The sequence below is a fragment of the Caloenas nicobarica genome, chromosome 3 (genome assembly GCF_036013445.1).
Source record: "Caloenas nicobarica isolate bCalNic1 chromosome 3, bCalNic1.hap1, whole genome shotgun sequence".
In the NCBI taxonomy this organism is placed as follows: Eukaryota; Metazoa; Chordata; class Aves; order Columbiformes; family Columbidae; genus Caloenas; species Caloenas nicobarica.
The window spans coordinates 11529242-11601330 of record NC_088247.1 but is presented as its reverse complement, the minus strand read 5'-3'; the positions used below and the strand labels follow the sequence as shown (position 1 = coordinate 11601330).

The 72089-nt window shown below is 41.2% G+C and overlaps 1 protein-coding gene across 1 annotated transcript; it reads right to left on the bottom strand.

The window, feature by feature from the left end:
* Nucleotides 1-38390: 38390 nt before the first annotated feature.
* Nucleotides 38391-46519, bottom strand: OSR1 (odd-skipped related transcription factor 1). The gene is made up of 3 exons (XM_065632012.1): nt 46201-46519; nt 40121-40813; nt 38391-39572 (listed from the first exon to the last, which is right to left on the bottom strand). Exons 2-3 carry the CDS (start codon nt 40765-40767, stop codon nt 39437-39439), a joined length of 783 nt encoding a protein of 260 aa, XP_065488084.1. The 5' UTR covers nt 40768-40813; nt 46201-46519; the 3' UTR covers nt 38391-39436.
* Nucleotides 46520-72089: the final 25570 nt, after the last annotated feature.

Genomic DNA, 72089 nt, shown 5'->3' with positions numbered 1-72089 from the left:
CAGAAAGCCAAGGGTTTTGGACCCAGCTTTATTTTTTTCTGCAGAACCGGCCTCTAAAGTTTTAGTCAAAATGAGATTACATTTTTTTTTATTTGGCTCTATAGCTGATGCCATCCATATTCAACCTACAACATCTGTCAGTCATCATTACAAAAAACAGCTCATAAAAGCTCAAAAAATTAAAGAGAGTAGCCAGAAAGTGATATACACAAACAAGGAAAAAGTCATCCAATATGCAGACACATTAGTTTACCCTGTGAAAGGATCTCACTCTGCAGGGATCTCACTTGCTTGAAAAGCTTGGCTGCCTAAATGAGCAGTCTACAAATGAAAAATATTGTTATTTTCACAAATGTCACCAGTCTGCAAGTGCTTACCTACTGTTAACCCAGCTGTCTACCCAGCTCAGCTTGTTCCTTTTTTTCCAGCTACACATAAACTGATATAAAAGTTCTCCTGAGGAAAAAAAAAAAACAAGTCAATGTTATTTCCCCTCAGTCCTAATGTATCAAGTTTCTAATATTTTTCCTCAAGGCCTGAGAGGACAGGATAGTTTAGCTCTTCTCCAGCAGAAAGTTTGCTGAAGCCTTTGTGTTTCTCTTTAGATGCTCTTTTAGCAAATAGTTTCCATCATCAGATCTGTTGCAATTTAGGGTGAAGGAAGGAAGGACCTTTTATGCTTTTTATGACTTTCAAATTGTATATGAAAACATCAGTCACAAGCTAAGTGTTGAGTTCAGTGTAACCTATTCTCTCTCTGTTATAGGCAAAAAAATCGAAGCCACAAAAGTCTTCCGTGGGTTACCAGGTTCCATTGCAGTTTACAAAGAAAACACAAACATCATTAAAGCAAAGTATTTTCTTCAAAACTGTTTATTCAAGTTCCCAAGAGTCCTTTTCAAGACGTGACAGAGAATCCAAATTTCAAAGACAAAATATATTAATTCTAACCTAAGCACTCAAGTGCTGCAATAGGCCCATTGCTTCTTGTAAGAAACACTATTTCACAGAAACTGAAGAGTTTATTTGGCCTTTTAAATGGATATAACACTTATTAAAAGTTAGCCAGAAACTTGAAATTTGGATTGGCTTTTGTCTGTGTGACATAAAGCACTAATGAGTCATTATGTCAAAAATGTTTGAGAGCTAATTCATTATGTTACATATGTTGTCTTCATACCTTGCTTTGAAAGACAGTCTTTACAGAGAAAAAGTAACTAAAAAGGAAGTATATCTGTAATTATTGCAAACGTTGTCTGAATACATCTTTTCCTAGTACCAGACAATATGTAACTTCAAGCAAATATGGTGCATCTTGGAGCAGAATAAAATGGGGCAAACACATATCATTCTTTTACTTACCCCTTACAATGTTGACACTGCACCTTTTTGATCCTTGACATAAACACAAACTTCTCTAAAGTTATGATCTGTATCTTCTTACCTATGATCGAACCTACCTTATAGGTAGCTAGAGCACTTGAGATTGACACTCTGAAATCTGTTTAATTGCGCTAAAGTGAATTTCCAGCAGAACAGAAATAACAGCTACAAAAAGGTAACATTTTATACTACCATAGTAATTTTTAATGAAAAATTGACTATTTCAGAAGGTTTAAAAACCACCATGGTCTCCCATGATTTTGTCTAGCATTATGTAGGGTTTGCACCTGGCTACTTAACAGAATGCAAAAGATCAGGATACCGGAAGCTCAGGTGTATTGTTTATTACACTGGGTTTGTCCACTACCTAAGAGTGGTCTTCTGAAAGCTCTTTGCACCTACCTTAGATTTTGCATTATGAAAAGAAAACAAAAAATATTTTTTTAAAAAAAAAGGATACGATCTCGCTAAATTAAGATCTAAAAAGAAAAAAAAATAGTATTTTCTTCTTTTTCAATATTATGATTCAATATTATGGATTCTTGTTCGTATTTAAAGATGTACATTAACAATCCCAAAAGTGAAATTCATGCAAGAATGTTTTAACGTTTAGGCTGACTATTTTTTGTCAAAATAGCAAAGTTCAATAAAAAATAAGAATATTTTTTTTCTAAACTATAACATTTCAGACCATTATTTCTAGAAAGCATGTGTTTTGATAGAGACTCTGTCTCTACAAAAACATGGTATCTGCTTCTGTCTGACCACTTGTAAAGTAAGTCAAAGCTCTGACATTCTGGCCAACTAAAAATCGAACTTCAATGAAAGGAGATTTCTTTTAGAAGAAAGTCATATAAATCACTGCTATTTCCAGCAGCTTTAATGTCCACCTTCTTGATCTAGAAAGTGTTTCATTCTTTTTCACAGTACAGGCAAGGCAATTCCTTGAGTCATAACCTAGATGTATCAACATTGGACTGAAACAAGTTTAGTATAGTATTTGCAGAAGCGACTCACGTTTTATTCTGCAGTGCTAATTTGAGATGACTCTAATTTGAATGTGAAAAATAAAATAGTTTCAATAGCTGCAAACAGAAGGTATTCACATCCATCTCAACTTGTGCTGTCATCTGCAAGGCCTTCTAACCAGAAGTAAACTAATTATTTATTAAGATAATTTTATTCAGTGTATTTGCCTACTTTTTGATTCTCAAACTGTGATTCAATCACTTTAAAAGAAAAGGAGAATTGGACTTTTTCTATGGTTAGTTTTAACGACTGATGGTTGTTTGTGTAACCCTTGAGAAACTCGTACTTTCAGGGTGATCAATCTATTGTTTGGTGACCCTGTGGCGAAGCATTAGCCCAAGGTCAGTGAGGACCAGGAGGGCTGCCAAAGGCTCAACCATTTTCTCTGGGCAGTGGGAAGCATCCAGAGAGGCAGCCCTGCTTCTCAGGAACAGAAACAGTGTGGTTTCCATCTCCGACTCAGACTCGTTTTGCTATTACCAACAGCTAGGAAATGGGAGTTGCTTCAGTCTTTGGGGGCTTCACCTCAATGTTTGATCCAGCTCAGTTTTCATATCTCCAGAAGCAACAATCTCAAATTCTAAATGACTTTTAAGAACCTGATAAGATAATAGGGGTTTTTTCACACACTTTTGAAAAATCCGCTTCTTAAGCTCTGTCTGCTCAACAGTTTTTCTAGACGATGCAGTGATGCTCTAGATGACATACGTGACACTCTAACTGATATATTAGCTCAAACTGTGCCATTTCAAGATAATAAAACTGACCTTCTCTATATTGGATACAGTTTAATTTATATAAAAGTACTTGTACTGAAACACTTATTATCAGTATAAGAATTTTTCCATGGTAAATCTGTAATTTTAGTAATGGATAGCTTTGTCTTTTTAAGGATACTACAAAAAAAAGGCTCGAACAACTCAAAGTCCTTCTCTAACTTTTCCATTTCTCAACTATCAATAGAATGGATATTGTAAGTAATGGTAGTCAGAAACAAGATTTGCTGTCTTACTAGAAAGAAAGATCTTTAAAATTAGCTTCCTACAAAACTAAATTCCCTGGGAAATTATACTCTAGAGTAGTTACATGTTTCTTCCAAAAGATAATTTTAAATAGACTTTGTCATTCAAAATATATTTAAAAATAAGGAACTTTTTTTTAAAAAATGAAATTATTCATTTGGAAAAGAACAAAAGGAATGGGTTTGGTCTTATCAAAATAGTTCTGTGTTTTTCCTTTAAAAACAATTTCACTACAAACTGTTTCCTTCTGTAAAACAAGTTGATTTTGATGAATCAGCAATTTTCCAGTGCAAAAACATTCTGTGGGAAAATTTCCAAAAAGCTCTAGCTGTGAATATTATCAATATTGAGGTACTTGAACAAAATAGCAAGCAGTAGGTGAGAGTATACATATAAACCTAAGTGACATAGAACTTACACCTATTGCTTTAACCAGCACTTTGAGAGGAAACAAGTATTTTGTTCATTTTTTTTCGATAGAATATTTTCTGAATTAATGTACGTTATGTTTTGTTATCTGCCAGTATTTTTACAGACATCTTTATTTTTTTTAAAAAAAATTTTGACACATTCCTGGAACCTGCAGGCTACTACATGTTTATAAAAAACATTAGCAAAATATTTGTTCACATTTCCTGTGTTATCAGGTTGAGACTCATCTGTTCTCACAGACACACACACAATCGTGAATTCAGCAGCAAGTAAGTAAGTATATGTTACTCTGACAGTAAGTATATAATAAGTGCTCTTTGGAAAACACACCAAGATTTACTTCAGCAAAGTATTACATGAGGGCTAGTAGGCATCATCATAAAGTTGGTCAAAATCAATACCTCACAATAAAAATTAATGGGCTGATACGCATTTGCATGACAAGCTTTCTCTTAAGTCGTGTCTGAACCCAAAGAATAGAAGCAATGCATCAAATAACTTTTTTGCCCCACAAATAAGTTGGCCATCTGTAACACCACCACATTTCTTTTCACAGGCCCTCGCAGGCACTCCACAGAGTAGCCAACAACTTTTGATCATGACCAAACTGGAAGTACTTGAACTTGCTCCCTCCCACACCTCCAGTCCCATGAGCTTCCTGTTGTCTTTATTTTCTTCAGTTTGTAAATCCTTGAAACACAGAAATAGAAATGAGCAAACAAGCCTAAAGATGTAAGAACACTGTGGGGAGAGAGGGGTTTCACCAGGTTTTTGAGCCAGACCCGTTACCACATGGTTCACATTACAGGCCAGTGTGTTAAGGGGAGACCACCACAACACACAGGTGGAAGTGTGAGCCTGGGATCCATTGAAGTTTGAACACTGAGAATTTTCCCAGTGTATCACAATTACAAAAACATCTGTGCTAAATAACTTTGTGCCAATCTGACGTGAAAATTTGGTGTTCAACAGCCCGCAACATTTCTAATTTCTTACTTGTTGTGGGGTGGTCTTGTGTGACACATTGTGATCGCTGGTTTCAGAGCCATTAAGTGGCTTATTTTTCACACCTTTCTTTTGTATGTGTGCTTATCAATTCAGAACTCTTTCTGCTTTCATATATAGCTGGTGTCTATTTAAAAGAAAGTGAAAGTTCATCAGAAAACAAAAATCTATTCAAGGGAAAGTTCTTGTGCTAGATTAAACTTATTTACACCAGCTGAAAATATTAATTCCGAGGTTAGAAGCAAAAACATAGTTCTCAACAGATCCAGCACTGGCTAAGGGAGTGAATGTGAGAACAAAGATAAATACTAACAGGTTTTTAAAGACGATATTCCTTAGGTTATAAAATATCATTAAATGACCTCTTCTTTATAGCTATGAGGAAATTAAAGGTGTTTATAGGTGATGGTTACCACTCCCATCCAGGAATATTACAGCATAAGACTGTGTCAACTAGAGTACTTTTGGGTATACAATAAATAACACTAAGACGACACCTCAGACCACAGCAATTTCCACCTGGAATGAGGCAGAAACAAGGAGACAATTTCTCTGAATGTCAGTATTCACAGAAATTACTCTTAGGTGTGTGAAGCACATACAGCTTCCTTACTCCTCACCTCTCCCATGCCGGGAACACTTAAGTTAAGTGGCATAGCCAAGTCCTGCTGTTACTGTCATTGAAAAAAGATCATTTAATAAACTTCTGAATTCAAGCAACAGGTTACATTTGACTGTTGCTGAGGATAGAGAAATTGCTATGGGATTTGTCTCACCCGACTTTAGTGGTTTAAGAGTTAGGTGCCTGCAGCAAGGCATGAAGATCTCTCCAAATCTCATGGAATTAGAAAAGCACCCTCAGAGAACACCGTCACCATCACCATCACCTAAAAGCTAGGATGCATCACCATCCAAAAGGACTGTTATTTATTTCTCCATTGTCTACAGAGTGAACCTCATTAACTAGTTTAAATCAGATGCCTAACTTTTGAATGGTTAAAATCAGGTGTAAAGGATTTCACCATCAATAATGTTGATGGGTCAGAATTTATAGCAGTGACAAGTTTCTTTGAGGCACTGCTCGGCTTCTCTTCCAAATCTCTTCACTGTGCTAGTCCATAGCTGACAGGTGATTAGTAAAGTCTACAGTCTACATTTAGGATTAGCTCCACTCTTTTCCTTCTACAGACAACCTGTACAATTTTGTTCAATGATCTAAGTGTGAAGACAGGAACAGTTCATCTAAAATAGGTGATTCTGAGAGTGTATCTGGGGTAGAATCAAAGCATTTGGCTTGCTTGCATACGCTCCTTTCAAAAAGGAGATCTGATTATTTGAATTGTGCTTACAGTTATGTATTCAGTCAAATTGAACCCAGATGTCAATAAATGCCCAGAAAGAGTAAAGCAGAAAAAGTGAGCAGAAATGGAAAATCATACTAGTGGTGATGAATAAAAAGTATTATGACCTTGCATAATGAACTATCAACCAAAAGAAAGCTGCCATTTTTTGTGGCACTCATCTCAAAAGTAGTGTTTGGGATTAAGATAGGTACCAAGCCAAAGTTATGGTAACTTATATCTATTAGCATAAAATAAAAGTCAAGATTTAAGCTAAATTTCTGTTCTTAGAATGTGTGGAAATTCTATGCAGAAATTAAACCTATGAAGAAGATCTGAAATGTGACCCACACTGACTCAACCATCTATTCTTTTCAGAGATTAGTTTTAATGTTGTTGGATACCCTAGGAGTCAAGGCCTTGCTTACTTTATAAGTTTTGTGAAGGTAAATCTTTAGTTTAACCCACACAAATTTCCAAAATGTTTCTCACTCACTGCACACTTATATCACCTGTTCACTGAGTGGTGGCTCATAGCTACATAGAAGAAATCTACTCCTTGAGAACAGAGGCTAGTTTCCGAAGGTTCACATTCTGATCAAAATGCAGCTAATATGTACCAAATCACTTCTTCTCAAAAAAGGCTATTTCCAAGGCAAGTTATGTGCCAAATTTCATGCACACAAAAATGACCACAACACCATTTTTCATATCAACATTTTCCATTTATATCAACAAAGTATTTGCTCTTCATCCACCTCCTGAAGCTATTTTAATGAAAGATGTTCATAAAAGACAGACTTTTTTAGTTATTCTTTTTACGTGAAAAATAATGGGTTTGTAGAATTATTTTGAGCTTTGTTTTGGTTTGCAGTTTTGTTATTCTCAAGACTTGATAGAACATTTTCTATATAGATTGCCATCAAAAATATCACTTTCAGACAGAAGCCATGAATACAAATTTTGGGAATGGATAGCAATCGATCAAGAAAACTATGAGATAATTAAAAAGATGATAGAATGGAAGAGTTATGCAACTTCAATTATATTTACCATTGCTCTTCCAGCTATCAGCATCACTAAAAAAAAGTAAATTATGAATCTTTTTAACATTAATTTGTATTATTGCTTCACATTATCCTTGTTTGGCTCAAAAAAATAAAAAATAAATACATAAGAAACAATTTGTGTTTGAAATATTGGTTATCTCAAACGAACATATTACTAACCCAAGAATATCCAGCCAATTGGGAAATTATTTTCATTTTTAGAGACATTAGGTTCACAATATCCGTTTTGACTAATAAGCGCTCTGGAAATGTTCTAAAGGGATTGTTAGGACACGACATACAGAAGGGGACACAATAGCAAATTGAATGAATGATAGTAGGAAAATGTGTAAGAGGACAAGTGAAATCTAACTATGCTTTACACCTAACTTTTTACCACCTTGAATCTTACATACTAATTGATAGGATTAACCTGAAGGAAAAAGTCAGCATGAAAAGCATGTTCTAATGTGCGAATTCTGAACAAAGTATAAGAACAGCAAAATTATTTAAGAAATACAAAAGTTAAAAAAAAAAATTCAAGGAGAGAAAAAAACAGGTTTTCTTAGCCCTTCCCTAAATGGGAGCGTGTAGTCATTTTTTCTATAGTTTCAAGGACAACAAGCAGTCTGACTTATGAAGACCACTGCGAGGTTTTCTCTCACTTTCATCACTGTAAGCAAAGAGACAGTGGAACTTCTATGGGGTAAAAAACAAGCCTCACACTGATGAGAAGGAATCTCAAGCTGCAGAGAGAATCACTCGTGCAACCTTCATTGCAGAATCAGAGACTAAAACAATAGTAATCTAAGATGTTGTTAAGAAAAAAAAAATAAAATAAAAAAAGAACTGTGATTGCATGTCCCCAAGTAAATAACCCAGGGCAGGACCCGGTCTCTGGCTGTGGACCAAAGGACAGGGCTCATGCCCTCACCACAGCAGGATCACTGCAGCCAGATCACTCAGGCAGTTCCCCAGGCATTGTGCAGGACTCTGCTCTTTGGTTGGGGCCAAAACCGCGCCAGGGACCACGCCAAAAATTTAACAGGAATTGCATGCAAGTGTCCTGGCCTGTGCCCTTGTTCATTCACCAGAGCTGACACTGATGCGAGGAGCAGTGGTGGAGTAAGGCTTGCGCAGAGTAAACCAGTGCTGTGACCGCAAAGGGAACTGTTGTCTGTAAGCTTTTGTTATTCAGCTGAAAAGCCTATTTCCAGGGCAAAGCTGTACATATTTCAACAGAAGATCAAATCTCACAAAGGGTTGCCCATGTTCTTACTGTCTAATAAAGAGTCAGCAAATTTATGTTGCGGTAAAAACAATTGGGAGTAAAATTCCTTAAAAAAAAAAAGAAAGAAAAACAAACAAAAAAACCAACTCCATTCATCTGACTACAAAGTGAGTTGCAACAAATACAGTATTGAGAAACAGAGCAGCTTAGCAGGGTTTTAAGTAGTCTCTGCATTCTTGCTGCTGCTCCCACACGCGCACACACACACACACACACGCACACAGAGGCTGCCACACACTCTTCATCGTGCTGCTAAAAGCAAACAGTGGATATGATGGACAAACATTGTAAGCACAGATGTGTCCATTATAACCAGCGTGAGATATGCTCATGAGGAGCGCTGTCACTTCTGAAAATCCAAGTGTCTCCGGCTGCGAAAAAGCAGTGGGGTGTGAGAACAAAAGAAAGAGATGTTGTGATTAAGGCAGGGCTAATGGTTCATTAACAATATCCAAGGCCTGGCTCTCCAGCTTAGAAGTTAAGGATTTATTTCAAAATTACCTTTTGGGTTTTTTTGTTGTTGTTGTTGCTGTTCATTTCTTTTCTCTGCTTTTTGAAAAGGATTTGTAGCTTCCTCTCTTGCCCTTTTGTTTGATGGCTCCTAAAATATGAAGCAAATGAAAACACAGATCTAGTGAAAACAATCTTTTTCTTTCCTTTCTCATCTCTTTTTTCAACTCTCCTTCTGATATATGAGTCTAAGGCAAGGACGGAGGGGAGAAGCAGCATTCCTTGCTTTGAGGATGTTTCTACCCTGGCTTTAGAGTTCAAGGCTGGCAATCTGAGGGCAACCTTCAAAGCAGTTACAATGCCCACCTGAGCCAAAAGTACCACGGAGGCCTTTCCAACAATTTAAGGTACATGGTTGTGTTTCAGTCCCCATTTTGGCACTGGTTCATTTTCTATAGAGACATTATGCTAGCTGGTGTCTACACTGCTAAATGAAGAAGGCCTATGAGGGAACTGAGGTGCAGTAGGGCTGCTGTCGGACCTTCTGCCAAAACCTGGCACTGAGAACACCACTGCATGAGATATGGCTTCTTCTGCTCTCTGGCATTGTCCAGCATTGCCCACAAACACCACCATCAGTCCCCACTCATACCTTGGGCATGCAGCACGTCCTTTCTCTGTCTGTTGCCACACACCTTGCTATCAGAAGAGTGGTGCAGGTGACTCCTTTAAATTATATCTGGAATTAGAAGAGTGAGATTTACCACAGAGGTTCAGTTACCTCTAGGAAGGACTTCTGGTGAATTAATCCTTTAGCTTACACATTAACCTCTTACAAATATACAGGCTGGAAACTGTCAGGGAGCAAAGCAGCTCTGCTGAAATGGGTCTGTTGTCCTGGTGGGCATAACTTGGTCATGATCCAGTGGTGCACCCTGGCAGCACCCCGGGATGCATGAACAAGAGCACAGCCAAGAGATCAGTGAAAGTGACTTTCCCCTTTACTCAGGACTTATTAGCCCACATCTAGATATTGTGTCCAGTTTTGGACTACCCACTACAAGAAAGATATTAATAAACAAGTGAGTACAGCAAAGACCAACCAAAGCTGTTGGAGGACTTGCCCTCTGAGAAGGTAGAAGAGCTGACCTTGTTCAGCCTGGAGAAGAGACAGCTTTAGGAGGACCTAACAGCAGCCTGACGGTGCCTACAAAGAAATCACCAGAAGGATGGAGACATGTTTTCCATGGTGGCTCGTGGCACAGAATGCAATACTGACAAATTACATCAATTGAAACAGAAGAGGTTCTGACTTTATATAGGGGAAAACCTTTTCACTGTTAGGACAGCTAGGTTTTGGAACAGGTTGCCCAGAGAAGTTGTGCTGTCTCCATTCTCAGACATTTTCCAGACTTGACTGGATAAATCCCTGAGCAGCCTCGTCTTACCTCGTAGCTTACCGCGCTGGACTAGAAATCTCCTGAGATACCCTCTGATCTGAATTATCCCATGATCTGAAAGTTGGATGTGTTGAACCTGTGTCATTGTGGGCTTTCCTCTTAGTCAGTGGAGAGAAACAAGCTCCTCTAAAGGGTTATTCATCCAGCCTAACGCAAATGTCTAGCTAGAGTTGAGATGCCTTGCCTGTGGAAGTTCTTGTTTCAATCCGTAAAAAGAACCTACGGTAAGTAATTTAAACTTAGTCATCCAACATTAAAAATGCTAAAATTCAGTGGGAAGTGCCTCAGCCTTATACGCTATCCCTTCTTTTGCCTGTTGAGATTCAAACTCTCCTCTCTAGTGATCATGTCCTAGAATGCTCCTGCAGGCCAAGAGACACCCACAGGATATCTTGTGCAGAGAGCTGTTTTAAGACACATGGGCAGTGTCTGTATTAGCAAATAAAATGGGGGGAAGGTGCTAGCTAAAGCAGTGGAAAACAGTTGCCTGTACTCTTTAACTGTTAACATCTTCTCTGTCATGGCTGTAGGTCCTGCTAGATGCCACTCTCAGACATAAATCTTGCTGACATTTGGGGTCTACCTTGTCTGGGAGAAGACAGAAAGCCAAACTGTGTGGTTGCAAGCCATGCTGTCCCAGGCCAGGGACAATTTCTAGTCCTGTAGTAGGCAGTCCTGCTGCCCTAACCATAGCCAGTGGACAGTCCTGAGTAAAACTGGTAGAAATATGATCCTTTCATGATCACCAAACATTGGTTTATAAAACCTGTTTTATTTTCCTAATAACTAAATGATCTTCCTGTGCTAGCTTCATGGCTGGAGATTAATACGCTCTGGGATCACTGCCCAGTCACTTCTGCCAACACAGGAGCCATTCCAGGAGACATGTTCCTTCGACTCCCTGGTTAGATTTCAGTATATTTCAATTTTCCATTTGTAGATTATAATTTTTTCCAGCCCATGGTGTTCTGGTAACATACTAGGTCTATTGGAAAGCAGAATCAGCAGCACTTTCCCATACTAATTCATCTGCCACAGTGGCAGTATCTAAACCTCCACTAGAAATCTCTCTGGATAAATAAATCTTCCCTTATTGTAGTGAACTATGCAGTGTTTTGCTCTTTGTATCATCCTGCTTTAGATGTTTAGCACTAAGGCTGATTGTTAGAGAAAAATTCTGTAGTAAAACTGTGCACTACAGTATTCTGCATCAAAAAAAAGGATCACCAATGTGAACAATGCATCACCATGAATCTGATCCTGCTCAGTCCTCCATGTATTTTCAACTTGAAGTTCCTGTGGGAATGCCTACAAGTTATTTTAAGATGTTTCTCCAGAACAAATTAATTGCAGATACAGGCAGCAAATCTATAGGCACTTCCCAGGCATGACTGCAGGCCACCCTCTCAACTGAGCAGATCCCTTTAAGCTGTGGAGGTGACACCACTCGGTTTAAAGCAAGAAAACCACCAAGTAGTGTAATGGATTAGAAATCTCTAGGCTTGCCTGCACATGAGGTACATGGCTTCCTAAACATACTTCCTCAACCTTCTTCTACTCCAGATGCCTTTTTACCCGATATATGGGTATACTCCATAATATTAGTGGAGTAGCAGACAAGTTTGGGATGCTAGTGTCACAGTAATTTTTCAGAAATTAGGATCTTGCTCAGCACCTCAGAGACCATTCACTGTAATAAAATAATAATGCTAATTATAACTAAACTATTCATACAAGAAGTTTATAAATCGTTATATGTGGACCTCTAAAACTGTTTTGCTAATGCTGACATCCAGTTCTTCCCACATGTAATATCTTACAAGGACAGTGTTATAAGTGCCTCACCAAGCCTATGAGAAAGTGTAAGAGTAAGGAGCTGTGACGGCTGCTGCCTTCCATATAAACAAAACTGCAGCTGAGTCTCTGCAGCTGCTGGCATGGATGCACCATCCTGAAGTCTGTGAGAAGAACTTCTCAGACCAACATTAGAGCAGGTGTGTGGCAGGATAAGGTGAGGAGCATGGGACAAGGATGGCAGCACTGGCCTGTACACCAGAAGGTTGTTAGGCTCCTAGGGCAGTCATGATAGGTGCATAGAGTTAAATGAAGGAATATATGTGATCTAGAGGCTTAAACAGGCTTGACAGAAAGATGAGGGGCATGTGATCGAAGTCCATGTTTGGGGGATGTAAGAAGGACACAGAGGTCAGAAGCCAGGAGACAAGGAGCTGCTGCTGTGCTGCTTCTGAGGGCAGTCCTCAAATGAATTCAGGTTGAGAACCCCCCAGCTTATTTAACAGATTTCCTCCCGCAATTATACACAGACCAGAGAACCAATCGTGTGTATACTCAGCTACAAATCTAGAAGAGATCTTGCTGCCAGCGGGGGAACTGACATGAGGAACATTAAACATGTGCATACAGTTTGTGTGCTACTGTGATATACATAATAAATAATAACAAGTGTAAAAACAGACCTACCTTTTAGCAGCCATATCTCATCTATATTTGCAGATCCACGGCCATAAACACAATAAATATAGCTGAAATCGTCCAATATTTATTGAATGCAGATATTCCAGGATGTCCATAAAACACATTGAAAAATGTGAATTGATTACATAAGCAGCTTTTTTAATGAGTAAGGTTTAAAGATTTTATAGTATTCCTCTCTCTCAAATCTTGTAAAATACAGGGAAGTCTTAATTATAGTTGAAGATATCTGAACTATGTTGGCCTTTGATTTTATAATACAATATGTAATTCCTGCTGGCATAATAAACCAATAAATTTAGTATTTGTTATAAATAAGTTTAAATTTATAAGTCTATCAAAATACCTCCTGGTTCCTGTTAATGTTTAGGAAACCTTTCAGAAATGCTTCAGGTTCCTGGCTGAAAGAATTGCCTCACTCTTTGCTGAGCTTCTGTTGATCCAACGTCTTGAAGTAATCAACAGTTATGTGTACTGTACGAGTAACACACACACAAATGTTGTATATATAGGTAAGAGAGGTACAGAAGGAACTGAAGGAAGGTAGTAGTAGTTCGTATGCATTTCCTACAGTAAGATGTTGGGATCTAAGAGGCCCATCCTAAGACAATTGTAAATCACATTCTGCTTTAGAAGATATGAAATAGGTGGGCTGCTTGTCAAATAGAACCCTCAAATCCCTGCAGGTCCTGGCCAGGGACGTGCAGTTTGCTGATAGATAGCCAGCTGGTGAAAGTCATACAGTACCACTGCCATGTGCTTGACTTTGCTGCTTTGTGCTGAGACTTCAGCTCTTGCTTTATGGTCACATTCATATCAGTACTCATGTAAAATGAGTTTAACTTCTCACCCTGGAGACAATTAATATGTGGGTCCTGGCAAAAGGTGTTAAGAGTCAGGTGGTGTAGCTGAAGATGGTTAAAAAATGTTCTCATTCTGTGGTTTGATTCCCCTTGGCATGGCTCCCGAAGATACAACAACCAAACTCATAGCATGAAGAATAATAAAAGCAGATGAGACTTGTTTGCTGACATTATCAGGTTAAATACATAAAATGAAGAAGCATCTGATTCTACTTTCTAAACTCAAAATTTAGAGCATGTACTAGCATATTCTGGTAATGTTTTGTGACTGAAAAACAGTAAAATTTTCTTGTCAAAATACTAAATACCACATAAAGGATTTACAGATGCTGTATTTAGGTAGATTAGCTAAAGCATGGCACAAAACTGTAGTTTGTTGAAACTCTATCCCCAAGGCAAAACTAAAATGTTCAACGGTTGGAGGGTTTTTGTTGTTGTTGTTCCTCAACAAAAAACAGCTTTAAAAATATGATGCATATAAAGTGTTATACTTTCTAAATTATGCTGGCTTTTGGCTAGGTACATGTTTTCTATTGAAATTCACACCATAATCTGAGACATGTTAATTTAGGGTAGGCGTCTACTCGGTCAGCTGTTCAGTAGAATGTATAGACATATCCATTCAAGGTTTTTCATTCCCTGGAAGCCCGAGAAACATTTTGGATATTGCCTTTCAGCACTAAAGCTGGTCAGCTTATAGTAGCATTTTCTCATTTCAGTTTCTGCAGGTCCAAACCACAACGATCCACAAGGGAATTAAAGCATACATTAATGAGCTTTTTAGCCCCTGTAGATTTCTCCTTCTAATTTGCCAGAATTTTATGTACCCCTTTCCTGACCCTAGAAGTGATATTTTCTTCCATCTGGAATGATTGTTTCATGTTAATATGTTGGTTTGAGTATAAAACATTGGAATGTTGGTTAGCACAAAACCTAATGAAGGCTCTGGGGTTTTTAGCTTTTTTGGCTTTATTTATTTTTTTCCTTAAAGAAACATTACTCATTTCTTCAGGCCAAGAATGTAAGGTTTCAGATGTTACTCATGCAAATCTAATGTAAAACACAAACATTAGACAGTAAATCCATATTTAGGCACCGAAATAAGCAGCCTGATTTGATGAATTAGCATTCTGGTAAAAGCCTATGTTTTATTTCCTGACCCTTGTCATCTGAATTCAGTCAGGCTTATTAAGAATTGAAACCCCATCTTATAAGAGGGACTTGTGTCTACTAACTTCTGTAACTACCATTATCACAATTATACTGGAATAAGATCCCAGGGAAAGTTAGACCTGGACAGACAACATTTTATTTAGGTCTTTTGTCTTGGACTGCAGCTTCCATCTCAACTGGCCATTGTAAAATGGAATCGTACCTCCCACTGGACGAAAATCCAGCTCGTGCAGTCACCCACGTGACTTCTCTCATAGAGGCTCTGGTAGCTGAGTACATTTTTGAGGGAAGAATTTGTTTGCAATGTTCTCCTGTTGAGAATTTCAATTTGTTCAATATTTTTTTCTTTATTCCATATGTTCTAGTTGTTCCAAAGTAAAAGCGTGTGTTTTCTCTTGGGTTAATGAAAACTCAACAATCATTAGGCCCACTGAATTTTTATCTAAGCAGTTCTACAAGAATTAGAAGGAAAAAAATACACACATGGTAAACACAAAACTACTTAAGTAGATACCCATATATGGTAATAAATACGGGTTAAATACTAACATATTTGGCAGAAATGCATGACAAGAATCCCTGTCCAGAGCCAAAGCCTCATAGACAAAGGGCAGAATTTACCACAAGTTTCCCTATCTCAGCTGCACGCAAAGCACGTTTCTTTTTTGGATGCATCTGGACCATCGTCCATTATGCATTCCATATGACATACATCTCAATGGGGTTTACTTCACCTGCTTTCATGAAAAGAACCTTATTCTTCTTGCTCTCATATAATAAGGTTTGCTACTGAATATTAAAATGTGTGCAACATGTGGCAGACATCTGTGGTGTGCTCCCGTTGCACTTGACTCACACAACAAAGTTAGCCATCTCACCTTCCAAAATCAACCCTGCCCCTCTTCAAAATACATCTTATTTCAGAAACACAGGTGCAAAGCAACACACCTCAGCAAACACTGAACACATAAAGAGCTTCAAAGAGATTTTGTTCCCCTGTATTTTGCTTAGATGGGTCATGGAACAGCATATATGTATGAATCAGTTTTCACTTGGTCTGTTCCAGGAGTTTTCAGTCAGTTGGGATTTGTTTTTTCTTTTGTTTTGTTTTTGCTTATTCTTTTCCACCAAAATTCAAAATTATTCCTTAAAGTGCAGGTCACTGTTAGTGGGAGGCAGTTTCATGGTTCCAGCACACAGTGCACCACACCAAGGCACTCTCTGCCCATCATCTGAAATGTGGTAATGACTGGATTCTTTAAACTCCACGGCGAGTGTAATGTAAAATACATTAGCTTTGTTTACAGTAAAAGACATTTAAATGAACACATCCTACTTCATATTTCCAATGTCTTAAGTACATGCACAAGCTGAAAATTTAGTAGTGTGTGCTCTTTTAGGAATCAAAGTAAAATAAATATAATTGAGATCCTTTCCTTTTGAAAGGGTTCCTGAAGCCTTTTAATTATCCTTAACTAATCCATTTTACCAGCTAAGTCACACTGCCTCTCCTGAGCATCCTTGTGTCATCGAGTTCCGTCTTGCAGGTTTGGAAAGTAGAAAAACTTCTGCTGCTTTCAGACTGCACCCAAAGAAGACATATGTGCAAATGTCAAACCTCTCATGCCCAAATGTTGGCATGCACTGCCTCTGCTCACAGTGCTCTGGAGTAATCACCTATGCCATATGAGTTCAAAACTCTGGGGTTTCACTCTTATTTACTGTCTGGCAATGTAAAGGACTTGAAATTACATTTTCTTTAAGATCATTCCAATATACCAGGTAGTATAAAAGCATTTTAAAGTAAAGCCTCTCTCTGTCATCATTTACCACCTATCATTGTGGTGGACATTTAAACTTTCTTTGTACTTGCTTAGTCACCAACTTGAGGTGCAAGAGCTTGGAAAACTAGACCCGTTTTGTGCAGAAGCTGAACACTTGTCTTGTCTTACTTTCTTATTTTGTATTGCACCAGAAATGCTTCCTCTGATCAGATATTAATACATAAATGAAAAGGCATTCAAAATCTATTTATCTTGGGTGAGAATGAAAAAGGTCATGAAAGAAATTCAAAACAGATGAGGATTTTTGGAATAAGTCTTTCAAAAGGAAAACAAAAAACTCCAACACGTAAGGAATTTCTGGAAGCAGGTAATGGGTCATTCACATCTGCTGTCTGCAGCAGATAACTTAGACAAGCATGCTGCTCCAGAATAGCTGCAGCTGTACTACTACCACCCTACTGTAACCCTGTGTAACCCCTGTTACTGCAAGAAAAGGTGATGCTCTGACTATTCACAAGCAGGAATAGAAGCCACCTGTGCGATGAGTATTGTGTGCCACAAGGTCTGTTTCAATACCAAAGACTGATGCACAGACACCTATACAGAAATAAATGAATGCTTTGAAAAACTGCTGAAGGAATTTCTGGCATTCACCACTATACCTGGCTCTGTAAGGATTACAGCTCTGAGCCATGTCATAGATGTTGCAGGCACGAAACATTTGCAAAGTATCGTGAGAGTATATTGCCATTATTACATGAATGCAGCAATTCAAACCAATTTTGACTGAAAAGGCCTCATTTTAGTTTACAGTTAGAGCTCTTCCACAACTGCTACAGTATAAAAGTGGTTTAAAATGGATGTAAGTAATCCTAATCAATCTCACTCTAAGTCATGTTTATGCTGCTTTCATGCAAAAATGAAAGTTTAGGCTGTCAAGAATTACATGTGTAAATCACTTACAGAACTGGACCCATTGCTGTCTTTTCTTTGATGACAACACTTCAGGCCAAAGTACAAAATCATAGTGTCACCATATCAAGCTCTACATAGAAATAATATGTAAAAAAATAATAAATCAATGGAAGATATATAGGGTCAGATCCAGGCTTGTACTACAGTAAAAAAGTTTTAAAACCACCTTAAAAGCATGATAAGAATCAGGACAAGTAGGAAAATAAATCACTCCAAAAAATTATTTTAGTCTGAGAAAGCATCACACTTTTACTTTAAGATAATATGATGCTTTATGATACATGATATCACAGTGTCGTACTTATGATAATTTGATTGCATGAAGCAACTGCTATCTGAAGGCTTGAGGACGTGACTTCAGGCATCTCTGCATTGTATTTCCGGATGAATGCAAAGTTCTTCATTTTCCAAAGTGTTGTAGACTTTTGCACACTTAGTGCTTGCTGCAGTGTAAGTATGTGAAGCCACTGTCTGCTGTTTCCCTGTAAGCCTGCGCTGCACTTTGCAGTGGCCGTGAGCTGTGCTGCTTGGCTGCAGGTCCACAGGACAGCCCCTACATCAGTATTAAATGTCTGTATTTTGATGGGCAGCAACTGGGCCATAGTATACAACAGATGTGACAGGAGTTCTCTTGCAGTAAGCTGCCTTGCACAGAGGGACACACCTCTCACAGGCAACATCTGTAGAGGCACAGGGGAGTTATAATATTACAGTGCAAATTAAAATCCAAGCATGCCACACATCAACTTACTGCTTTAGGTAAACACTTATTCCTCCTGGTCTGTTAGGACGGTGAACTCTTCAAGGTAGAGACTTTTACTAGGTGTCCTTCCACCACCTAAGTTATTTGAGCCAGCTGTGTTTGACAGCCAATGACAGTAAGTGATTAAGAAGACCAAATTCATGTTTGCATCCACAATGAAATCCCTGCTACGGTTACCTGGTCACAAGAAGGAAACAAAAACCCAAACACTGAATTCAGGAAGGAGGAGGTATCAGGGGCCAGGGTAGCGGTCCCTGCTATTGTCATGCCTGGGAGTAAGCTTTTGTCCTCCTACAGTCTCTGGAGGTGACACTTGGCATCGTCTCCATTCATGGTAGTGGGAACAGGAATATTTCCTACCCTTTCAAGTGTGTGAAGGTTAAATCCAATAAAGAGTTTGATATAAATGTGAATATGGGTATCTAAGAGGAGGCATGGTATAGACAGAGCACCTCTCTAAGTCCATGTACCGCCACACACAGAAGAGTCAGGCAAGGCTTTGCAGGGAAAATGATGTGGATGTTGGAAGCAGCAGAGCCATGTTAGCACATCGCTGCACCTGAGCTAATAACGCTGGCACCTGAACTAACAGTGCCATGCTGAGGTGAGCACACACTGAAGTGGGCAGAGTTAGCTCAGGAACTCTGCATTACACCTTGTAGTGTATTCGTGTCACAGGCTGTCCTTCCTCAGAAAAGTCATCATAACATGGCCAGCTACAAGCTTAAAGAGGGATACTTGGTCTTTTATTTGACTGAGGAAGATGCCATCTCTCTGTGCTGAAGGCACAGCTGTAGATGGTATTACCCATACCAGAATAAATGAGGAATAGCTTCCCTGAAGACATCAGAGTCAGACCAATGGAGATATAGGGGAAGTGAGATGTGAATTCAGCTCAAGAGTTCAGTTTCATTCATTTTTCCCTGTCCCAACTGATGTGTGCAGAGTGAATGATCCTTGGCAGAAGACCAGGATGAAGGATATTGAGATCAAAGGAGTTCCAGCACACTGCTGTACTTCACAGAGTAGTGTGTATTTGGCACAGAAACACCTCCGATAAGCATTAAAAAATATCTTTTTAATGGATATTTGATTCTCTTGACAGAGGCTATTTAAGATTCAAAAGTGACATGAAAGTAATTTATCCTCACGTAAAAATGCACTCTGCAGACAGAGATATCACATTAATTTTATTCATTCATGTAACACTCTGAAAACTAATCTTGGGTTCCTCCCTCAACACTATGGAAAATAAAAATTAATTGACTTGGATACAAGGAAAGGAATGAATGTGCACTTGTTTTACTTTAAGATTTTGCTTTAAAAGTAGCAAACCTAGGTCATCTGCAAACAATCATTTGTTTTCTACTACAAATTCTGCTTCATAATATGTTTAATATGTCATTTGCTCATTAGCATATTAACTCATTAATTTCTATTTAATAGCACACTATACAGTCCATCATGTTTTTAATTTCTCCAGTCATCTGACATACAGTACATAATGTGGTCACAGTTACATGAGAATGATTTTGTATTTATACACTATCTTTCAATCGGAAGAATCCCAGAGCATGTTCATAAACTATCTTCTGTGAATAAGCTTATAAACAACGGTTTAGGACAAATGTAATTATGGATCTGTTATACCTTTGTATATATATTTCCAACTGTTCTTTTTTAACTGGACATATATTACAGATCTGTCATAATATTGGCCATTTAATCCTTATTTTTCTTGCTAATCAGGAAATTTCTTCTCTTCTCCACTTTGAACTTTCTCTTGGTTACTCCTCATGTTCTTATCAGGCTTCTGAGGCATGAAAATATTTAGCAAGGAATTGCAAAATAAGAAAAACTGACATTGAAGACTACAAGAAAGAACATCATGTGCTTTCTTTGCAAGATTTCATTGCAGCAAAACCACAATGGAGGCCTCTCTTTGAACACAGAAGACTCCTTGAAGGAAGGAAGTTGCAGTTCAGAGCTAACAAAGACAGAAGAGTAACAGAGTTGCGTATCTCCCATGGGGCAAATTTCAAGAGCTATTTACACAGCACTATGAATTACCTAACTCTCATGGAGCAGAATGAGGAGACTGTCTATAATATATTCCCCGGCTTAAAGATAGTCCGACTCAGAGCATAAAACAGTATAATTTTGTGAGCTCCAGAAAAGACAGTTCTATCATGTGGAAAAAAGACAACTTTACTTACAAGTGAGATTAGCAACTCCAATTCAGTGTTAGGTTAGTCTATATATAAAGCAATTGAGGTCACAGAATCACAGAACGGTTGGGGTTGGAAGAGACCTCTGAAGATCATCTAGTCCAACCCACCTGCTAAAGCAGGTTCACCTAAAGCAGTGGCAGTTTTTCATTCTCCAAGATAAACTACATGTCTCCATGGTACATATTTTGTTGGTGGATGTGAGCCTACTATTAACCCACGTTAGAAAGTCTAGGCTCATCACTTCATATTTCTAGCTCTGGAGGCCCATAATCCACATTTTTTCAGGCACCATCACAGCTGTCACATTAGTATATTAATCTTCAACTGCTGATTTTACACTGCTGTTAACTGGTGAAACGGAGTGTCCTGACTCTAATCTTACAAGGATCTGATTTCTTGATAAGCAGGTTATGAGATATTCATACACATATGTGTGTTCTAGATAAAATCATCACAAAACATTATTTAATGACATTGTTACTTGCCTGAAGATATTTGGCTATTTGAAATTAGTCACTTGTAAATTACTTCATTGCATATGAAAGTATCCTTCCTATGCCAAAGTGCCCTGAAGTGCAGTAAAGGCTTATGTGCAGAGTAAGGTTAGATGTGGTTCATTGTGCCCACATTGAACTTCACAATATACTCATAAGGCTCACTGTCTTCCATGGTATTTCAATGAGTCTTGGACCACTGCTTCAAGTCAAACTTGTGCTGAAGTCTTTTTCTGAGCAGAAATGGACTTATGTACATCCCTCATTGGTCTGCTGAACCAGCAATTCTAACACTAATTAGTATCAGCATTAAAACCCCCACCGAGACATGACACTGAAATTCAGTGAAGGCTGGATAAAATTGCAGCTTGCATTCTTTAAATATTTATACAGTACATCAAAACAAATGAAACTGGAGATTCCATTTCCAGCATGATCTGCAACATTGCTAGAATGGGGTCTACTGTGTCATGCCACTTATTTTCATTTCTTTGATACTTTTTTTTAGGACACTTCTGCTGAATTAGTAATCAAGAACAGGGGACAGAGTCATACTGTTTTAAATCTTCAGTATTCCGAAGAGTAAACAGATATCCAGCGAAGGAAGTTAAAGAGACCTTTAACTCTATGAATTATTTTGGGAGCATGAAAGTCACCTTCACAGATTAAGTTTATCACAACACTGAAAAGATGTATTTGTATTAAAATGTGTATACTTGAGAGAAAAACACCTAAGAAAAATCTGTCATTTTAATAGAAAACCCTCATTTTGTTAATCACAATCACAGAATGTCCTGTGTTGGAAGGGACCCACAAGGATCATTGAGTCCAACTCCTGTTCCTGCATGGGACAACCTCCAAATCCACACCATGTATCTGAGGGCATTGTCCAGTCTCTTCTTGAACACTGAATCAGGTCCGAGTGTCTCAGGTCTAAGATACACAGATTCTCATGGAAGTTAATATTCTCTCTACAGAAAAAAAGAAAAAAAGGATGCAGAGTTTGATAGTAAGAACTATTTTCCTGTTACAAATCCTATAACTGAGATGACATATTTTAGGACTATATTAAAGAAGATTAAATTTCTAGTAGCTTGTGGCAGTGAAAACAAATAGTTTATTGTAATTTTGTTGATATAGTTACAGTCCGCACACAAACTATCTAGACTTAGGCTGAGCTGGAAATAAAATTTCAAAATCATTTCCCGCATCCATTTTTATTTTCCCAACAAGAGTGTCTCATGTAGATTTGATCACAGTGCACTGAAACGAAAAGCTCTGAACTCCCTGGGCCTAACTGAACTCCAGTGTAAATCCAGTCAAAATGTGATTGCGCCATTCCAACAAACTGTGAACTTGTACACAGTTTCTGCAAGCTCTTGTTAGTTCAGCCATTTATAGACCTGAGTTTCAAAGAATTTCAACTTCCAGAAGCCTCCTGCTGCAAACTCAGAGCTAAACCAAATCCACCAGCTGAATGTCATTTGTTTATGTGTCTATTTATGTATGTGTTTCATTGATTTATTCATTGATCCTAGAACAGGAGGGGTATGAAATACCCTGACCGCTACTGGCTTTTGTTAAACACTACGTGCTTGAGCCAGGCTTACTGAAAGAATTGCTGAGGTTTGTATTCTATCTGACGAACCTTCTTCAGTTCATTGCAGTGATGGTCCAAGTCCATTTTTTTCTTTTCTCTGTTTTCTCTCCCCAGCCTCGTAACAGTACATTACGGTGAACTTGAAGTATCTCCCTCTGCCCATGATCTTTGCACACTCATGAAGTTCTTCAGGTCTCAAGTTCCTAAAGAAAATTCTGATTTGGCACAGCCTCAAGTTCTACTTTTAAACACAAACACTATCTTCCTTGCTTGGGCACTCTCCTTGTTTTTTCTGTCAGCCTTTTCCCCTCACTTCTTCCTTGCTATGCTTACCTTCCCTCTGTCTCTCACTCAATTCCTCAGTGAAGAAAGCTAACACTCTTAGAAAAATCTATGTTTATATGGTGACTGTCTTAGCTTAGAGCACTGCTACCGGGCAACATCATAAATAAAACACTTTTCTCGGGCATTGTTAGATAATCTCTATCTCACACTTTCCAAAACGTTCACGTGCTTCACTCATTTAGAAAATTGTTTTACTTCGTGACAACATTCCCAACTGTTCTAATTTTGTAGGTTTATAATAATGATGCTGCTTATGGCTCTACCTCACTTTCATGTTGACTTTAGGAAAATTTTAGAACTTGAGCCTGAGAGCTGTGATCTTTAACAAGGACAAATTACTTTGGAATGATCTAAATCTTTCTGTGGTAACTAGGTTTGCAGAAGAAACATCTACATCAACATCAGGAACATCAGCACAGACAGATCACGAGCTCCTGAATGATACTTCAGGCAGCCCCACTCCCACCTGGAAGCTTTCTGCAGTATATGCCAAACCTCCTGGAGGAACTTTGAGTATAACTCTTCCATCTTCAAGCCTCTGGATATAACAGAGATGAACAAATGATGTAAATGAAGTTTGCCAACCTGTTACACAAAGGTCATGACAGGTGGAGGCTGTTTTGCACTTCCCCAGTCTTTCTTATGTGTACATGGCCATGGATAATAAACTTTCTGTGAAAAAGAAATATCACAGTCCTTACACAAAGGAATCCTTGCCTGATAAAAATAAGTTTGAGAGAAACTGCTGTTTTGCTGATTTCCATGGTAATTTTGCAACTGATCTCAACAACATGGGAATCTCTAGTTAAGACACATGAGGCCTGTAGAAATTTCTCTGAGGGTGACAGATATTTTATGGACAAAATAGAACTTGCAGAACATATTTGGTCTTTTCAATTATTTTTCTGACCTGCATGTGTATTTACTAGATAAAACCGCGGTAAAAAGAAATTTGCCCGTATGCATAATAATGTTACTTTTTAAGTAGTGGATTTCCATATATTAAATTACAAATATATATTTCTGGAGCTTTTTTTCCTTAGAAGCTACATGAACTACTTGCAATGATTTCTTTAGAGTTTGCAGCCTTTCATCTACATTTGTATTTAGTGACTTTCATAGGAGCAACTGATTACTGCATTCATAGTGATTTATGTGGAAAGGGAAGCATATTCATATTTTATTCTTTTTATTCATTTAATGATGGCCCTGGAACATTAGTTTATGTTTTGCTGGAAATCCCAGTGGCTTTGGCAATGGATTTTAGATGACCTTAACATTCACGTCTAAAACATATGTGATAACTAGCCTCAGCCTTCGCCCTACCATTGATCTTTTAAAACACTGGACATAAGATAAAGATCTGTTGTGGTTCTCTTCTCAGGTCTCCATAACATTTCATAAATAGGTCAGTTTTAGCATGTTTATATAAATTGATTCCCCTTCTGGGAATGCTGGGCTGTGATAAACTGTTCCTTCCAATTAGTTTGTTTTTTTTAAAATAGTTGGGGATTATTATTATTAGTAGTATTATTCTAAGTCAAGAAAAAGTTTTCTGTCTGTTACTGACAGATGAACTGCAAATGTGTGCTCCTTTTCCCTTTAAAATCAATATTGCAGTCTCTATGCATGTGAACTACTTCTTTTTGACAACACACAGTAAAATTAAGATCTAGTCATTTTAACCATAAGGAAGGAATGATTCAGGTAAATTAGACTCCTTCGGTTTGTAATCCCTGTGCTTAACAATTGTTTGCAGGATCAACTCTGTTTTGTCATATTTGCTTCAGAAGTCATTCTGTTGGCTTACAGATTTGTACATTCCTTTAGACATCATATTGTCCTTTTAATTTGCATTAATTGCCCCTGTTATTTGATTTTGTTGCAAGGTCCATTTCTAGGAACAATTTGCATGGAAGGTCAGCTCAGCTGGTGAATCTATTGCCCAATAACCTCCCTCAGCAGTGGGTAGCACCAGATGCATCAAAAGATGTAAGAAATGGTAAGAAATCATTATGCAGCGTGGAGTAGGCTTCTGGATTTTGTCCATTATTACTCATCTTGATAATACTGTCTTCTTCAGAATACTTACCAGAATGATGGTGACAAATCTTGTTCCTTGACTCCCACTTTTTCATGTCATTGCAGCTTTAGGGGAGAGACCGAGGCTCTGAGTGAGCCTAGCTCTGCTGCTTACTTTGTGGTAGGTTAACTCTGACAGCAGATGGAATCCCTGAGGCACATCAATTTAATTTTAGGTTGTGCATGTAATGCACATGTTGCAAATTACAGTGGTGTATGATGTCTTTCTAGGAAGGAGGTCTTTCTCTCTCCCACTGGGTGAACATGCTAAGGATAGATTTTGCGAAAGTTATTAAATCTGGTGTCAGTCGTGTCTTACCAGCCTCCATGAGAAGGGAAATATCTTTCAAAGATTATTTCTGCATCTCTAGAAACAAGAGATTCCTCTCCTACTATTCTCTTAGCTACTCTCTTAGCAGTAGTGCATTCAAACTCCCAGGGAACAGAGCAAAATCTCCAGGTTTCAGACAGACTTCAGCATTGATGTGGTTGTACAGTTTCAGTCAAGCAAGGGACTTCAAGATTTCTTTGTTAGAGCCCTGTGACCACAGTTCTGAGGAAAAAAACCCAAATAAGCTCTCAAATAAGTGTTCAGATGGATAGATTAATGGCATCAGCTACCTAGCTCCTCAGTAGAGAAATATACAGAAGAGCCATATAATTAAGATTAGTGTCCAAGTCAATCTAAAATCACGGTTTGATGCAGGACAGCTTCAGACAGCCACTTTGCCTGGGAAGGAGGAGAGGTGGTCTTTTTCTCCAATACTTCTAGCTATTGGGAGCGGTGGAAGGAAGTTCTGCCTACCAGAGCGAGGCAAAGCCTTTTCCAGATAATCTGTGATTATGTAACTGCTGGGTGCTTTGTTCTTTGAGCAAATGTCATATTGATTTTTTTGGTTTATGTTCTCTCTTCTAAAAAGACTTGCCCTGTTTCCCTGTTTTCCTCTGTCCTATCACTTCTGGAAGTCTCCACTCCAGCATACAGCATTGGCCTAGCTGCACAACCACACCAGACCATCACAGATGAGATTTCAAAAGAAACTTCCATCAGGCTTCGTTTTAGCAGGAAGCTGCAAAAGTCAGAATTATTATCTTTCTGAGGAATATATTCATGATATAATACCCATACTTCCCAATTTTAAACAGCGTCCTACACATATCACAAAAGGTTACATCCCTAACGCTGTTGATTTTTTTAACAGCATATGAGATAAGACACTTTTACTATATAAACATAAACTTTGATTTTTCATTTTAACTGAATATTCATAAGCTTTAATTGGTCTCACAGTCAGAGAGCAGTCCCTGAGCCACTTCACACACTGGTACAGAGGTAACTTCAGAAGCACATTATCAAAATGTTAACAGATTATCAGTTTAGCAGTTCAGACATTTCCTTTAAGCCATATATAGTATCTGTGGTCCTGGCCAATCCAAGACATAGGAGCTAGGTTCTCTAGAGCTCAAACTTATAGTTTGACTTTTGCGATAGGGAAAAACAAGAAATCCGTATGTGGAACATGCAACTCATACTCCAGCCAGTCTACTTGGCTACAGAATACCAATCAAAAATAAAGCAGAACAATTCATATTTGCATATAATATAGATGACCATATGAAAAAAAATATATATATACATGAAAACATTAAAAACTCATATGGAGAATTTCATCAATATTAAAGTGTTTTATCCCTTATTTTGGAAGTGTTTTTTTTCAACAAAAGCCTGTGTGTAGACATTGTCTCAAAAACAAATTCCAAAGCATTCAGACTTGACTGTAAACCCTTCAGCAGGATCGTGATTTTTGCTTCTGAATACATGGATATTTATTTGACCCTTGCAAGACACTCACTGCTCTGTGTCTGGAAATAAAGAAAAAAAGTAAGACATCTGTCTTCTGATTTGCTGACATGAGAGGAGCAACCAAGCACCATCTAGCCATCATATGAATACAATAATCTAAGCTTCACCATTGCTGCAGACTCTAACTTTAAACACTACATTTCCTCCTGCCGAAAGACTCCTTTCCACAAGTTCCCAAGTTTCACAAGAAAAAGGGCAAGATGCAAACTACGTTCAAGTCCAACTTGAATCTGACCCAGTTGGAATACGAGAAGAGAATGAACAGCCACCCACACACAGTTTGCAAGGAGGAAATAAAAGTCAATTGTTTTATTTATGTATATTTATTTCTTTATAAGTAGCTGCATTGTCTGTCACCAGAGAACGGGTGTCTGTATGTCTGTCTGGGGAAAATAGTACAACTTATTTTGAACAGAAATACACTTTTGCTTTTTTTCATTAATTAATATCTTCAAGCCATATTTTCCATGAAGTTTGCTGGCACAAAGTATTCAGACACCAGATTTTAAGCATGGATATGTGAGTATTTGTGGAATCTAGAATTGCAAAAATATTCATTGGAAGTACTACTCACATATCTAATCAGGCAAAAGGAATACTGCTAGGCAGCCAGTCCAACCAGCGATAGCTTGAAAAACAAATATTGGCTGTCCACAAAAAATTTACATAGCAAAAATCATCTGGACAATGTAAATACTATAATACTCTCATATAGCAAATATTGTTTATTGCTTTGACTAATTTTGTATTATGCTTTAAACAAACATTCTGAATATATTTTTATTCTCTCAACTTTTGCCAAACTTCAGTTAGATTGGTGCATCTAAGTTACAGACATAAACACTAAGCCAAATAGTGTGTGGCTTGATATGATATGGGTATAGAAACATCGGTGGTAAGTGAAAATAGTGGCCCGTTTGAATAATGGATTTTGATTCATTTTGTAAATCCTAGATCACAAGTGGTGTTGATTTTGGTGTTTCTTCAAGACACTGTATCTACAACACTGCCTTCAAGTGGGCAGATATGTGACTGTTGTCACTGTGAACTATTGCTATGACAAAGTGATTAAAAACAAAACAAGAAAGGGTTCTCAATTCGAAGTATTCTGAGGTGGGCTATACTATAAAGTAGTCAGACAAGTCTTCAGTAGAACCAGCTCCCTCTTTTAAAGGTGACTCCTATTTTGCAGCAAATTCTCCTTCAGCAAATCACTCCTCACTTCACATCAGCAGAAAAGGTGGAAAAGTCAAATCTCAAGTTACTTCCCTTAATTAGTTTGTCAGTATTTTGAGGGATTAATCTTTCCCAAGATTCAAAAAATGATGAAACTCCTTTAGATAGCTGAGACAAACTGAAAGGTCTACCATCTAGACCAGGAGTTCCCCCAGCTCACAAAATGGTTCACCATTGCAGCCAAGGCAAATACATACACTTCTTCACACATGCATATTCAGGCAGGAATTACTGTCCTCAGTAATGTCGAATTCAAGGATGGCACATATTCTCAACAGAACTTGGTAGCTCTTGCTCCTGACAGCAGCAACATAAAACAAAACCAGACTAAGCATGTCTTAACCACCTTTCAGTGTGCAATTTTTTTTTTTTAATCAAAAGTACAAAGAGACAGGTTATAAATTCAGGATGATTTAAAACTCCTTTGTATGCCTATAGGAAGGTAAAAAAAGGTGGCGGGGGGGGAGGAGGGGGAATCTCCCATGAAGATCACCACTCACCACATGAGAAATAAAATACTATTTATATGAAACGCTGCTATCAGTTTGTGGTCCACTGAGATTTTCAGCAACCAGTTTAAACTGACAGTGAATAAACTTTCTTTCCTCAAAGCAAGAGACAGCATATGGAGAAAAGAGCATCTGTGATCTTTCTTTGAGTTCTGCAACTAGTTTCATTATTGGTGATGTTATTGAAGAGTACAAGTGAATACATCAGTGTTGTAATGACAGTGAGATATGAAACTTTGCACATCTCAGTCTAACCCCCCCATCTTTTTATCATCTTAAAATCCAAATATGGGAACTCAAAATGCAGGTTACCAGATTTCTCTTACCCCCACTTGAAACCGGGTCTAAGTGAGGTTTTGTGATGCTGCAGCTTGCTTTCTCTAGAGTTAGGTTTTCATTACAGTGGTTGTGTTACATTGACTCACAGGCCTGAATATCTGAATTAGAATTAGAGCCAAATATAAAGTTGCTGTGACACAGCTCCCTCAGCAGTGAATGGTGCTGAATGTCTGGACACTCTAATATTGGTGAATCCATGGCATTCTTTTATTCATAACAAAACTGTGCTGCTGACCTAGTTTGCTCATTAAATTAATGGAAGTTGGAAAAACTAAAAAGAAAATCCTAGAGGGGTTTCATTTCTGTGCCTACTTGGTTGGATCAGTAATTCCTTTTATTTTCATTTCTTCTGGCTGTATAACTAGGTGAATTTGGTTTAGATTATATTGCTATTAACTAAAATTTCCCAGAGGTTCCTGGTATTTGCATTCAACTATTTCAGTAGCAGATATAACATTGCACTGAATATACCATCCACTGAAACAATGAAGTCGTAAGGAAATCAGACACATGTTCCCTACAGATGTTTAACCTAAGGCATATTAGAATTGCCAAATCTACCTTTGGGTAACACTCTTCTCCATCTGGAGATCTGTGAACAGTGGGCCAAATGCAAGACGTGATTTATAAACTGGGTAGCCCTACTAAAGTCAACTAGCAATCTTGAATTTAAGAGCCAAAATCAATGCTATAAGTGCTAAGAATCTGCAGCCAACAAATACTTCATTTGGGACTTTCTGGCACTCTATATCTCTGAAAATTGGGATACCATGAGTTTGGTGTTTACATGTTAAGTTTAGACATTTGGCTTTGGAGTTCTGACTTTAAAATCTGTATTCACAGCTTCAGATTTAGCCAAACCTCTCTTGATCTTTTGTCTTCCACATTCTCCACAGTGGCAGGAATAAGTCAGAGAAACAGGCCAGTGCTGGACAGAGTTGTATCCAGTACATCAGCTCCATTGCTTGACCATGGCACTGCATGCAAACTAGCATGCTTAGCAGATGGTCTTGCTGTCTCGTTCACAGTTCACCTCCTTCTGATGCATCTCGTTGCTTTCACAGAACTGCCAGAAGTAATGAGAGCTTTTTTCTTATGATCACCTTTATCCATGTTCCCTCTTCTGCTGAAGGGAACCTACCCACTGCATCCCAGGAGAACAGCATAGTATGTGTCATCCACCTAAGACTGAAAAGTCTGCCTCATTAAAATGACAGGCAACTATATAATAAACATTTCTCCCTTATTCTCAGACTTGGAAGACACAAAATCCACACTTTGTAAGTAATACAAGATCTCAGTAAAAAAGACAGAAAGTTGTAAACTCTTACGTACGAGAGGAGAAGGGCAGGGGGCTTCATGGATCAGAGGGATTCTGAGTAAATGACACCAAGCACTTGAGTCCTTCTTGCTGACTATTTCATACTGAGTGAAATCTTCTCAGAAAGTTAGTGTTGTTTCCACAATATGATAATCAGGCTGATAGCAGTTCAGTAGAAAGGTTGCGTTCAGGGATATTAACAACTCCATCTGCTTTTGTCTTCCATTTTCCTCAACAAATGCAATTGCTTTTACTATGTTTTATATAGTTTGCGTATTTGATTAGGTACATTGGAAAGTTAAGGAAACCCAGAGCTATTCCTTTAAACATTTCCTTCACAGTGAAGGAAAGAGGGAGTTTGATGAAAACAGTGTCGCTACGAATGTTCTTCCTTCCCCATTTTGAAAACCTAGCTTTCCTTTTCCCAGCACTTTGAAATGAGCTTATTAATCCACTGAGGGAAATAAACAGCTGGAAGTAAACATTTCCCAACTGCTGGAGAAACACTAACTGTTTCCTGAGCCATATCCAAGTGGTCACCAAATAAAAGTATAAGGGAAAACCAATTATTGGCCTGGATCTATGCCTGTGTTAATGAAGAAATCAACAGTAGAGGGCTAGCTGAGTCATTCTTCTCTAAGGATCATCAAATATCCAGCTTCTTAATTATTTATTGGTTGCTAAGACCAGCAGCCAACACTGTGCTCAGAGCTATGCAGGGCAGCCTTCACCACACAGTCTAAATTTGGCATACCAACAGTATCCAGCAACTCACTGGATGTTCAGTAGACATCCAGCAATGCGCTTTATGGGTGGTGAAAGCCAAAGCTGTTTGTAAAGTGCTGGAGAAGTCGTTTTCCAAGAGAATTGCATTTTAAGGAAGAAGACAAAAAGAAGTACACAATAAGCACCAAACAAATTGACTGACAGTTCAAAGGGAAGTGGTGGAAAGTGGCACATTCTCAAAGACCTGTGATTTCTCCTTCTGCCATAGATGACGTTATTTTTCATATGCTATTTCAGAGTGCTTATATAAACCAAGTTTCATTTGTGTAAATAAATAGTTAGGGAGAAGAACCTGCAAGGTAACAACCAATATAGTTTTACTCATAATACAAAATTTACCATTTGAAGTGGAAAAAAAATAATATTTGGTGTAATAAGGAATTTCGGTAAAGTTCAGATAAAACAATTCTGAAACAAAAACAAGAGTGTGTAATTATCTGTCATGTCACCATGCTCAGTTAAAATGAAACTCACCTCACATGAAAAAAAACCCATCCTTAAGGTCTCATAACTGTACAGCCAGCCACATTAACCTGTGAGCACATCCCAGTGAGACCAGGTGAGCGTCAGACTGGAAGAGTCAGCAGCATGATGCTGCAGGTGGTCTCTGCACATAGTAGAGACAACCAGCAGAGAGGAAAACTTGCAGGACAGAAGTGGCTGTGCCTGGAGCACTGGAGTGGCCTGAGCAGCCTGTGTAACTTTGGAAAGAAACACAGGTGATTGTTATCTGTGAGGTTTGAGAGTTCAACTAATAAGGGATGTAAGAGCCTGAAACACACTTTTCCTGAACAGAGGGAGAGTCCCATGGCCCTGTATAGCTGTGTGTCACTGGTGTCCTGCCTCATTCTCTGAAGTGCAATATGGTCCTTCATCTGGACGTGTGTCTGACCAGCCTCACTGGCTACGGCAGGTGAGGGAGGACAGCAGGATCATGAACACACTCATCAGTATGTAGTTATTCCCTAAGGATAGCATTTATCACACAGACCTGTCCTACTTAATATAACTTTAGATGAGATCTGCTTTTACCAAGTTTAATATTTCCTTATCAGGAAGTTTTCTCCACTGTTTTCTGAAAATGTACCTGACACTTTTCTGTAGCCTGGTGCTGAACTCCTGGGGGGGGAAAACAGATAAAGGAACAGCCTCAAAGGAATTTACAAGACCTATATAAACTGAAATATCTTCACATACATTTGGAAGAAATCCATGTTCTCTCTGGACAACTGTTGAATGGAAAAAAAAAAAAAAAAAAAAAAGTTGTTAAATAGCTTAATCATTCACCCATAACATGTGATTTGAGCAGCCTCAGTTAGAAGCCAAAAGGCTAGAAAAAGGTGTCAAGATGAGAAAAGGGTGGTAATTATACAGTTGTTTGAAACAAGCGAAGGAAGCAAGAGGATGAAGAGATGAATGAATTCAGAGACTCAGAGAAAGTCAGATTTGTGGCAAGTTTCATTCTGGAAGACACTAACTTGGACTTGATGCAGAAAGCCAAAGAGTAGCCAAAAAAAAGCCAGATTGAAATAGTTAACAGGTCCAGTGATGTGACAAATAAAGTTACAGTTGCGGCAGTGTGTAGGCAAACTAAAATGGAGCTGAATAAGAGTCAGAAATACAAATTGAGAAATGAGAGGGGCAGGGCAAGAACTCTAGCAACACTGAGGAAGCAAAAAGACAGGAAGGAAGAAGTATTAACATATGTGGGTGGAAAAAATTGCCCGAGAAATAAGGATTGAAGAAGAAAAAAAGGAATAAAACCATGTATCAGGTCTCTGGTACAAGCTGATATATGTGTTGAAAAGCCAGTAACAATTTCTTTTTTTTTTTCTGCAATTTACCCTGGTATGAAATACAAACAAATAAGAACAGAAGACAAAGTGGTAAAATAAAACTTAGAAAAATTAAATATAGACAAAAAGTGATAGTGGGTCTCAGCAACGTGGATCTTGTGGCTGCAGCAAAACCATCAGTAGGTATAATTCTCTTCTCACAACTTCTGTTGTAAAAATAGAATAGCTCCACTTGATTCAGCCAAGTCAAATTGCTGTAAAAGAGATGAACAAGCCCATAAACTCAGATTTCATTATTCCACACATATAATGTAAAAATATTGAAAATCAATTACAAGTTCCATCACCAAAGATCTAGTCAAGACAGAAGGCAAGTTAGAAATCAGGAAAAGAGATATGACATTCATCCCTTGGAAAACAGTTGATTTGCCTCATATGACCAGAGCACAAATTCTGCTACTCAAACCTAGCAGTACAGTTCTCTCACTGTTCAAGTTGTTTTGCTCATGAGAAGGTACAATAAGGATGCAGAAACAATAGACCTTGCAAATAATTTAGCTGATTAGTAGTGACGAGCTCTGTAGACAAATTTTTAATAATCATTGCCGCTGATCAAATTGTTGTTTTGTTCTATTTTTCAATAGCTACTGTGTCAAGAACCGTAATACTAGAATAAACATATTTATATGTTTGGTGCAATATCAGACTCTACTAAAGCACAAACATAAGGTGTCAGGCGAGTCAGCACCAGCAGCTAAAGCACAGGTGGAGAAGGAACACTCCTTTTTAGTGATATACCATGTTCTCATCCGGTATAACTGCCAGTGGAGCTACAGTCCCACAGAGCAGACTAAAGGGAGATGTGGGCTGGAAGTGGCAGAGCCATACGAGCCTGACAGGTATTCTGAAACAGCTCAACCTAATAAAGAGCAGAGCCAAACACCTCTGACACAGCACCCTGCTGAAGCCACCCTTCTGCTTACAGGTCTCACGCAAGCATTCTTGCCAGGTACTGCCCTGGGTCATGGAAACATGTCTGCTGGGTGTCCGTGGCACGAAGCTGCACTGAGCTGTATGGATAAATACAAAATTTCACACAAAGCTAGGAACATTTTGGGGGAGCTGCATTGTGGTTTTGTTTGCTTTTTATTATTATTATTTTTAGGTTCTGATGGATGCTGAGCACACTTCAGCTGCTCCTTGAGTTTAAATAAGGTAAATCTGACTGTATAAAACAGGTCAGTGGTTTACCTTGTGTCTCCCAGACTCAGAAGTGATTCTTTCTAAGACAAGGAAAGCTTCCCTCACTGCTGCGGCTCTCTGAGTGGTTAAATATTCATGTGGCCAAACTCAATCCTTGTAAAACCCAATTGACTTCATTCAAAAAAACTCCTATAAAGATGACTGATGTCATTGGAGTCCCACCAGGGATGAACTTGGCCCATGCCATTCCTCCTGTTTAGTCATTGAATAGGAATGTAGAGAAGAAAAGCATGCTGGGCTCTAGAACTCCATCTCTCAACAGAGCAGCCAGGGCTGAAAAAAGAATTACACGTGAATATAACTTTGTCTTGCACACTGCATTAGATCTCCCAGATCAGCAACCACTTTCAGCTACTCAGGTACAAATCAGAATATCTCCTTTCACTGCTGAGACCTGAGCAGGAGTTTCTACACAAGTGTACCAGGCCTCTTGGGACCAAAAGCAGCATCATTACTCCCAATTTACAGATGAAGAAGCCAAAACAGGGAGCTGAAGTGTTTTGCTTCAGCTCACATGTGGTGACAGAGGTAGAAGTATTGAAACTTAAATACTTATGGCTCCTCACCACTTAGGCCATGTATTCCTGTGATATATCTTTTTAATTTCCCTCTCCTTTCCCCATCTCCCTTTTCCCCTGCCCCCAACCCCATCAACATCATCTGTAGCCACACAACTGGGAAGCTGGGATTAATCCATCCCTAGGGAAATTGGGATTAATATACAACTCATGTGGAACCTTTAAAAACCCAATGATTTGTGGTCCCTTTTTCAGAGGCGCATGTAAACCACAGCTGAAAAGTAACTATTTGCTGTTCCAGTGCACATTCTGAGAGAGGCTTTTGCTCAGTTTCATTAATGTACACCAAAGACCCCATCTGACAGGAGTTTTTCCTGCATCCAACAAAAAAATAGGCTGAGTAGACTGCACAGAATCAAGATCTTGCAGAGTAGTAACAGTTTATGGGCAGAAAAAGAATGACTGGAATGCAAAGGGGGGGGAAAGAGAGAGAGATGTGCCAAGATATCTTTACATTTTCTCCTGTAACTGGAAATGGTAAAAAAAAAAAATAAAAAAATTTAAAAAAAAATCTGTGTTTCCCTTGTGAATCTTGCAGGAAAAGACAACTAGAGTCAGGTGCCCTGCTTTTCGCTCTTGCAAACTCCCATTCAGTGATGTTTTTATGATGAAAATGCAAAATTTAAAACAACTGTGAAAACAGAATCAGTTCTCGATTGGCAGACAGAGGCCTAAGTACGTTTTATTCACTGCATGAATGTCAGATTAAAACACATGCAAAGAGAGAAAAGAAAAAGAAAGAAGGGGGAGGTAATTAATCATTTAAATTATTCGTGATCCTGATTCAAAAGGCACATTTCCCGTCTAATTCCTTTCATTTATTTTGGAGGTTACTACGACTTATCTCTTCTAACTGTCATGATTTCACCTCTTCTCTACTTTCCTTGGAATCACTGAACTGATACTGCCTCGCAAAATTCAAAACACTGGAGGGAACAGGCAAACGGTTCACCAGTGCAGCTGAGAGCATGACCAGGGAGATAGCCTTTGTTTCACAAGCTTGAAAGTGGCCTTCTGGGAAAAGTAAATACACACACGTTTATGTAAAGTACAAATGACATTAAGAAGCTGCGTGTGCATCCTGTGCTCGGTGTGACCACGTAGCTTTAATACATCTGTAATTCTGATTATGTCAATTCTGGGGATTTTTTTTTTTATTGCACATAAAAATGTATGTCCAGGGAAATTCTTGGCAGGCAGATCACCAGGCTCCAGCCGTACAAATGAAACGCTTCTCATGCCCAGCTGGGAGGAGCGGCTTCTCCACCTTCACGACCCCGCAGTTATAATGGTTCCCAGGAACCAGTAACCGACACGGTTTCTTACCTCGCCACGGGTGTTTCGGTATCCCGGTGTTAAGGAGATGGTGGAGCGACCGTGGGAAAGCCTCAGTGGAGTGACCCTCCCTGCATCCTTTCCTCCCTTCCTTTGGACCCGACTCAGATTTCTGCCTCATAGTCACGACCCCCTAAAAAAACAACTGACTCCAAGCGACCGAGCCCTTCACTTTCTCCCTCCACGGCAGGAACCCTGGAACACCCCTGTTCCTTTGCTCCCTGCCATGAATGATCCAATAGGGACGGGGAAGTTCATCGGGGATTTTCTCTCTGAATTTCCCTTTAGCAGAAATGCGGAGAGGGTGGAAATGAACTAACCAGCCTTTAGGCTGGCAGTTAACGCCTTGGCAGTGCCCGGGGCTGCAGGTCCCTTCTCGGAGAGGCGCGGGATGCCGTGTCCCCGTCCCGGCAGCGGCGCACGCTGGCGGCAGCCGGGGACCGCCCGGCGCGCTGGCGGGGGCGGGTGGCGTTTTCCAAGGAGAGCTCCGCAGGCAGCGACCCGCGCGGGGTGAGGCGGCCGCTGCCGCTGGGCTTGCGCAAGGCGATGCAGCTAAACCCCAACAGAAGAGCATGGGGGGGGGAACCTTCAGAGGAAGCGCAAATTGCCCCCGAGAGACGCTGCCGAGAAGACACAGCCCGATCCGGCTAGGCAACGCGAAGCCAGCGCAGCAAAGGGATTTCCCTTTGCTCCTGCCGGGCTCCGCGCAAAAGGCGCCCGGCAGAGAAGAGAGCCGCGCAGGGCTCCGCGCTCATCCCGCGCTGGCGGCTACACGGTGTCGAGGCGCGGAGAGCCAGCCCAGGCTTCTGCAGGCTGGGATCATTTCACCCCCGCAGTCCGCGCTTCTTCCGAGTGGGTGGTTTTCAGATGCCTTTTAAGACAAAACCAAAAGCCTTTACGCGGAGTGGAAAGCGTGTGACGGGTGGGACGCAAAGCTAAAGCGAGTCGGCTTCAAACTCTGCCCGTTCTCACAGCCTCCGGAGCTGCATGCAGGCGGAGGCGTCATCTCGGCACCCTGCGCTTCCCAAGGGCCTTCCCCTGCCGAAGGTGGATTCTACAGCCCGTCCAGCAAGTGCGTTTAAATTAGTTACGGTGCTCTCGAATCAGTGTCCAATAATAAAGAAGGGAAGAGAGGTTTCTCCCCCTTCCCCTTCCATTAAATGAGTTACAACCGCAACTTTTTCCCCTGTCGTTGATAGGATTCCTTGACCAAATAAAGAAATACTTTCTAAAAGCGGAGCGGGGAAGCGGGGAAAGGAACCGCTTTGGACCGAGCAGCTTAACGGCGTCAAAGCATCCGCGCCTGGGCAGCGCAAGAGCCGCCGGGGTCGATCCCATGCTACTTCGGACGTGTCTCCGCGCTAATTTGCTTTTCTTACCGTGGGTGGCACTGGCTTGTTACGGGGGATGGGAATAGGGTTTAAGGTTTGCCCAGAGGACGAGAAAGGACAGCAAGAAGCGCTTCAAAGGCTCGGGAGGATTCCCCCAGCCCTGAGCTCTCTCCCCCGTCTCAATCCAAAGCGGTTTCGCAGTGGAATAAACATCTCTGATCTAAGACAGCTGCTGGGAATCAAAGGCTGCCCCAATCAACGCTGAACCGGCTGAAGATGCGACTGAAAAATGCCCGTTCCTGACAAGCGAAGGGACGGGTGTGGGAAGGCAGCTCTGCTTTCAAGCTGTGAAAGCAGCAACAGTTTGCCCATTATTCATCTGATTTGCTTTATAACACTTCTGACACCTAATCTTATCAGCTAATACCCAAGATTTAGTTACACAAGACGATTTTTTTTCTTCCACACGAGCAGCAAAATTATTTGACTCCCTGCAGATCTGTTTACTTTTGCTAGCCTAAAGAAAAAAAAAAAAAAAAAAAAAAAAAAGAGGAGAGGGAAAGAACCAGATTTTCCAAGGCTGGTAGAAAAAAGCACTGAGGAAATACCTAGATAATTTAAAATATTAAAAAAAAAAAAAAAAAAGAGGTTCTGAATATTGACGGCCAGAGTTTGCGAGGGAAGAGACCAGAAACCAAATGAACACATGTGTAGTCCATGCAGACTTGCCTGTAAAATAACGATTTATTTTAATACTTAAAAAACACACACAATCCAGTGATAAATGTCAATTACCAATAATCAGCATAAAGTGCCAAACAGCCATACAACTTTTTTTTTTTAATAAACAAAACTTATTGGAATGTCTCTTAATTTGAATACACTGTTCAGAAAGCCAGCATTTAAAAAAATACGCTCTCAGGTCGAGATTTGTTCTCATCAGGACGCATGAAGACTTTAAAGTACCTCTAAAACCACGTTGTGCATATCGTCAGTTTGACGTATTGCCATCTTTCTTTCCTCTGGGTTTTTTTAAATAAGTCCACAAGTAACAAACCTCCTCACAGCGCACTAGACCACAAGGCAAAGAAAGAGATCTCCATGTCCCATGAACACTGATTTGTCGCGAACACCGGGCATCCGCAGGTCTAAGATATGGATACATTTTCTAGCATGTGATAGGACTCCTCACTTGAGAGACTGAGGTCATTTTCAAACATTAATTTTCTCCTTCTTTTAAGAAGATAAACTAGCAAATGAGATTTGCAAGTTGCCCTTCACCTTGTCCTAATGGTGCTGTGATGAGAAATCACCGTTTCAGTTCTTAAACGTCTTCCGGAATTCTCTGTATTTCCTGAAGTGTAAAAATAAGAAGCTTTATACAGTCAAAAAAATAGTATAAAATAAGAGGTTGGGCTTTAAAAAAGAAAAAAAAAAGTAATACTTTCGGAAGCTACAATTCTTTTTTTTTCTTGGGATTGGGAGGGCGGCACTAGTGGATTTTTGTTTGGTTTTAAAGAGATTGCTGTCCAACACGTGAGCACCACCTTTTGGCATAAAGTTTATCAAAGCCACACAAGTCAGTTAGCACTCTCTGCATCACTCGTGTATATTTTAAATGCAAAATAATATTTTCACCCACGTCTTAGGAAGTTAGTCGCTTGGGTGGGGGAGGGAGGTGCAGATTTTCCTCTTTTTAAAGTACAAACAAAAACAAAACACAAAGTTCAGTTCTCCCATCCTGAAAGTTTTGTTTCTGCTCTGGTTTTGGTGTAAAGTCTGAAGGGGAGGAAAAGTTTATAGAAGCTGGAGATTCAGCACTTAAGTTTGGCAGGTTTCAGTTCCTTTACTTGCGTGTGCAGTGTCTTGTGGACAGCTAGCGTTCTGGACTGGCAAAATCCTTTCCCACATTCTTGACACTTAAAAGGCTTTTCTTTAGAATGGATATATCTAGGGAGAGAAAAACAATCAAAATGTCAGAAACAACCAGCCTGAACTCTGCAGTGATCTACCTGATGGAGAACACACTGTAGCTTTTTACACTTATTGCTGAAACAGAGAGTGCTGGAGTGCGGCGCTTGGGTAATCACGCATGTGTGTGTGCGTGCAAGAAGAGACGGGGGTGTTGGCAGCTTACAAGGGTGCCTTTCTTAGGAAAAAAGAGCTTCTCACTTTGGGGTCACCTGGCTGCATGTCTTCATGACACTTCTGAATGATCACTGAGGCAGAGGAGAAAAGACAATGCAAACAGAGGGTGAAAATGCCTGTGGAAGCTAAAAAGAGGGCCGTGCAAGTAATTTTTGTGAGTACAACAGGCCTGTCTTCCAAAGTGAGTTATGTGGGCTCCTCCACCAGCAGTGGGCAGAGGAAACCCTAAAGCGAACACTGCCGACTGGCCGGGTTCATGACTTCTCACAAGCACCTACGTGAGTGTAGATGGGTAGTCAGGAGAGTATGGATACACAAGGAAAAAAGAACAGGAGAAGAAGAACCCTTACCTGTGATCCCTCAGGTGATCCTGTCTTCTGAAGGCCTTGTGGCAAATGTCACATGTGTAGGGCCGTTCATCGGTGTGGGTTCTTTCATGAATCAAAAGATTGTAGGACTTGGTGAAGTGCCTGCCACAGAATTTACACACGAACTCCTTCTTGGTTTTGGACGGTAACCTTCCCCGCGTGGGCTTCTTCTCTGGAGAGAGTTTAGTCACCTCAAGCAAAGACCCAAGCCCTGGGGGGGAGCCCTGACTGTCTGCCTGTCCCAGTTTAGAGTGGTCCTCTTGTGTGGCAGCCACTGCTAAGTTGGCAAAGTCAAAGCGGGGTTTGGCTTTAAGGGTCACACTGGTGGCCTCTTGCTTGGGCTGGATGACATGTGGGAAGAGTGGGAAGGTCGGCAGCTGGAACCGTGCATCCATCAGGCTCGACATGCTGGGCACTTTGGAGAAGGAGGAGCGGGGCAGATGCATGGCCGGGTACCCCAAAGTCCACTGGTGCAGGTGTACGGCGTGTAGGGCACTGAAGCCGTAGAGGTTGGAGAGGTGGTCAGAGGGCACGGCAGGCAGCCCATTGAATGCTTGCAGGAAGGAGTAGTTGGTGAGCTGGAGGGAAGGATGAATTGGCACTGGGGCTGGCAGGGTCTTACTTCCCATGGTGGCCGCTCAGGAGGAGGATCTTGGGAGCAGGGGAGTTAAAGATCTGGAAAATAAAGATGAAGGGGCAAGAGAGAGAGGTGGATTTATATGAAGATAAAAGCAGAGGGAATTTCTCACTTCACTCTCCATTAATACCCTTCTCCAAAGCCACTGGAGGAGGCTGCCTTGGACTTTGAGAGACCTGACCAACTCTTGGCTGAAAGTGTATCCCCTCAGGTCTCCCGACTCTCCCTCTCCCCATTCCTCACACACAGAAGTTGTGCCCCATCCACAATTATTCACTCTCCAACAGCATCCTTGTGCTAGATAGACCTCTAATGATCCTCTGCACAGAAACAGCGAAGAGATGCTGGTTTGACTCACAAAGCTTCAGTTTCTCCCATGTAATTTAAAATCGCTTAATGGGCACCCTCAGCCTTTAGAAAATGGTGGGACACCGACCACTATGCCTATCTGCAAAAACTGCCTTTAGCCCTGACCCTTGAGGTGACGCAGAGAGCGGGTGCAGAGAGCTCACTGCCTCTGGGTCACTCACCTCCCCATGGTCTGGCCACAGCTGAACCTCTGTCTCTGGTCTAGTGGAGGCTGTTGGGTGCTCAGAACTGCACATCGTCTATCATTCAAAAAAGAGAAAACCCCAGAGAATTTTTGGGGACAAAAAAATCCCCAGCCAACAGACCTCTCTCTTATGTACTGCGAAAGAAACAGGAAAATGCTGAGTTTGGGTGACAAATCTGAAGTGCCATTTGTTCTCCCCAGGGGGAAGAGCCTGACTTCAAGCCCGCATCCTAATCTAGGCAATCACTTAATTAGAACCCTTCAAAAGGCAAAAAGACAAGGGCTGGAGGGACCCTTCCCATGAGGATACCCAGCCCACAACCTGTAGGGCCGCAGGGCTGCAGCACTTCCCTGGGCTACGTGTCATCACTTTACTTTGTGTTTTGGGGTCTCACTAAGCCCTCAGATTCTCTCTGGGCCAGATCCCTGCCCATTGCACCCCACAACGTGGAGGGGAAAATGCTACTGGGCAGTAGCATCGAAGCGCATCTGCCTGCAAATTCAGCCCCAGCTGCTGTCAACCATTTGGCAGGAGATGCCTCTCGAGGGCTGATGATTGGCACGCAGCTTCCCCTCTTTGTGGGTGCAAGAGAGCACCCATGACTTTTGGAGGCAACATATCCCTGCAGCCCAGGGCCCTTCCTCCTTACTCCGCAGCCCGCAGCTTATACCCGCTTTCCCACCAGTGAACTCCAGGATTTGCCCTCAGTGGGGCTGTTTTCCAGCAGGACCCCCATAAGGTTCCCATAGACTCCCTGCAGCATGCTCATAAAAGCCCCACAGGTTTGCTGCAGGGTTCCCACAGGATCCACACAAGGTCCCTACAAGATCCCCTATAGGGTTCCTGCTGAGTTACCGTAGGATCCACACAAGATCTCCACAAGGTCCCAGCAGGATCCTTGCAGTACTCAGCCTGGAGAGTGTTGATGCCTCCGTGAAGAGTAAAGCCCCTTTGGAGAAGAGAAGGCAGCGAAGTGCTGCAGAGCAGTAATTGTCCCTCTGGGCAGGAGAACTGGGAGGGGGGGAACTGGTGGCGAAAGAGGTCTAAAGACCAGGGAAACAAATCTGATATGTGACTGTTGCTTGGACCCGGGGAGATGTGGCTGGGAGGGTGTGAGAGGGAGAATCTTACTTTGAGCAGCTCTGTACGCTGGGTCCACCTTTCACATCACTTTACATAAATCAGCAGCAGGAAGAGAGACTCAAACCTTAGAGGAATTCCATCGCCATGGCCCAGAATAAGAGATTGTGACATTTGCTTTTTTTTTTCAATTGGATACAATTTGGATAGTGGCTGATTGAGAAATGCACACACTACATTCTCCTCCCTCTCATCTATTTTTTTTTAACTATTTAGGGCAAATGAACCAATCAGACTATTTTATTCTTCAACTGGGAAAATGGTTTTTGTTTTGTTAGTGCTGCTATACGCTAGGCGTGTCCACTTAACAGCACGAATGCCCCAATCGATGACCCCGAGAACAAAGTACGCGGAAAACGCTCTTGTCCGGACACCTGAAATGTCTGTTTCTGTCACAACGGCTTCGTGTCTGTTTTTCTGTCTGAGCAGCCCTAGATCTCCCAATCATGAAACATGTTATTGCAAACTGAGTTAATTTCTTTCTTTCTTCGTATCCTTAGAAAACATTTAATATGGAATATGTAAGTATAAATCTACTATGTCAATTTGGGTAAATTCTTGTTGGATAATATTGAAAAAAATCTCTTTCGATTTCCTAGACGAAGAAGGGGACAGAAACCAAAGAGAAATACAGTCGCGTCATGATCGCATCCATTGCGCCCGCGGTTTTTTTTGCTAAAGTAGTTCTATTTTTTTAAATAGTAATAATAAGGGGGTAGCGGAGGAGGAAGAATAGGATGGAAGAAAAAAAAAAAAAAAAGAAGAAGAAGAAAAGGGGAGGTGGGAGCAGAGTGTTCAAGTTACTACAAGTTTCTTGGCACTTTTCCAGAAATGTAAGTTACACTTTTGCTCTGTGTGACCGGGATAGTAAAAAATATAGACGGAGAGCAGAGTATTTCATAAAGAAGTCCCCTCTATTCGGGACATCAAAGCGAACGTGTTTCACAGCGCGGTAACTCCCCGCTCTCCCGCTTGCTCAGAGAGATCAATGTTTCTTTGATTTCGGTGTCACCTCCACCTTTAATTCTGTTTCTTGTAAACAGATCGTTATCGAGGTTTTTTTTTAGTTGTTTGTTTTTTTTTTTTTTTAAGAAGAAGACTCTGTGAGTTCCCTGCTTGAATTCCCCCATCACAATAAAACTATGCCGGGTTTTCTTTTTTTAACACAAACTAGCTCGGTGAGTAATTAAGAACAAATCACTTGTGTTCTGACTGAAACAAAACCCACTCACGCCAAGATAAATTTACCCTGCAAAATAGGATCATAAACTTGAAAGACTACATCTGTCTCCAGCTTTCTTACCCTTTGTCCTGTTTAAAGATACGGTAATGCTATTGTTCAGTTGCCATTGTTTTAATACCATTGTAATCTTAACCTTCCAGATTACATTCTACATCCCCTATACGCCAGAAAAAAAAAAAAAAAAAAAAAAAATCCACCCGGCTTTTTGCTGGTAGCATAACAAGGGGCGAAATTAAAGGGATTTTAAAGTAATCTTGTGGCTAGTCGGTATTTTTCCTTTCTACCTTGAATTATCAATTTCCGATGTGTCCTTTGAAAGGGATATTTGTTATATTAAATACCTGACTCATAAATAATGAGGTTTGCTAATTAGTTCCACATGGGAGAATGAAGGAGGTAAATTACCCCGAGAACATTGCTTATTTTTACAAACATGATAAAGTAGAGGACATAAAATGCTGCATTCTTGGGATAGCCTCAAACTACAGCAATCATGTTAATCTGTCAGAAAAAGTTCCCTCTCTTTTACCTGAACCCTTTTAAGTCTAGCAGCCCTGTCCTTTCGGCTGCATCGCATCAGTGTGCAGCATTTTGCCACTAGGTCGGCTACTTATTTTGTCCTCTTTGAGGAGACGAGTTTTTCCCTTCCTATCAGTTTAAGCGAGGAAATAGAGCTTACAAATTATCTGTGTTTGGGAAACTAACTGGAAAGGGAATAAAATTGCCCTTTCGCCTCGCATTATTCGAGCGTGGTACTCTTGAGCAATAAAGTGCATTGTTCAGCATAGATTTATTCAAAGTATTAATGAAGTGTGCAGAATCTATTAAAGCAGGTTTATTCGGGGCTAATTGAGCGTGAAAGAGTTAATCGCTAACATTAATGAGGACTGGAAGGACTCAGTCAGCATGTGCCTTGGATATCTCCGCTCAATCCTTATAAAATCATCATTCACATTTTATCACGAAATCAGTGTTGACAAGTTTCTCCAGACCACCATTGCGAACGCGGATGAATGCGGTGGATTTTAGTGTCGCAAAAATCATAATAGCCGGGGTCCGACTGCACTAGTGCTCTCTAATACTGCCCGGAGCAGCCTTTATCCAAAGCAAGACCAACAACAAAAAAATCACCGGGTCGGGATCCCGGTGGGACGGTGGCTCCGAGGGCCACGGACGGGAGCGCAGCCCCACGAGTCGCGGGTGGGTGCCGGCGGGGCGGCCGCAGGGGCCAGTTTCCGCGATCCTCTCCCTCCAGAAGTTTTCGGGTTGCTTGGGGGGTTTTGTGTGTATATTTTTTTTAATCCCCTCGGGCGCAGAAGGCCTCCACCAGCACAAGATTCATTCTAGGTTTCTCCCTAGAGAAGCGCCCGGTGCCTCCCCTCAGCACAACTAATCGTCTTTCCTCTGTCCCGGCGGCAGGGAGGGTTTCTTCCCTCTTCGCTCCTCGCTTCCCACGGCCACAGCACGCACAGCAACGCGCGGGGGGGGAGGCACAAAACCTCTGTGGTGACAGCCCCGCGGGGCCCGCAGGGCACCGAGGCGCATCCCCAGGCCTGGCCGACCGAGGTGGCGCCGATTCCGGCCACCCCGCAGCCGGGATCCCGCCGCGGAGCTGCGCGGTGCGGCCACCCTCGGGCCCGGAGCTCAGCGCCGGTTTAGGGGCTGGCCCTTGCTGTCAGTTGGCTTCGGACATACTAAACTGGATCCACTGTGCACCTGTCCGGGACACGGCTCTCGCCCTCTTGCCCTGCTCGCGTTTTATCGGACGATTCCCCCGGCGCTACGGTAATCTCCAAAATGCTCGACGTTAATAGCTTCCCTCCCAAAAGCCAACTATAACAACTATACCCTAATCCTCGGCTTTGCACTGACACTTTATATGCTCGGCCTCGAGAGAAGCTCAGTCTCTCGCTACACTGAACTTGTTTTGATCCCGTCAGACAAATATAAACATCAGATTCATTTCTGCTATGGCCTTGGAAGGAAACAGAGAAGGCTTCTCGGACTCTAAAACACTACAAATGCAATAGGAAGGAAAGAAAGGAAGAAAGCAAGCAAGAAATAAAGACAGAAGGAAAAGGAAAGAAAAGGGAAGTATAGACAGGAGAGAAGTTGAACGTTCCAGTCCATAAAGGACATGCAGGCTTCAAGTTTGCAGCTCATATGTGTCAGTTTTAGCTCGGGTTAAAAACACAGCTCCTCCGCGAGGGGGGACAAACTACTTTGAAAAGGGAAGACAAATCTTTAAACAGCATCAAAATATCCGAGCCCCATGTGAATGCTTCCCCAGCACTCTGCTCACCCCAAGGAGAACAGCCTTCCTCACGTGAACCCTAATTCCCCCACTTCTGTGCTATCCAGGGAATAGCGAGAGGGGATGGGGAGAAAGAAAGGAAGGAGAGGAAAAGAGGTATTTGGATCGATATCCCCAACCCCCGAGGCTTGGCAAAACAAAAACCAAACAAAATGAGTTGTTCTTTTTATTTACCTAATCCCGATCTGTGCTCCACCGCTGGCAGCAGTTAAAAGATCCTGGGCTAAATTTGAGCTGGTAAAATAAAATAATTGAAAAAAATAATAGGAAAAAAAAAAAAAAGGAGAGGTTGGTCTAGGTCAGTGTCTCTGCTGGCCCTGGGGGGCACAGCTCTCTCCCCACCCCACCCCACCCCACTGCTCCTCCAGCGGGTCCAGGCAGATCCGAGAGAGCAGCGGGGCGAGGTGTCCAGGTGCTCTGGCTGATGGGGAGGGATGGAGGTGCTCTCCCTCCTTCTGCTCCCGGCGCCGGCTGCGTATTCCGCAGTTGCAAATGCGCCCGGGAGCAGCCGAGCTCAGACTGAACCGATCCCTTCCCTCCAGCCTCCTCCTTATTTCAACCACCCCTCCCAGCTCCCCCCTCAACCTCCCACCAGACTCCGGGCATGCGCACGCAGAGAGAAAGTTTCTGGCTGGGAAGAACCAACTTTTCAACCCGCTTCTTCTGCAGGCACAGCAGCCCGGGGCTCGCCGTCCGCAGACGTGTGATCTCGCCCCCCGCCCCCCGCCCGGCTCCCACAGCCTCGCCCGGGGCATCTCCCCGGGGCCCGCTACCCGCGGCCCCCCGCGGCGGAGCGGCCTCCCGGGGCGGGAGCGTGGGGGGGTCCCCGTGCAGCTCCGCGCTGCGGTGGCGGAGCGCGCTCCCCCGGCGGCGCTGCGCGGCCGCGCTGCCTGCGCCGGCCCGGCTCCGCACCGCACGGCTCCGCACCGCTCCCGGCCGGCCTCGCTGCGCCCCCTCCCCGCCGTGCCGAGGGACAGGACTCACTGAGACCTGGCCAGGGAGGGAGGGGGAGAAATGCAGAAGGAAAGAAAGAAAGAGAATAAAAGGTGGGAGGAGGAGGGAGGAAGGGATCCGCTCCCTCTGAGGGGGTCTGGGTTCGCAAATTGTTCTCCCTCTCGAAGAAGATCCTCCGAGAGGATCCCAGGAGCCTCTTACCTGTGAGGAGTCCACCCCCGGGTTAGAGCCGCTTCTTCCCCCCGCCCCAGCATCCCTGCCGGACCCCACTTTCCGCCCCAGCGCCCCTGACCTCGGCGCCTTCCTCCTGCCCCTCCTCGCACGGCCCGGGACAGTCTCTACCCGCACCCCGAGCGGGGTTCCGCGGGGTGAGAAGGTCACACGGATCCCCCCCGGATCTGGGATCCGCAGAGCCTTGCTGAGGTCTGGGGGAGTCAAACTACCCGGACGAACCAGGCAAAGGAAAATAACTCTCCAAAGAATAAGGTTAAACGTGCTTTATAATTAATCCTGAGGCCATAATATCCTTGCTTCTTTGTTTTTCTGTTCATCCATCCCTTCACACTCCTTTAGATCCGTGAAGGGGGAAAAATTGCCTGGGTGTATTACATCGTCTCGAGGAACCAGGGTAATATAATACACTAGCGAAGACAGATCCGTCAGGATAACATGGTACCGTGTTCAGGCACACACATGAGTTTTTTTATTATTATTGTTCTTGTCACTGCCGTTGTTACACTGATTTTTGCCCATCTCCGAAGGAAAAACAAACAAATAAATAAAGAAAACATTAACAAAACAGCAATAAGAAAACACTGCTGTATCATCCTGCGGAATGAGCGTTCGTGAACACGACAGCAGGGTGGCGAAGTAAGCCCTAGCACTGCAATTTCATCCTCAAAACATCCCTATTTCTAGGGAGAGTCTGGGGTCCAGTACTGCTCACTGCTCGGGGCAGACGAAGAGATTTTCGTTCCCTCCTTCGGTAAACGAGTGGCATTTTTACAAGGCAGAGGCGAAGCAAAGACGTTTCCCTATCCTGGCTTCTTCAATTCTCTCTCATTTCGTGCTATTATTTTCTTTCTTTCTGTATTTCTTATTACTTGCCCCTTCCACTCCTCCCCCCCCCAAAAAAATAAATCCCAACCCCAAATAGAGCACTTTTTTTTGTTGTTTTTCTTCTGTTCTGGGGGTCGAAATGTCGACAATGTGATCCTGTGCTCGATGCTGTAAGTTGATGCCTTCGAATAAGTTTGCATTTTCAAAAACAGTTTTCAAGTCCCGTTGTCAGAACACGAATGTAGGATCCCCAAGTGTCCCTAAACCAAGAAATAGACTGGAGATATGCTCTTCTAACTGGAGATTTCTCTGTTCCCAGAGGAAGAATCTTGGCATAGCTGGGGGTGGGTGCGTACATTAATAAAACAAAAATCGCGATTCTCTTTAGAGATGTAGCAGATTAGTTGAGATGGTAAACACAACAACGGCAGTGATACCTGCACGTGCTGTCGTTAAGGGAATAAAAAAAAAAAATTACACTTCCAGTTACAGAAACCACCATTCCGGAATAAATACTTAAACATCGAAATAAAGAGCAGTAGAAGATCTCAGTGTATAGGGGGGAGGGAGACACAGAAAGTTATTCCCACGCGAAAATAGCTTATAATCAAAGCTGGTCGTTGGGATCTTATTCCATTCCGGAGTATTACTGGAAGCTGTAGCTGAGAGCTGCCGGGATAACGTATAGTGTGATATTTACATATTTGTTAAAAAATAAAAATTTTTGGACTTGTCAACCCACTGGCGACTGAAGTTTCAGGTTAACTGTCTGGTTTAATGCATTTGTTTTAAATATCTGGTGTTTAAGCAATGAAGAGTGTGCTGTTCCAAAACCTTTATTCTCGGATGGAATTTTATGATGTCCCTTGCTAATTTGCATTATGTCAACTTGAAACGGTGGGGAACCTAATACCGGGAAAGGGATACAAAACCACTACTAGCACTGACACGCAGGGAATACGCTGCGCTTTTCCACAGCGAAGATCTGCTGTCGATTAGGAATGTTACAACTTCAAGAGACTCGTAAAAAGTGGAGGCATCTGCTCCCAAAGCAAGCCACGTTTGTAGGATCTAGACGTGACAGCGAAATCCAATTCGTTTCGAGAGATCAGAGGGGTGATTGGGGAGATCGAAGCCCACATCCCTATTTCCCACCTTTATCGTCTTCCCAGAACCACCCCCGTCTCCATCCTGCCCCTCGTATCTGCAAAGTGAAGGCCCCCCCTGGGCCGTGTCCCCCTTTTTGTGAGGGGCAGCATCCCGGACAGCACCAGCCGGCCACCACATCGGTGCTGCCTCCGCGGTCCGCGCAAGCAGCGCCGGGGCCGGCGCCGAATGCAGCCGCCCCCACACGCCGCAGCCAGTCCCGGTGCCGGTGCCTGTGCCGGGGGGGCGGCTTCGTGCCCCACCTGCGGAGCAGACTTGGGGGCGCGGGGAGCGTGTCTCAGGGCAGCATTTGCCTTTCCCTCCCTCGGGGAGCCCGCTGCGCTTGTCACCTCATGTCCAACGAGTTCTGGGTTCAAGGGCTAATCCTGCGCAGCGCAGGTACTGGGCATCACTCCTCATCTGGTTTAAGCTCGTGTGAATGCCGAGCATCCCTGGATGCACCTACACGTCAGCTGGGAGAGGGCTGCACATTCTGACTGATGTTCCTCTTCCCTCCCTCAGCTGAGGCAGCCAGCTTCACCTTCGGGACCCACTTAACCTTTGCAAGCATAACGATTCCCGGCCCCGTCCCATAGCCATGTGCGGGATAAAACTCTCTTTTGCTTCCGTGGGACTTTGTCCCCATCGGGGAACGGCGCTTGTCCCTTGAAAAGTCTTTTATTGAGGAGAAACAACCCTGCCACTTGCGAAGCATCAGCCGCAGGCGCCTCGCTGGGGCTGCGAGGAGAAGCGGGTCCGGAGAGGCAGGGTGGGGATGTTTGTTTGCTCGGCGGGTTTCAAAGGGCTGCTTCGCCGTCCCGGAGTCCAGCAAACATCTCGCCCCCCGCAACGCAGCAGTGGGTGGGGGGGTGGCTGGTCAGAGCTGCCTGCGGTCGGCAGCCCTGCAGTTCTCAAACCTTCCGGGGGAAGAGAACGGGGAGCAGGGCAGAGCAGCCGGCTCTGCTCGGCGGAGTTTCCAAAGCCGCTCCGCGCCGGGAGCTTCACGGGCAGGAAGGGACCCAGCCCCGGTGGGCACAAGTGCACTGCAGCGTCCCTCCCTTGCCCTCCTGCCTCCCCGGGCAAGGTGTTCCCCCCTAGACAAGTCCCCTGGTCCTCAGTAGTACCTGGGGGCTACCTATCTATATATTTTTTTGATGTTGTTGTTTTGTTTTCCTTCTCTTTGCCTGTTTTCTTCCTCTTCCTGCGGTTTTGGTGTTGACCGCGGTGAAGGATTAGAGGGTGCGGGTCCTGACCGCACCCCCGGGATAAAATGGACTCAGCTGGAAACAAGACAGCCAGAAAGAGCCCGTCGGGGCTGAGCCTGCTGGAGCGCGGCCAGGGGGCGGCGGGGAGCGGAGCCGGGCGCAGGCGGCAGGGCGGGCGCGCCTGCACCCCCTTTCCAAAACTGGTCCCCCTGTCTCTCCCGGACCCCGGTTCGCTACCCAGGTACCACGGAGCTTCATTATTTTAATAACTGCTAATGGCAACACACGGAGGAATAGCGGCAAGCAACACGGGTGGAAACTGCTCCCGCGGTAGGAGTAAATGTTCTTCTTATGGCACTCCAGCCCCCATCCCCCGAAAAGAAAATCAGCGCAGAGATTGGATATAAGGTTGTTCTGCCAATTTTTGCCTCCTACTTCTCGGGCTCCCTCAAAATAAAAGCCAAACTTTGGAGCATCTCCATTTTGTTAGCGAGGGGGAAATCGTTTGCTTGATTTTTAGTGCGGTGCTGAGATGTGACCCAGAGCCGTAATATATTGCTGCTTTTCTTCGCTAGCGGGCTACTGCAGAGGGGGAGCGCTCCGGCGGGGGTTAAGCTCGGCCCCCCCGTGCCTGCCCCGGGAGGGACGGCGTGGCACGGCCCCTGCCCCGCCACATCGTGGGCTGGTCACCCAGCAGAGACAAACCTCTGCCAGCAGCTTTTTCCCGACTGGAAAAGAAAATCCAGAGCACGGAATAGAGCGATAGGGGATTTGTCTTCTTCAAGAATCACAATGGATTTTGCAAGCAACTAATTAAGTGCAAGATCTCCCCCCTCCCGCCCCATACACACACCCCTTGTTTGCTAAGTGGTGTGAAGTCGGTTGTGTAAATGATTCCACTTTAACTTCCAGCCCCTTTAGATCGCTAATAATGCCGTGGTGGTGCTGCTCACACTGCTCCAGTGAGAGTCAGCATTTCCATTATAATTTCCTATTTTCAGGAGTTTTTACAGTGGTCATAAAAATTCATTCCAGGCTCAAACTTGGCATCCCAGGGCTCCTCCCAGGAGTCATTTCTTTTTGTTGTATTTGAAAGAGGAAACCATTTATCTGTTTTTACATTACAAGAGAGCAACAAAAGGAAGCAAAAGTAGGGTTTGGAGAACATTTTTGTATTTTACATTGCTTGCTTTTTCTCAGCTTTACAGTGTGTCTGCCATAGAGGTTAAAGGAGTATAGTACACAATAATTAGTAACACATGAAAAACCATCAGGTTATAGAGAAGCCAGTGTCCATAATCAGAACTGGTCATATAAAATACCCTTTATCATTCTAAACCCCTTTGCTTTTCTAAACTGATAATTTGCTAGAAATACATGCAAAATGTAATTTGATGCTGGGGGGTGCTTTGATTTAAAATGAACTGATCATTTTGGAAATCTGAGAAAGCTTATGTATGTGCTCATATTTAAGAATTTCCTAAAAGTACAGATGTTTTCACTGCAGATTTGAGGGGTCTATCCTCTAGCCCCCTTTGTGCAAGTATATGTATAACAGTCAAATAATCTTTGGATTTAGGTGTCCCTAAGTATTCATTTATATGATGGATTGTAATGGCAATATAGTTCCCTTGAAACCATTATATTCTATCAGGTCAAAACCAGCTTCTTTAAAAAGTTCATTTAATACAAGGGTGGCTGGAATGATTTGTGTACATTGCATTCACTCACATACAATTCCCATATCTGCTGGAAATTGAGTAAGGATTTAATGACCCCCGCAGGAACCAAAGGGTCTGGTGACATGAGCTCAGAATGGGCCTGTGAGACAAAGACCAGTGTGAATTGGGACACTCAAGTGGAATGCCAGCAAAGCCTGGACATCACATCATTTTGCTGTGGATTATACCTATGCCACATGTTTTACAGAGAAGTCTTTTCTCTACTGCTAAAAAATACACATTTCTACTAGCCCGGAAACTTAATAGGGGTATCCTCCAACTCATCCAGCTTAGGTTTGGCTACGAAAAAAGATCACAAAGAATGATATCTTGCACCAGTGAAATAATTATTTCTAGGTGGTAAAAAAAGGTATATATCTAATCAGAGGTACATATGTATACATATATATATGTACATGTAGAAAAATAAATTGCCTTTGTATGTATATGTAAACACAGAGAAAGATTAAGACAGACAGCTTTACAGTATGGATGATAGAATTAGAGGTGCAAGTATATTGATTCAAGCAATGTGAGCCACCTTTATCTTTTGAAATTTTTAGAATAACATGTATTTGATAAGGCTTATATTTACTAAAGCCAATGATTAAAGCAGGACTCTATAACTTTTAGGGAATACAGGTAACATCTGTTTGCCATGGTCTGTCAAACACAGAACTGGAATTAGGATTCCATGAGATTTATCTTCTCGTGAGGGATTTCATCACAGTGACACTGGGCTAGTAACCTCCAGTGGATCCACCTCTTTCCAAAAGCAAACTCATTCTCTAACCTTGCTTACACCTGTAACTCAAGCTGCATGCATTATTCTTCTGATTAAACTATTGCACCTAATTGAGGAGTGTGGGACCCCAGATTCTTCAGAGAGTGGAGGTAAATCCAACCCACATTGAGATTTGATTCACATTTCAGAGAAACCTTTCTTTTTTTAGATTTACCATTTACTGACACATACACAGAACCAATGGTATCTGTTTTAAGCATCTCAATTTGTTGCCTGAAGGTAGTTGGGATGGATATGTCTTCTATTTCTGCATTTTTATCAGGCTTTATCTTCAGTAGTTAATGAAGTACAAATCTACAGTAGTTGATCATACACCTACGTGACCAAGAATCTTGTTAAAACTGAAAAATGAAACGTTTTTTTTTTCTACAAAGTGGTTGGAAAAGTTTTTCCTAGGACTTATCACAGCAATACTTCACGGCAGCAATTCAGCATCTCCTTTGGGCTTAGCAAGACTGGAGATAGCATTACAAACAGGACTTCAGGTTTTATATCCTAACTATTTGGGATCTTGTTCTGGCTTTGTTCATTGCATAGATCCTGGGAGAAGTAATGAAATAAAGCTCTAATTTCATTCAGTTGCCAATACTTGTATCTTCTCACCCTGATAGACTGAACACTGGAGCTCAAAGTGACATTCAGCCCACATGCAGGAGCATGACGGGACATTCGACCAGCGTCTGTGCCTTAGAACTCTGACCCTCTTCTCAGCACTGTGAACACTAAGGCATTTAATTCCTCTGACGCAGCAGCTGCCGTGCCTGTTCAATTCAGAAAGCAGAGTGAAGAGATGCTGAAGGTTGTGGAGACCCTGTGCAAACCCACTCTGCAGATTTGGACAGGCTCCTGGGGCAGCTCTGCTGGGTCAGGTCCATCGAGTCACAGTCTACAGCTGAGAAATGTGGGTGGTATTTTAAATATCCTGTGCCTGGGCCTTGGAAAACCTTCAAGGGAGGTCAGAGCCCGACTCAGTAGTCAAAGGGGGTCAACTCTACAAACAAGTTTGGGACATTCGCTCTTTCACTGAATATTTGGAACTGTCACTATTTCAGCTCCTGTACAGTGCCAAGGGAATCCACTACAGGACTAAAATCACATGCATAGGAGTCACCTTCCCTGCCACACACAAATGTGTTGTCAGCCGCTGGTGACCCCAGCACTGTTTCCCCTTCAGCTGGCTGCACCTCTGCAGCTCATTGACCAGAGCTGCTGGCAGAGGCAATGGCCAGCCCTCCACAAGGGACACTTTTAATTTAATGACATCGCGTCTTCTATAATATGATGATTGCCAGAGGCCAGTTGATCCCTGGCCATACATACTGCTGACGTGAGTGTGTGACTTTGAAGCAATTGTGGGGTTTCAGTTTTCTTCCACAAAAAATCTAAATGAATTTTTTCAATTGACTTCAGCGACAGTAATATCTACAGTATCCACAGTACTGTGACAGTGTGGATTCAATTTCTTGGCTTGTACTCAATGGAAAGGTGTTATTTTAGTGCAAAGTGTTATTGTTACTAATGCAGAACTAGTATCTGGAAAAAAGTACACAGAAATACTGATCTGGTAGGAATTCCGTTATATAGAACAAAACTAAAATGAGGTTTATTGAGGATAATATATAAGAAATTGGAATTCTAGTTGTATAATTGCTCACAATGTCCTTCCTGTTTTTAGCAGCTTCTAAATATATATCAGCACAATAGAAAAAAATGGCACTTTTTTTTTTTTTTTTTTTTTTTTTAGCATTAGCTTTTGAAAAGGATATAAATTCCCACTGAAACTACATGGAAGTGAAGCCAAGGGATCAGCTAAAAGTCACAAAAGCAAAGGAAGTTAAGAGGCAAGTTGGAAAGACAGTTTTCTGTCATACACAGCTATGCTGAAGTATTAGAGATAAAGGTCATCTAACGGGGGGGGGCTTGTGCCATCAGGTGATCCTAAATACCAAATACGCTGTAATATTAATACCTTGGCCCAAGGGGAAGGTTAAATACTCACAGAGTTTCAACCCTAACCAAGAACTTCCTGCTATTTGTGGTTTGGGGTCAGACGCTTAAGGTTATTTTGAGATAGGCTTTTGTGTGTAAAACTGTAGGAATAGTACAGTCAGGGCATTATCGAACAGACGGGACCATAAAAATCTTTTCTTGAAAGTGCAATCCTGAAGAAAACTCGCCACCTGCTGGCCTAGACCCTCCTAGTGCTGTGCTTTCCTAACGGCATGTGCTAAAGTCATTATTTTTCGGTTTACAGCAGTTGAAATCGTCACAGTTCATGCTCTCTCCAGCTAAAGTGTTGATTTTGTGAGCTTCAACCTTAAAGAAAAAAATGATTTTCATCTGAAAATCACTATGTGACACTGTTTTGCACTGGTGTTTGAAAATAATACAAGTCAAACATTTTAACATGAATAATAGTCTCTTGAGGCTTAAATGTTTTTGTATTGGTGAGTTTTGTTAAATGCTATTTTTAAATGTATATATGCTCTTTCCCTTATGATTGTATCAGGAATCTTTGTGGTTTTCTCTGTGATATTTGTGTTGCCACAGAGTATTTTATTTGCTGTTACTACTTTTATTTACTGTTACTAAATAGTAACTGGAGATTTTGACATTTCATTAGAAATAGTTCTCATTCCTGTAAAGGGAAAGGTAACACCTCTCAATGCTAAAGCTCACCATCTTATGACTTAAAAGTTTTGATGTAGACTTTTTGGTAAGCCACACTAGACTATTTAGTAGAGATAACAGTGATTTTTTTGTCAATTAAATAAGTCAGGTATATAATGTCACTTTCTTTTTCTTAATACCTGTACTAGAGTCAGCTAAGCTAGATGGAAGATCCCAATATGCTTTAGGTAGGCCATTACACAATAATGCAAAACACAATGTGTACATTCTTCAGAACTAGTATTTGGTTTGTGGAAAAGAGTTTCACAGCCAGCAGGTTCTAGAGTCAGCAAAGGAGAAGGCAGTGAAGGCTGGATTCATCCAGTCTCAGTGACCAAGTGTCCCATGAAAGGGGACAGCCATCAGCGCGAGGCTAGCATGAAGCAAGGTATAGGAATTAATCTGTGAATAGAGCCAACAAAGCAGAGAAGAAGGAAAGGAAAGCATGGATAGTTCTTCAAAATGGAAGAGAACTGTAGAGAAACATGAGAGACTACTAAAAACACTTGCTTCCAATTTACGTTACACTTGAATTTCAATTCAATACTCTAAATCACAAAACTGATGAAGGTACTGAAATTCAAAAGTATCTTGTAGGAAGCAGGAACAGTGGAAGAATTTTAAAAGGTATATATATTTCATAAAATGTAAGCATAATCCTGAGAAGTCAAAATAGACATATTGGCTAGAAGACCCAAAATAATTAAAAGAGTTTCCTGTGAGTTCACTTACAAAACAATTGGAAAGTAATCTAACAAAAAGATGAACTACAAAAAAACAATTTCCACTCAGTTTGTGGTAATTGAGATGATCAGAGAACACAAGAGGAATAAACAAATGCAACTGAGGAAACTAAGGAGAGGATGTCACCAGCGTAATGGTGAATGCAGGCACTAAACCCATGTTTCTCTGCCCAAGAAAGGGTTATGAAGGAAGAGGCCTGGGATTAGTTCAACTGCTTCTAGAAAACCCACCTATAGCTTTGTTCAAATCACTTAATACATTCTCTGCTCTGGTATATCCATCTGTTAAAGGTACATAAAAGCACTCACCTAATTGCCAGGGATTATGCAATGAAAAATATTAGATACTAAATTTCACAGAGGGAAAAATAGCTACTAGCAGTCTGCATTTTCTTTGACTTCACCTTGTCTCAGCTACTGTCATATTCTGTCCTGGTTTAGTCACAATTCAATTTTTAGGCAATTTGGGGAGCATTTTTCTGGAATTGTCAGTTTGCCAGAATTACTTCCTAAGTTTTATGTGTTTTCACAAAACTTTGCTCACAAAAAGAAGCAGTAAGATGCTAACCTATAGCATCTCTTTTGAAGGAGATTTAGGGCAAGACCAGAGACATGGGTTTCTGACTTCAAGCATAAATGAATGAAGGAAAAGAGCTGAGGAAATGCAGAGGTCTCATCTCAAACTGAATATAGAAGTCTGTCTTTGGAGCAGGTGGCAGTGGTGCTCAGAGAACAGGGGCTGCTGGTAGTTCCAGCTGCTATGATTTTAATGTCCTTCCACATTTGATCAAACCCCAGCAGAGCCTTGAACTAAAGTATATCAGGGTTTGGATGAGAAGACAGGACACAGAAATCAGTGACTCTGGCACAAGCTCTGTTGTCTTATGTTGACCAATTGCTCTGCAGCAATTACTTGCATGCTTCAAATTGTCATGTAGAAACATTTTAACTTTGATTTCCAACTGCCATGCTTTTACTTGCAGTATACCCATCACCACTGTTTATTGTAGGGCTTCACGTCCAGCTTCCTTTTGAGGAACCTCTCTGTATCTCTTTGATTTTGAATTCGTACACAGGAAAATTATATAAATGAGGTCTTAATGGTGGATTCTACAGCAATTTAGGTGCCAGAGGTACTTGGTACACCAGACAGGGCGTGAAGTGTTTGTATGTATAGTCGCACTCAACCATACAAATAGGCTTGATTAACATAGACCATCTGAAATATGGTTCCCTTTGGAGTAAGACTGTGGTATTCACAAACCAGACAGTTGTACAATTTAGCTATTTTTTTCCAATTCAGTTGACCTAAACAATGTTATTGGTTACAGATCTGCTTTCTGAACAGATGCACCCTGTCAGTGCACACCTCAGTATGTGAAGCCTTTCCGTGCACAGGTCAGCTCAGTCTCTTTCCTCTTGACAGAGATCTTCTTGAGGCTCTCTCATCTCTCTCTGCTTGGCTCAAGGGAGATGGTCTACTGAGGAAAGAGAATATGGAAAGGGTTATGATCTTCAAAGATGAGATCCTTATTGTGGCTGATGATATCCTAGCTCTACTTCTTCAACTGAAATCTGGACAGTCCTGTCTACTGCGTTGGGACCAGTCATGTTTCCATCTGGGGGTCATCAGACTCTTCCAAGTAATGTCTACCTTGAACAGTGTAAGGTTAATTCAAACCAAGAGGACAACTGCACCTGCTTCCTCTCAGCCAACAGGGCAGCTGAGCATCCAGATGTTTGTAACTGTGGTTGAGTTTAGATATTTTCCATCTACTTCTCACAGGAACTAACAGTATTACATTCCAGTGAACATACAATCCCGGCTTCCTGGCTTACAGGACTGCAGTATCCTTTTCACCTTTTTTGTCATTGTCAGAGATCTTCCCATTACATATATATGTATGTATATTTTTTTTTTTCTGCAGCAAAGGTGGTGGGTTTTTTGTTGTTGTTGTTTAATTGTTTGTTTGTTTCCCTGCAGCAAAGTTTTGGTTTGGTTTTTTTTTTTTTTTTTTTTTAGTTAAGACTAAATCTATACATTTTTATTCTTGCTTGCATTCTTTAGACTGTTAAAGCCAGTGTTTAAGTCAACTATTGCTATAATTAGATGAGCTACTCTATTTCCAAATACAGACAAGGTGCTGGGGAATAATTGACTGAGTTTAACTTTTCAGATCAGATGAAACTCTTATATGTCACACTTCATGACATTTTACTTATGTATTCTGAGTTGAAACTCTTCCTAATCTGGAAATGGATTGCTTGCAAGCTGTTTGCAATGGAGACTGCTTTGTGTTTTCACACACTCATTAACTTTCTGATCATGTATTATTGTTTTACTTTGACTCAATGCATTGTGTTAGAACTCTCAGCATGGGGATGTAATCTGTAGACATTTTACAGCACCCTACATTCCTCAGATTTCCATGAAAACAGAATTCCACTCACCAAAACATTCTTACAGAATGACATGCCAAAAAATGACTAAGAATCTTTAGCTGAACTCTTTTTCTCAGATATTATTTTTGTATCAGTTGCACAGCCTTACTTTGACTGTCAGACTGAAGGTTCACTTGAAAGTCATCTTCTGCAATGGAGTTTTCCTTCAGTCTCTATTATAAGGGTAGTCATCATTGAATTCATAGGACTCTGCAGATACACAGTGAGCTTTTACCACTCTGATATATGCACAGTGTTTAGCACAGTCAAAAAAAACAGAGGACACAGAGAAATAAGCCAAAAGGGGTTTTTTTTGTTTGTTTGTGGTTTTTTGTTGTGTTTGTGTTTTGGTTTTTGGGGTTTTTTAAGTTGTTGTTTTGTTTTGTTTTGTTTTTTTAAGTTACTTGATTTACCAAGACAGTGATCACTGTTAATCACCAGCAATTATAACTGAAATAAATTTGTTTTCTGAGAAGAAAGTGCAAAAAAACAACAGGGAAGAGCACCATCTTACTCAGTTTCAGAAATGTGCAGTGTGGAAGTTTGCCTCTGGAGTGTGCTGCTTTGGAATCAGTGGGAAGAAGCAGGCGATTGCGGAGTACTATTCATCTGACCTATTTTAGACCCTGCTCTTTTAGCATCTGCTGCACACAAATACACTCCCGCTATGTTTGGCACAGAATCACTTTCTCATATTGCTTGTGGCCTTCAGAGCTTCAGGATACAAGGTGGTAAAAAAGATAGACCTATCCTCCCCTCATTTGATCTATAGTTTCTCTGTTGGTGCTTCCAGCAAGCCTTGCCAAGTAATACCAGTGGGTGGAGTGTAGCCTTCGCAGTGCACAATCCTGTTTGGTAAGACTTGGCCTAAACCCATCAAATCTGTTGATTTCGTGTTTAGTTAAGTGAAGGTGACATTACGACTCGATGACTTCTGTTAACCATATTTTTCCAAATAACACATGAACATGCCCGAGCCTTTTAAGTTTTATTAAAGATTAATCATTTGAAGGGGTTTTCTTTTTGGCAAGGATTGCAACCACCATTCATTTGGCATGAAAACAGAACTAATCACTATAAGGTCAGAATGTGCAGAATTCATTCTTGAAAGGGGTGTGTGTTGGGTATAGGAGGATGAATGGCTCTGGCTAAGCTTCTTTACCAGTTCTCATAGCCAAGAAGAAAAGATATCCAATTTCCTTCCTGTGCCATCTGTTCATTGATTATGCAGTTGCCTGTTAAGCAGGTACAGATTTCCTGGAGGAATGGAGTTAGAGGCTCTCTTGATATGAGACATGAATCCGTATCTCCTATTCCCTGCTGTAGGATTAGGTGTTTCTCACATTACCAAAGCAGTGAGAACATGAGTTTTGCCACCACCACATAACAGGAGAGGAAACAAGGTGTCGGAGGGAGGGGAAATCTCTTGCTGTGTTCATGGCAGGTGAGAGCAGCCTGCATGGAAAGACTGGTTGTAGCCATGGCTGAGGTTTGGAGCTGAGCCTTGTGCTAGACTACTTTCACTAGCCCTACATTGGTGTACGTATCTCCCAGCACATGAGTCACTATCCTGGTACCATGCTTTTCACTAAGGGGCAGTGTTTAGTCCCATTTAAGGTGAAAAGATAACGTTTCTTACAAGTGTTAGAAAAAAGGATCGAAAGGAGGGATTTTCACAGTTCCCAGGGGATGGTCCTAATGCATGGTTTCATGATTGACCACCATTTGTGGATGGACAGAGATAAAACTGGGTGTTTGCATGCGTGTGTGTGTGCATGTGAATGCATGTGTGTGTGCCCGTGAATGCATGTGTGTGTGCACAAAAGAATAGTACATGTTGCATTCTTTCCTTGACAGTCTAATACTTTGAGTACTTTCATACGGGGTAGGAGCAGAAGGCTCCAGCTTCTTCAGGCCAGGGTGGGTCTGAACTAGTGTCTCAGCTACAAGCAATATAATAAAAGGTGTTTGTCTAGTTCCCATCTGTTTCTTAAGAAAAGTGGCTGTGCTTTGAAAGTAAGTGTGCTCAGATTATCTCCTCTTTCAAGCCCTAGACATTATTTCCATAGGTCAACAGTGCTTAGACTGGACTCAAAACTCAGTTGTCCTATTTAGGATACTGTGCATGTCTTGGCTACCTACAGAAGCACTTCAAAGTTAAAACATTGATTTTACATGCTTTTGGGAATCAATAGAGCTGGAATTGTTCCCTGAAACCCAGAATCTTTAGTTAAGACTTAAGCAGACATAGTCAGTCTGAGTCTTTACTTGCTGCAGAAACACGGAGGAACAGCTTTTCCCTCTTCAGTTTTAGGGCTGTTCAGACTTCTGTTAGTTTTGTTCTTTGTTCCACTCCTTTTGCTCTGTACGCTGACATACTCACTATCCCACAATAGCTATTTTATTTCTCACCCTTTGCCCTTATTGGACTCTCTTTGGCAGAGGGTTTCTGCAAGGAAAATGAAGAAACGGTGAATGTGTTGAGGAAACTGTGATGGGAGCAGAGTCAAAGGCAATTAAAGAGGGAGTTTGTACAGAGATTCCATAGCCAAGTTTTGACAGTAAAAGTGCTTACAAGGTGAATTCTCTCCATCAGGCAGGGGAGCATCTCCCCACACAATTGTGCATGTTCTATAGAGAAAGGTTTTTTTGTTTGCTTGGTAGTTTGTTTTTTTCTTGGTTGTGTTTTGTTGTTGTTGTTGTTGTTGTTATTTTTTCTGTGTCTTTTAGGCTGTTTGGACAGAAATTAGCATACCCACCAGAGCTGAGGTGTGTGGGGACAAATTGCAATCCTTTTTTCTTGTAGCCTGGTTGGGCAGGACCTGAAATAGAGGGTGGTCCATACACAAATATTGTATCATGTCTGAGGAGTGTATAAGGACAGCATAGCCAAAATCTGTGATCTAAGAAGACAGGTTCAGTGAAAAGCTCTTCATCCGCCAGCACTGAAGTTTATGGGTTTCTTTTTCTTGGGCCAGTGGCTTTATTAAGACCTGAAATACTGCAGGGTGAGTATTCTTTAACATACTTCCAGCTGCTGGGGATATGTCTATTTGTAATGTACAGATTTTCCAGTAAGGGGGAAACTCAAAGAGAAACTAGGAGGAAAAAAAAGTGATGAATAATCCAGAAAAACAGTTAGATGTCTAACAGCCACTTCAGACACTTACATCTAGCTGTGTCTCCAATATACCTGTTTGGATGAATCCTGTGGACAAACAGGTTTTCGTCAGTAAAATGTGTCTGTGCTTACATACATTTAATATCAGTAAAATGTGTCTTCTGCACACATACACAGCTACCAGACATTCTTTAATAAATATTTCTTGGAGGAAGCTCTGGAGCACAGCTTTTTCAAGTTAATGTACAGGCTACAACCCAAACCAGAACTTTTTATTAGGCAAGCTAGAGAGAGAGCATCAGTCAACATTTGCCTAGAGAGCAAAGATGACTTCTGCCTGGAGTGAAATAGTTTGATTCAGATTCCTGTAATAAATCAGGAAGAGAAGGATATATGGGGCTTTCTTACACTAAATGACTGGTCTAAAGTCTGCCCTGTTGGTCATAATACCATTGGGTTATTCCTTATGAGATAGGCACAATCTGGGCTAGGCACAGGACTTCAGGTGAGTATTCAGTTGCAAAGCCAAAGTTCGATTTAAACTACAGATGGAGTAGGGCAGCAGCTGAAGGCTGGAAACTGATAAAAACCCAGCAGTCACTCTACCTATATTGTCTATGGCAGGTTCAAGCTATCAGGGCTTTTCTTTTCCCTCTGTTTTGTGTCTGATTCCCTTTATCCCCTTCTTCAGCAGAGCAGTCTGTTCTTGACTTTGAAATGATACCTCTCATTTGGAGTAAGCTTCTGATAAGTTTCAGACTGGTGCTGTGCTATAGAGGGAGGCTATAGCTCCCTCATAGGATGGATGAAGTAGTCATCTTCTTAGTGTTTTCTGTTTGGTTGGGTTTTGTTTTCTAGGTTGTTGTTGTTGCTGTTTGTTTGGTTTGGTTTTTGGTGTTTTTTTGTTTATATAGTGTCACTGGGCTTTTTTTTTTTATAGGGCTAAGGGTTCCAAAGAAAGGCAAATTACTCATGGTTAGGGTGCTACAGTGCTTGACATCCAACATTAAGTAGGAGAAATACTGCTTAGGAAATATAAAAAACTAAGCCATAATAAAATCCATCAATATCTGAGACACAGGACCCATGGAGGATCAATGCATTTGCTTTTATGATATAACCTTTATTATCTTAGCTCAGCAGCTGAGGACAACACTTAAGAGCTGTAAGACATAAGGAGTCTAAAGTATCAATCTTCTGTGTGCAAGAAACTAAATGAATTGTAATTATGTATGTGAATTGTACATGAATTTGAGACTAAAGGAATACCAGATCATATTCAGGTTCTTTTAAAAGCCAGAATATATTTGAAAAAAATTAATCCAGATATCTATTTTCTCAGTTGTTCACTAGCAGTATTTTACACTGGTTTTTTGAAGGATATATCTTACATATTAATTCTTCTCTGAGTCAAATCAAGTTTAATTAAAGCTGTTTAGACAGGATGGAAAAAATTGGACAAAAGCTTAACTAAGTAGTTCCTATACAAACAGCATCCTTGGTGCTGGACCATGGTACTGGTGTTTGCTGTTTGCCTTATCTTACTTCTCTGGAGACTTAGATTTTCCTGCTGCTATCTCCTCTCCTGCTAACACGGTTCCCCATATTCATTTGATGAAAGAGGTCTTTCTCGGCCTTGAGGTTCTGCCCATCTTTGTTAGGCAGGGAGGCAGTTATGACTGAACTCACTAGACAGAGGCATATATGTGAGCATATATAAAACTGCTTTGTTTTTTCTCTTGCTGTAGGCTCCTCAGCCTCTTTGAAACGCGACTTTTCCTCAAAATGCTCAAAAAAAATTTCCATATTCTCTGTTGACTCCTACTGTGACATTTTTGGCTTTAACCTTTCTGCCTTTTAGTTTTCTCTGCTGTAAAACAAAGGTAATAAAGTTTAGGGTTTTTTACTCCCTAAGATTGTTTTGAGGTCTATAGTAATTTGCAGAACAATTCTAGTTCCCCCGAGCTACAAATATTTTGGCTAAAAGAGATGTGGGATTTTCAGAGGTGCTTGCCCAACTATTTCTACATCTTGGATTCCCGTGAGGTGTGTCATGTTAAACACCACAACATGGACACATGTTGACATGCAAAACTTGTAAAAATTGCTGCTTTTGCATTCTTGCTAAGGGTTTGAGAAGAAGATGTATCCAATTAAGTAAAAGGTAGCAATCTCCTCCTGTATAAGAGAGAAATGTATATTTCCATAATAATGGAAATATTCCGCTCTTCTGATATGGAAGACTTATTTTTTAATTGACAAATCCTCTGAAAAAAAATCCTTGCATACACTAAGCATTACACCCTTTCTTTCATAATGCATAAATTACATGTGCTGCCAGTAATGCTTCAGCAAAGCTCTCATCAGAAAGATAATGTTTTAACTGAATACACTCTGAGGGAGAAACCTCCATTAATAAGCACAAGTAAGAATCACCCGTAAAGGAAACAGTTAAAAAAGGCAGAGGTGCTGTAAGACAGAATCAGAGAACACACATAATCCCAGCTTGATGCAATTACTCTAACATGAATTTAGAATAAAGTTAAAGTTAACAGTTTAAACTGATGTTTGAGGGGTTTTAAAAAGATTTAGTTTCCCTTGGAACCACTATGTTATTTGAGCCACTGTAATCTCAGAGCGCAGTGCTCATAACTTCTCTCAAGCACTGTTTCTACTAGATTATGCCCACAGGTTAAGTTACAAATGTCTAAAAACCTTAAAATTATTAAACCTAGATTAAAGTGTTCAGAGAATATGGTGTTATTTTAGTCTCCTGCCATATCCTACATTTACTATAAAACTGTTATATTGGCATTCTAATAAAATGTCATAAAGCAAGTATGTAAGGAGGTGTTTTGGGTTTGTTGCAGTCTGATGGAAGCCAAGTTAACATGGCAACCAAAACGTGTAACAGAAACACTTAACTGTTTTTCATAAACTGCAGACCTTGTAAGAGCCCAAGAGCATGTTGACTACTGGGCAGTGCACTGATGAAGGTTACTGCCATACATTCTTGATGCTTCATCTTAGATCATTTCTGCACAACTCAAAATGTAATTATCTGACATGAATAACCTACTTTGTTTCAGTCACGCTCCTACTCACTAGAGCCCACAGGTGTACCTTTGACTCCAGCAGCTACATTTAAAGAGGAAAGAACGATTCGTTCCTTGAACAAAGCAAAGTTATTACACTTTGAATGATATTTAGAAAGTTTAGAGCCAGAAGGGACCTGCAGGATCATCTCGGCTGTCTTGTTTTTCTTAAGATTCCCCACACCTTGAAGAACACCTTATCCTGATGCCTATACAAGGGATATACAACATTAATAGAATCCATTGTGTCCGTAATGCCTCATCTGCTGAATATGCTGCCATTATTTTTCCTATCTGTAATGCACTTGTTCTTTGTTCTGGCACACAGATGTTTCAGAGTTCTTTATTTAACTCAGTAAAAAAAGAGTCTCATTATTAGAACTCAATTGTTGTTCACAAAAATAGAAGTGTTCGATGATGTCTGGACTGTAGCTTAAAATTTTATCTCCTTGTGTATTCATGAAGAGGACAGAGACAGTCATAGAATCATAGAATCATAGCATTTCTTGAGTTGGAAGGACCCACAAGAATCATTGAGTCCAACTCCTGTCCTTGCAGATGACAACCCCACAGTTCACACCATGTGTCTGAGGACGTTGTCCAGTCTCTTCTTGAACACTGTCAGGTTGGGGCCGGGACACCTCCCTGGGGAGCCTGTTCCAGTGTCCAGCACCCTCTAGGGGAAGAACCTTTTCCTAATGTCCAACCTAAACCTCTCCTGGCACATCTTCCTGCCATTCCCTCGGGTTCTGTCATTGGTCACCAGAGTGAAGAACTCAGCTCCTGCCCTTCCTCCTCCCCTTGTGAGGAAGCTGTGGCTGCCATGAGGTCTCCCCTCAGTCTCCTCTTCTCCAGACTGAACAAACCAAGTGACTTTAGCTGCTCCTCATACGGCTTCCCCTCCAAACCCTTCACCAACTTTGTAGCCCTCTTCTGGACACTCTCCAGTAGCTTTATGTCCACTTTGACTAGCAGGTCAGTTCAACATTCCCATTTGAGACACCCGAATCAGCACTCAATTCTTGCTATCAAGGAACAAACAAGTTTACTCAGACTTAGTTCTGAAAGAAAATTACTTGATAAAGTTCCTTTCACCTAATGAACTCCAGATGAACTCTTTAAAATTGTTTAGTGCAGTTACCTGCTATAAGGCTACAGGGGTTTTTTTGTTTGTTTGTTTGGGTTTGTTTGGTTTTTTTGTTGGGTTTTTTTTGGTTGTTGTTGTTGTTGTTGTTTTTTCTCAGTAGAAAAACCACCACTGAGCGTAGGGGTAGCTAAGTGAGTATGTTCACATACAGTACAGTAAAAGAGAGTAGGAAATTCTATAGAGGTATGAAGAAAGAGTAGGGGAAGAAGAGACCTCTGTGAAAGAGAAATGCTGACACTATCTGGGGAGATGTCTTTGATTTATTGACCTCAGCTAATTGAAGAGGAAAATGCAAGAAGCTGCTCTGTGTCAAGAGTCAGTGTGGTCAATTACAGACCAATCAAAAGAACATATAATTAAAAAAAAAGAAAGACATACATTAGACCAGGGAATCAAACAATACACTTTGCATTAGTTAGCAAGGTTTGGGCAGTTTGGAGGAAAAAGTGCTGAAAACATTGCAGGAGGACAGACAGCTCAGTGATCCATAACAGAAAATCTTGAGGAATAGAAGGAAGCCTAGTATGTCCAAATAATAATAATAGTAATAATAATTAATTTAAGGGAATAGTTGATTCAAATGATTGAAAAATGCAGCTCAGAACTGACCACAGTTTTCACTGAGGCCAATATGAATTTAATAAAACAGTTTCTGCTGAAAAAGCATTTAGTAAAATATTAAAAATATTTTAAACTTTTATCAGTGCAAAACAAACAAAAGAAACAAAAGTGCTTTCTCCCCCAAAGCAAACAAAACTCATCCTGCCAAATTTTTTATTTTGAGACAGTATTTAGAATTTGAGAAACTTTAATCTTTGATTGAAAGTACAGATCTTTCAAAGATAAAAAGAAAGACATCTTTGGTTCAAATAGGATGACGAATAATCAGTTATCCACCTTGTTTTGACAACTTTCATTTTTGACAAAATAAAAACAAGCAAACAAACCAACAAACCCCAAAACTTTTAAAACAAAACACCTGAAAAGCAATTGTTGACACGATATCTGTTGCAACTACAGATCTCAGCAGCACAAATGAAGTTGAAAAGGTGAAAATAGGCAACTGGTGTCAAACTGCCCATTAATCTTTACCTAATTTGAGAAGACCTATTCTCACTATGGATGTACAGCTCCTGCTGCCTTATTACCTGTCTGTCCGATGATAGCTGAACTTCCTCTCACTCAGAAACATGAAGTGATGAAGAGCAAGAAAGGTACAGTCGTGTAAACATGAAGGCTGAATCTAAGTGTTGTGCTTTGTTCTGAGCTTTTAAAGTCTGAATGAATTGAATTTCAATTATTTGCAGCACAAAGCAGAAAAAAAAGAATTAAACCAGGATCTGCAAGACAACCACACCACCAAAATAGATGTAGCCGTGACAATACTGCTGGAGGAAACACAGTATAAAGGCAAGAGAGGCTTCTTCCTGTCAAAATCACTGTATTTGTTTCCAATCAAGTAGCGGTGAGGATCATTTGGAGTCCCATCTGTGCCTCACATAGTCTCATGGAAACTGAATGTGAAACGTGCCATTAAAGCTTTTAAGTCTTTAACAGAAAACTCAAGTTTGCTAGCACCGATGGGCCTGGGACATCCCCTAGATCAGTGTTGTCAAACTAATTTTCACCAAGGGCAACAAACGCATTTTCGCCAGGGGCCACATCAGCATCACGGTTGCCTTCAAAGGGCCAAATGTAATTTTAGGACTTTATAAATGTAACTACTCCTACATTTCCCTGCCTTAGATCATTAATAGTTAAAGTGCATTGCATTTCAATGTCTTATTTGGCTAGCTCAAAGATGTCATTGTTTCTTTTGGTACAGCTGGCAGAACTTGTACCTCTCCTTATTATCAAGGTATCTCCATTTCATGAACCATGAACCTCTCTGATATAACTGGTAGAACTCACCATGAGATAAGTGATGGTGCTTGAAAGGTCTGTTAGCACAAGACCTCATCATTCCCAAGAGGGAAACAGTTATGGGTCAAAGTAATTCCGATGTTTTGCTAGCTCAAATTATAGATAGAATAAGTGCCATAGTGGGAAACAGCAACAGTTCATGACATGCTGAACATTACAGTCAGGAGCACTTAAAAAGACTGGTAGTATGGATAGTGGAGGCAGGTGAGAAAAGAACCTTGAATAAAGCAAATGAAAGTGTTACTTTCAGAGTTTGCAATCTTTGTTGGATTTCAAAATTTAAAGTTGATTAAAAAGAAAACAGTTGCTAAATTTTCTATAAATATCACAAAAATGCTGATCAGTTTGGCATAGAACAGGAAATTATTTGAGCAAACAGGACAAATTTTAACATATCAGAAGTTTCAATTCCTGATCTAGGATGTAGTCAGAATCTTCAGTGTTTATGTAATTAAGATAATTTCCCCCCAGTTTCTAGTAGATTAAAATTTCCTATGCGAATCAGGTGCAACATGGATTTCCTCACATCCTTCAGTCTCCTCATGACAGAGCTATTAAGTTCAGATAAATAGTTAGGTTCCCAAGGGTAAGAAATTCCTTAACATGAAAAAAATGTCAAAAAAATTTATTGAAAATGACTATGTTTAGGGACACAAGTTTTCATTTTGATAAATCAGCATTTTCCAGTAGAAAACTAGCAAGGTGGAAGATTCTCAGTCTGCTCTTATATGGATGCTTTTGATCTTTGACATCAGTCAAGATTAAGAGATATTGTCATGAAGGTGTGGTCTGGAAAACAAACTATAGGAAAGTTTAGAAATGTGTAATGAGTTTTCTTTATGTAGAGAAGGTGTGAAACACGGAGATTCTATATCTTATACTTAATTGGCCTAATAGTAGGTGTTGTCTTTGGAAAAGTTTAACTGGATCAAAGGGTGCTGAGAAAAATCTTTAATTCCACAATCTAGGTAATTGCCCCAGAAAACTCTATCATGTCCCCAGAATAACTCTGCCTTTTCCTCAGAATAACTCTGTTGTTCTTGGACCTGAAGACTAAGACTATACACCAGCCTTCACCACAGTATGTGACCAATATCTGATGCAATAATATGGCTTCAATCAAATTTTGAAGTAACAGAAATGTACTTCAGCAAAACGGGATTATAGAATCATATAGCTCACAGACACTTCAGCTAGCCATCTGATGGATACTTCTGCCCAAGGAGAGTCATCTATATTTATGTGCTCTCTAAAATCTCCAGTAATGGAAACTTCACAGCCTTCTTTGGATAAGTAACACCATGACAGTTAAATTTTTGCTTCTGCCTGCTAAAGACTGTAAACATTGTCATATTTGTTGTCTAATGTGTGAAAACACAGATGCACCCCATTCTTTTGTGACCTGTGTTTTATTGGAAGGACCAACGCATGTCAAGTTCCAAGTCTGGAACTTTGGAGGCAAAATTTTATTTGTTGGATCAGAGTCCTCTTTTCAATATGACTTTGGGTAATTCTGTCTTTGCAGTGTTTTATTTCTTCAGAAATATAATGAAAGTAGCACCTCCCCGTTCCACCAGGAACTGTAAAAAGGAGATACATCTTCAAGGAGACTGACCTATATTTGACAAATTTTCAGTAAAGTCCCAAGACCTCTCCTGTAAACTCAATATGCCCATTGCTCAGCAGGCCAGGACAATGTCACAGAATTACAGAATCAAAGAAAGGTTGGGGTTGGGAGCAACCCCTGGAGATCATCTAGTCCAACCCACCTGCTAAAGCAGGTTCACCAGAGCAGATCACACAGGAATGTGTCCAGGCGGGTTTGAATGTCTCCAGAGAAGGAGACTCCACAGCCTCTCTGGGCAGCCTGTTCCAGGGCTCTGGCACCCTCAAAGTAAAGAAGTTTCTCTTCATATTCAGATGGAACCTCCTGTGCTTCAGTCTGTGCCTGTTGCCTCTCATTCTATCATTGAGCACCACTGAAAAGAGTCTGGTCCCGTCGTCTTGACACCCACCCTTGAGATATCTATAAGCCTAAATAAGATCCCTTCTCAGCCTTCTCCAGGCTGAACAGACCCAGCTCTTTCAGTCTTTCCTCATAAGAAAGATGCTCCAGACCCTTAATCTTGTTAGGAATATCAGCTTTTGGGATTCTTTGTTATTTGGGAACCTGGTTCTTAGGTCATACAGATGGCTATTTTAGGCCAAGGCCTTCAAGATTTCTAGGCTACTTCCATACTAGTAAGCTAAACTCATGAGGGCTTGAACATAAGCATTTTCCTGTGACCATACACACAACTGCTGGCATGATCAGTGGTCTGGTTCTGGCCCCAACTCATGAGCACCTTCCCACACAGTGCCAAGGCACATTGTGAAGGATTTCATTGGCCAGAAGCTGCTCTCAACAGCATGTGTGAGTCCAGCCAGTTTTGGGAATTCAGACTTAGAGATGTGAACTTTACCAGGACACTTAAATGCTGAACAATGGGCACTGCGTCATTTTTTTTTTTACTAGTAGAGTTGTAGTTACAGATCTGAAGGCCAGGAATCATCCAACTTGACTCAGACACAGGGACACTGCAAATTAACTAGAAAAATGTCTGGGTTGCTGTAGCATGTTATTCTCTTCTGGCAATTCTTTAGGTTCTGTACTATCCTCCATAGCCAGTCAGGAGAGATGGGTGCCTTAGAGAGAGGTGCTGAATGGACCATTTGATCTGTAGCTGGGTCAGCAGCTGTTAATGTCAGGTTTAACTGAGATTACCACATCACATTTCTAAGGTTAAGCCATGTAAATAGCAACTGTAGCTGGATAATAGGAAAATCAGAACATAGCAATAAACTTTGCTATGTTTCTGGCCTTGGTTCAGACCCAGATTAGCATGTTGGTTTTGAATTCTTCCATGAACAGAGACATTTCACAATAGATAAACCTATTATAGGGCGGACACACTGCAGAGGGCCTTCCTTATGCAAGTCCTGCCAGTACCCTCATTATACCTGTGAATTACCAACTCAGATTCCTCCTCTCATATCAACTTTAAAAGCACTGCTTCTTGGGAAAAGAAAGTCAGTCTCTCAGGTAACCAACTCCCAAACCACTTAGGTCTTTATAGGTTAAAACCAACACCTTGAACTCAACTCAGAAATTTATTGGCAGCCATCGCAGGTTTTGGAGACTGTTTTTCTTTTTTTTTATCTCCTCTCTGCATGATGCTCCACTTAATAAACAGGTGGTTGAATTGCGCACACCAGATTCGGTTGCCAAATGGCCTCAAGATGTAGCCTCACACGGAGTGCATTAAAGTAATCTAACCTTGTGGTAAGAAAATTATGGATAACTTGAGCAGGGACCACATGTGACAGGAAAGGTTGTGCTCTTCTTGCCAAACACAGCAGGAAGAAAAAAACCCTCTTGGTTGGCTGTGTCTGCTACCACAGCACCAACAGGCTGCCCAAGATCTTCTATGTGCTCCAGGTCCTGAATGCTCAACGGGAAGCTGGACCTATGTTCTGAAAAAAGGCACTTGGATTCTCTAGTGTTCTGGAGCGGGAGTCTGGAAATTATGTGACAGATTCACTTAAATTCAATAATGGAAGTTTTCATGACTAAATGTAAAAAGAACAATGTAGCCTGTAATGTAGTCCTTGTGTTATTTATTCTGATACTAAATGTAATTTTATGCTGTTCCTACAATTTCCATGTGGAATGTGCTTACTATTTTGAATTTGTAAGAGCACAAGTTCATCACTGAAGTGGGAACATGAGGTTTGGGAGAGTGTGTGTGGGCTGCTGAGGATCAGGAGAACGGTGATGTGAAGTGTGGCATTACAGCACTAACAGGCCATTCCTGCTAAGTCAGTCAGCAATGAAAAGGTTAAAAAAGTTGACACCTTAACTGTCACTTGTATTCTCCAGAAAACTGAGGAGCTAATGTTGGAAATCAATGTTGCATTGGTACATTTCTTCAACGTTTTCTCCACTGCCTAAGAGCTGAATTCAATACCTTAACACAATAACAAAGATCTATA

Coding starts and splice junctions, on each gene's coding strand:
- OSR1 (XM_065632012.1), bottom strand. CDS start 40,767: ATGGGAAGTAAGACCCTGCCAGCCCCAGTGCCAATTCATCCTTCCCTC. Junction 39,573..40,120: donor GATCACCTGAGGGATCACAG/GTAAGGGTTCTT, acceptor TTCTCTCCCTAG/ATATATCCATTCTAAAGAAA.